General features: G+C 43.8%; 1 protein-coding gene and 1 non-coding gene across 2 annotated transcripts; both read left to right on the plus strand.

Moving 5' to 3' along the window:
• Nucleotides 1-2396: 2396 nt before the first annotated feature.
• On the plus strand, nucleotides 2397-28226 carry MAL2 (mal, T cell differentiation protein 2). The gene is made up of 4 exons (XM_061605617.1): nucleotides 2397-2956; nucleotides 12402-12572; nucleotides 22101-22283; nucleotides 26366-28226. The coding sequence occupies exons 1-4, from the start codon at nucleotides 2822-2824 to the stop codon at nucleotides 26435-26437; spliced, it is 561 nt and encodes a 186-aa protein (XP_061461601.1). The 5' UTR covers nucleotides 2397-2821; the 3' UTR covers nucleotides 26438-28226.
• A 566-nt stretch (nucleotides 28227-28792) lies between these two features.
• On the plus strand, nucleotides 28793-28864 carry TRNAV-UAC (transfer RNA valine (anticodon UAC)). The gene has a single exon. It is a non-coding gene; the product is annotated as a tRNA-Val (tRNA).
• Nucleotides 28865-62477: the final 33613 nt, after the last annotated feature.

A 62477-nucleotide genomic window follows, 5' to 3' on the forward strand; every position in this document is an offset into this window, starting at 1 on the left:
CAGGTAGCCTCGGTGGTACGGAGTGCTTTCTACCAGCTTCGGCTGGTGGCCCAGCTGCGCCACTATCTGGACAGGGAAAACCTTGCTTCAGTTGTCCATGCTCTGGTAACCTCTAAATTAGATTACTGCAATGCACTCTATGTGGGGCTGCCCTTGAAGATGGTTCGGAAACTGCAGCTCGTGCAAAATGCGGCGGCCAGATTGATAACTAGGACCAGGAGGTCTGAACATATAACACCGATTCTGGCCTGCTTGCAATGGCTGCCTATATGTTTCCGGGCCCGATTCAAGGTGCTGGTTTTAACCTATAAAGCCTTGCACAGCATGGGGCCACAATACCTGACGGAACGCCTCTCCCGCTATGAACCTACCCATACACTGCGTTCAGCATCTAAGGCCCTCCTCCGGGTGCCTACTCAGATAGAAGCCCGGAAGATGACAACAAGAAAAAGGGCCTTCTCAGTGGTGGCCCCCGAACTCTGGAATACTCTTCCTGATGAGGTACGCCTGGCGCCAACATTACTATCTTTTCGGCGCCAGGTAAAAACCTTCCTCTTCTCCCAGGCATTTCCAGCATTTTAATATTTTAATATTTAAATATGCATTTTACTATGTGTTTAATTATGTTTTAAATTTTTTGATATGATTATTTATCTAGTTTAAATTGCTTAATATGTGGTTTTAATTATATGTATACTGTTTTTTTATCTGTTGTAAACCGCCCAGAGAGCTTCGGCTATGGGGCGGTATATAAATTTAATAAATAAATAAATAAAAAATAAATAAAATACTGTTTCTGCACTGGCTGTGAACTCACAAGCCTGCTTCTACACATCTTCCTTTCTGGATCTAGTGTGATTGGGTGTGTATGAGTTACATACCCAATGTCGATCGATACACACTACAAAAGTCTGCCATGCAAAACAAAGTTTGAATGCCTACTTTGCCTATGGAAAAGAAGTCTTGTTCCCCATTCTTTTGGATCATAGGTATGGGTGGAATGGGATTCCGCTCCATGCTGCTGCTGAACAGTACATAGTACCTGATAAACATGCATCAGGTATGCCCATGTGGAATGACATCGACAGTGAGTATCAGAGCTCCCAAATTTCCATTATGAAAAATGTGCAAATGACACATTTATAATGTGCGAACGGCAGACTGATAATCTTTTCCCACCCTCAGGTACATGCCCAAAAAAGCCATTAATTAATGTCCATGTTGATCCCAGGCAACCACTACAAATTTTGCAAGATGTATTCAGAGTACGATGACCAGATGCAAAAGGTGACAGGGCTACTGTGCCTTATTAGTTGTGTAGAATTTCAAAATTCCCTCTTCTACAAAAGCCCTGTCCTCTTTCATGACTGGCCAACCTAATTCAGACTCATCTTTGGCTATTTTCACCCCTCTGCTCAGTATGGAGGAGAAACAAAACAAAGCAGTAAGAGTTTACTGTGCCACTATTCGCTAAAAGATTTCCTGTGCACATGCGTATATTTTACATACCAACGGACGCTAACACTTCATTTATCCAAGCCATAAAAGCTATAATAAATCTATTAATCTTTGTAGTGCCACAAGGTTCTTTGTTGGTTTTGCTGCAACTCGGAGTAGACCCAGTGAAGTCAATGCATTTAAGTAACATAAGTCTATTGGTTTTGAAGGGTTTACTCCGAGCATGACTTAGCTAGCTGGATATCACCTTAACAGCATAATCCTATAGATGAATACTCAGAAGTAAGCCCCATGGAGTTCAAGGCAGCTTGCTCCCATGCTTTAATTTGGATTCCTGCATTGAGCAGGGGGTGGACTCGATGCCCTCATAGGCCCCTTCCAACTCTATGATTCTTAGTGTGTACAGTGTTTTAAAAAGGGACTGTAGCTCATTGGTAGAGCATCTGCGTTGCATACAGAAGGTTCCAAGTTCAATCCTCAACATCTCCTGGTAGAGCTGTGAGAAATCCCTGGCTGGAGCTCTGGAGAACTGCTCCCAGTCAGTGGACCATGGGTAGCCTTTATTTATTTATTTATTTAATTTATTTATTTATTGCACTTTTAGACCGCCCTTTAGCGGTAGGCTCTCAGGGCGGTGTACAACAGAATAAAACCACATTTAAAATACTAGCGAGTGTGGTGCCTTCCGGATGGATTACAACTCCCATCATCCTGACCACTGGCCATGCTGTCTGGGACTGATGGGCTTGGAGGACACCACATTGGCCACTCCTGGCGCAGACAATACAGAGCTAGATAGCCCAATTCTGTGACTCGGTGTAAAGGAGCTTCCTGTGTCCCTATGCTAAGGGCGTGCAGAGCGCCTTTTTCTCTTCCGCTAACGAACAGCCACAGGCAGCCCTCCCCGAAATGAGAATGAGAGCCAGGATGGCCTCCAAGCCTTAACCTAACTCAGTTCTTAGAAGCAACCACGCGCGAGGCACGCCTGTGTCCTGTACAGCGCCAAACACTCCCTTTGCCCCCGCGACTGAAGCGCGTGGAAGAAGCTTGCGTACGCGACTGCGTGATTCGCCTTTACGCACAAGGAGCCAGCTCCAGCGCGGCGCAAACTCTGGGACCGCGAAGGCGCAGGCAGGTGGGCGCAAAGGCCGCTCCGGCGAGCGAGGAAGGGGAGCGGCCTGGCGGTTGTCGGGGCGGTGCCCAACAAACACCCGCTCACTGCCCGCCACCTGCGCCTCTTCGCTGCCCTTCCTGGTCCCTCCTCTTTCCTTCCCTACCTGGCCGCGGCCACGTCAGGGGCTGTTGGTGTCGCCGCGCCGGTGCCCTCTTTGTCGCCGCTCACTCGCTCCACCGGCAGCCCACCATGATCTCCGCCCGAGGGGTCTCCATGCCGCCGCCCCCCAACGCCACCGCCTATTACCCCCCGCCGCGCATCACCCTCCCCTCCGGCGTGGAGATCCTGCGCACCTACTCGGGGGCCTTCATCTGCCTAGAGATTGTAAGTGATGCGGTGGGGGGGAGATTGGGGGAGGAATCGCCCTTCGCGGCGGGGGGAGCCACAAGTGGAGAGCAGCACTTTGCATGCTCTTTAACATTACCGCGGTGGAGAGAGTTTTATGCAGGATTTTTTTATATCAGTGGTTGCTTTTTTTAAAAAATCGCAATTTTAACAATATTTCTTCAAATTATGTCTTCCCTCTCTTCCATGCATGCTTTTTCTATTCCTAGGACCTTCGTGGCAGAAATGCATCAGATGACATTTCCCCCCCCCCAAACCTCAATGCCACTTGATATATTTGGTCAGTGCTTAGATGGGTTCCTTTGTATGCATCTTTGAGTTCTGTGACAGAAGGTATAAAAATCTGACACTAGGATGAAAGATACACCTGTTGGATTTTTGCATCGTATGGCTAACACATCTGTTGGTCACAAAATGTCCTAACAAGGGGCCCTACCCCACGTTGCAGTGTCTCTCATTTCCTCTTTGATTAGGATATCTTTATTATATGGTACAGTATTAGTCTATGCCCCATGCTTATTTGATTTTTGAAATGATGGTTATGGTGCCACTTATAGGTTTAAATAATGTGTTGGGACATCATTCCTAGAGCCCCATTTACCCACTAAATTCCTCTTTCTCTTCTCAGCCCTACTTTGACCACTGGCCCCTTAATTAAAAGCTTCCTATCCTGTGCATTTATTTATGCAGTCCCTCCTCATCAATATAAACCTCATACTGTCTGACTGGCAGCAATTCTCCAAGGTCTCAGTAAACGCCCAAGAGCCTTTAACTGTAGAAGCCAAGACTTAAACCTGTGACAGTAATATTATTATTAAATTCATTATTGTGTGTGCAAAGTTCTGTTACTGACCTTTGGCCCTTCCCCACAAGCCTGTTTTTTTTTTTTAAAAAAAAGTCCAGCCCTACAGCCACTCCTTTCTCTTCTACACCCTATAGGGAGGCCAGATGCAAAAGCATCAGGGCTCCTTCACCTTTAATAATTGTGCAGAAGAGGATATTTCAGCAGGTGTTACATCTGGCCATCTTAGCGTCACAACTCCCCCATGCCAACCAATTCATCCACCGCTTCTACTCAAGATTAGCCAGCTTGTTGACAAGCCAGGCACAGAGTGTGTTTGTAGCAACACCCAATCTTGGGAGTGGTTCATCACAATGGCAGATCGCAACCTTCTATGCCAGGGATGGGAAAATCTGGTCCTCCAGATGTTGTTGAGCTCCCGGCCTCGGCCAGCATAGCCAACGGCCAGGCTGATGGCAGTCGTAGTCCAGCATCATCTGGACAGCTACAGACTCCCTATCCCTGTTCTGTGCCATCATAGACTCTCCTAAAGTGGGTTTTGTGGTAGAGTTCTGACCTTCCCCTTGGCATGACTCTTGTAACACCTGCGTGGCATGCCAAAATGCAAGAGCTGGCATTTTCCCCAGCAAGGAGATGGCAGCTATTTAAAAAACTTCACCTGCTGAATTTCTGCCTGCTATGCAGCTGTTAAAAGTCACAGGATGCTTGCCGCAAACTGAGCTAGCAACCATGTGTCTTTTTAGTCTCACCTCTGTGAAGGAGTCCTGGTCTCTTATACCTTTTTGAAACACACCTGTTACAGAAACCTCTTTCTCTATTATTACTCTTTACTAATCTCTCCTGCCCTGATTCCTCCCCTGTGACTTCTTTCCTTCATGCACTCAACTGCAGGATGCTTCCACACCCTGTTACCCACATGCCTGGGCTCACCAAGGACAAGCAGTTTAAAAAATAAAAGAGTTTTGTGGTGACACGTGAAGGTGCTTAAATCAAGGGTGTAATTAACAAAGTGGGCTATACGCACTTGCCTTGTAACCATTTGCCTGACTAGGTAGATTACTAGTCCAGTCACAGGTTTTTTCCTCTAACCACAGGGTGAATTCAGTGAAATCTCCGCCGCCACCGTCACACACAAAGAATTTCAGTAATTGATATAAATCAGTTTTCCCCATTTACAGTTAATATGTTTCCCGAACAAGTTTGCATGCGGATGGGTTGCTATAGCAATTAAAACACAGGGACCTAGAAAGTGGCCTTATGCTGAGCCAGACCACTGGTCCATTGAGCTCAGTATTGTCTACACTGACTGGCAGCAGCCCTCCAGGACTTCAGACAAGGAGTCTCTCCCAGCCGTAACTGGAGATGCCGGGGATTGAACCTGGCACCTTCTGCATGCAAGGCAGGTGCTCTGCCACTGAGCTATGGCCCTTCCCCACATACATTCTGGTTTACAACTTCCCCACGTATGTACCCATTTATAACAAGGTAAAGTATGGACTTTGGTGCTATCCATACATTAATCCTGTGGCTGTATGCCTTTTGCACTGCAGAAGTACAACTGCTTAGAGAAGGGGGAGTGAAGGAGGGAGCAATTGTGAAATTAATTGACTTTTGTTTGGCTCCTTTTGTACGCAAGCAGGGATATTAAGCAAGATCACCCGCTTGAAATCTAAAGCTACAAATTCCTATGCAAATAACCTGGGTGTAAGCCCCGCCAAATGCATTGGGACCTACTCCTAAGTAAACCTGCGTAGGATTATCCTGCACATGTGATGCGTCCTTCCCTGGCTCTCCCTGTCAGGTTCCTACCTGCTCGTGGTTACTGCCTGTCTCTAGGCACCACCAGGGACTCCACCAGTCCGGACCGCACTCTCTTATGGTTTACCTATCCGCTCTAGCACAGATCTCAACAGATCCCCCTGCTAGGCAACCACCAGTAACGTCCCAATACTAGTATTCCCAGAGACTCTGAATACTGGTATTGTTATTCTCTTCACCGCTGCCACCATTTGTTACAGTTCCCCTTCAGCCTTGGTCATTACCTTACCCTCCCTTCTGGTCTGTGAAACTCCAGCCAAGGATCAGGCCTTTGGTAAACCAAATTAAGTATTTATTACAGATAACAAAGCTAACAAGATTAACAAGATTTCTTCTTAAGGCACATAAGCATATGGTTTTACTCAATACTAATCCGAACTCCACCTCCCTCCTGGTAAACAACTCTCTAAACCCCACCAAGCAATCCACTCAGTTCTCTTCTCCCCCCTATTCCACAATTTACCACCTCACATTCACCCAGAATTTGCCTAGAATTTTCCAGAATGAGCTAGTTATTAAAAGGAGAACAGTGTTTCCTCTTTGAGACTGAAAGTAAAATTCCTTCTTGTTTGCTTAATGGGACCATAAATATTTACAATAGGGCAGTGAACACATTGCAAAGCTCAAGCAGATAGAGGGCATAAAATATGAGTACAAGATTGTGCAGATAGGAGTCAGTGAATTATCCAGGCAAGATATTGGAGAGCGTCTGATGGATCCTAGTGCTTGCGATAGCAATATAGAATCATGTAATTGGAAGGGGTCTTCAAGGCTATCTAGCCCAACCTCCTGCTAGAGCATCCCTGGGAGATGGCTGTCTGGCCCCTGCTGGAAAACCTCCAGTGAGGTACAGCCCACCACCATTGCAGGTAATTGGTCCCATTGTGAAGCTGCTCTTGCTGTTGTTTCTTTTAGGCCATGCCTTTAAAGCACGTTGCATTTAAAGCACCCAAAGAATCCTGGGAATTGTAGTTTGTGAAGGGTGCTCGGAATTGTAGCCCTGTTTGTGTGTGTGTAAACTACAGTTCCCATGACTCTTTGGGGGGGTGCTCTTTAAATGTATGGTGTGTGGGTACACAGCCTTAATGTTTAGCTGAAATCTACCCTTGTGTAACTTAAGCACATTAAATCTAGGCCTGTCTTCTGGGGCAGCAGAGAATACGACTCCTGTGTGACAACCCTTCAGGTGCTTGAGGACTACTATCATGTCCTCTTTCCCGAATTCTTTTCTCCAGGCTAAACATATGCAGTGTCTCCCATGTTTTCTCATAGGATTTGTTTGCCACACTGCTGACCATGAGGGCAAATGGGGCACTGCCCCCAACCTCAGTCTGCCCTCATCCAGCCCCTGCCTGCCTGTCTTCTTACTTACAGCTGATCCTGGAGGTGGCACTACCTGCCAGTTTCCTCCTTGGCTGCATTCACACTGTACATTTATTCCACTATTATTCCACTTTAAACAGTCATGGCTTCCCCAATGGATCCTGGGAAGTGTAGTTTGTGAAGGGTGCTGAGAGTTGTTAGGGGACCCCAATTCCCCTCGCAGGCCTGCAGTGCCAAGAGTTCTCTGGGAAGAGGGATTGATTGTTAAATCGCTCAAGGAATTGTAGCTCTCTGAGGGGAATAGAGGAGCATGGGAGCAAAGCTAGCATGATTTGGCTCCGCCTCTCAGTGGCTCTGGCTTCACTTCCTCTTGGCCTCCCTCCCTCCTGTCCCATCAGTCTCAGTAGATGCCAGCCTCTGCTGCTGCTGACTCACCTTTGGTGCTCCCTTTCAAAACTGTTCTAGTTTGTGTATATCCTTCTAAAAGTGCAGTGGATGCAGCATTTTAAACATATGACTTGATATTGAGTTAGACCATTTACACTTCCAGCCCAGTCTGTTCGGGCCACAGGACTGCACTTAATTCCTCTGCAAAAGTGGTCATGGTGAAAAGGGGCTTTTAGGGGGGTACAAAATGGTCCTCCCAAATCTCAACGTGCCTCTTTGGGATTGCTGTTTGCAGTCCCTAGGTTCCACCTCCCAGTGAAGGCTGGTGGCTCTGTGTCAGTGGGACAGTGGAATCTGCTCCGGGTTTTAGTCGTTGGACAGCTCCTTGAAAGTTCGGCCTAAAAGCTGAAGCAGATTCCAGTGCCCCACTGACATGGAGCCACCAGCCACCACTCCCCCCCCCCCCGCTTATCTGTTGCTCCTTTAGCCATCAGTCTTTTCTCCCTTGCTGGGTCATCCCAGCTCATCAGGGATCACATAGAGAGCATGATGACATCCCAGCTCTCTGGAACTAGTGAGCATGTTTCTGTTGCTGGGGCAGCCAAAGCAATGCTTCCTGGCATGCTACAGTGATTTCTCTCACAGCATGACAGGGATCATTGGTCCAGTTGTCTTGGCAACAGGGACATTTATTCTTACACATACTCAAGCCTTCTTTGGAAGAATCATGGGACAAGGGTATGCTTTTCAGGGTGTGCAAAAATGTTAGCAAAAATGAAGTATCCCTGCATAGTATTCCCTGTTTCCACTTCCTAGAGTTCACTTTGTCCTGCTAAAAAACCTGAGGCTGATTGCCCTGCAATCAAGGTCTTTCAAACTGTGGCCAGGAAGTAAATGGATCCATCATAAACGTTGCACAGAGATATCAGGAGCTGAACCTGGCACTTTCTGCATGCAAAAGAGTAAGCTCTGACACTGAGCTATGGCCTTCTCTAATTCTCCCAAATCTCTTAATTTTCTCCACTTAAAGACTGTAATCCTGTGCATGCATAATTGGGGGTATTGTTCATTGAAGAGCGTGGGACTTATTTTGGAATGTGTGTGTTAAATTGGTCTGGTCAGTTTCCCAATATAATTATCTAACTATAACCAATTTTTAAGCTAGTAATATCAAACGTGCTGGGGGGGCGTATTTGGGATAAATTCTGTGGTGGGGAGGGCCTTAAAATGTCTATGGTTTTTCATTATTTATTTTAATGTTGTTTGGTTTTTCTTGTGCCTAGTTTTTATTATGTATTGAAGTTGTGGCATAGAGATGTGCAAAAAATGTAATATCCCATTGACAGTAAAAGTGTGTATCAAGAAGAGGGCGAACAGAGATGGAATGGAAATGTTTATTTTTACGTTTTATTTATATTTTAACTAAGAAAGTTTGGTGTCAGTTGGGATTGATTTTAAAGTGCATTTGTTTACATTGGGGTGGAGAGCCTCAGGCCCGTGGGCCAACTGTGGGCTACTAGGCCTCTCTGTCCAGCCCTCAGGACTGTCCTGAGGCCATGGGGATGCTTTTGTCTTGCTAGAATGTGTCTTTGAACTGTGATAATGCCTCTTCCCTGCCTGGATGGAGTGTGTGTATGTAGAAACCTCTGCTTTTGTGTGTAGCCTGCTGTACAAGGGTAAAAGTTGCACTCCTTACTCACCCAGACTTTTGCATCTGGCCTCACACACACACCCCTGGTATGTGGCCCCTCGAACATTGCTCATGGGGGAATGTGGCCCTCAGGCTGATAAGGGTTCCTCCCCTCTACTATGCATGTCTGCTCAGAAGTACATTTTCGTTGTGTTGAGTGGAGCTTACTTCCAGGTAAATGAGTGCAGGATTACAAAGTTAATCACACAAAAAAATACATTGAAAGCATTTATTTTAGGCTCTCTTGCCACACTACTTAACACATAGTACTGGCTGGTGTATCCAGAGGTCAGCCATGCTGGAAGCAGTCATGTGACCTGGTTTGGAATTTATGACACAAACATACCACATCCCATATTACAAATGTGCTTTTATGTGTTTTTTTTGTTTAAACAATTGGTCCAGCTTGTGTTAGTGCTTTCAGGTTTTTTGTTAGCACACTCCAAAGCAGGAGTAAGGCCTTTTAAGAAGCACAATTAGTTGCTAAGGCTGATGTTTTGTGACCTCCATCCTAATTACAGTAGAGGCTGTTTTGGTCCTCTGTGCTTCACCCCCTTCCTATAATGCAGTGGCTCCCAAACATTTCCCCCCACAAACCACTTGAAAATTGCTGAAGGTCTTGGCAGACTACTTAACTATTTTTCTGCCTGTTGCATCAATTGTAATTCCATAGACTTCAAATTGCAATACAGTGAAATGCAATATAACAAATAAAGGAATCAATTCAAATACAATAAAAACCAATATGAATATTTAATGCCATTGATGTGCCATCTCCCATCTTCAACCACAAATCCGCAGACATGCCATGGACCACTTAAATGAAACTCATGGACCACTGGTATCCATAGGAACCTCTGTTCTAATACAAGTGTAGCCAACATGATGCCCTCCAGATTTTTTGGATCACAGCCGCCATCATCCCTGACGATTGACCATGCTGGATGGGGCAGATGGGAGTTGTAGCCCACAACATCTAGGAAAGCATCACATTGGTTACTTATGCCCTAATAGTAGGATTGCCAGCTCCTTTTTAAAGGTCCCACTCCTATGTCTTTAGTACGGGGGGGGGAGAGAATTAATCATGGGAACCTTTTCCTGTCATGGAGGTAAAATCAGGGAAAAAGTCTAACCTACTTAATTTCTGCATGGCAAACTAAAGGAACAGGGGAAGGACCAGCATAAAAATTGGCATCCTTACCCAACAGGGTTGTGATTTTGTCTTTATTTTTCCTGGCAGGACACCTGTGTGATAAAGCAGAAATCCACCAGGTAACTTGTTTCCTGGCATGCAGATGCAATGAGAGGGAACAAACCTTTAGCTGCTGAATTTTATTTCCAGTCACTCAGCTAATAAAAGCACAGAGCCCCTGCAAACAAAAAGTCCCCTCCCTCCCCCGCCTTATTCCCTGATGCTACAGTGGTGAGTGCATTGGGCCAATGGTTTAAGCAAGGAAACGTGGCAGAGGATGCATGGAGTCCTATGCCCCATTCTGGGCACCACAGCTGAAGAAGGATATCAACAAATTGGAAGGCAGCAATAAAGGTGGTAAGGAGCCTGGAGACTGAGGTCCCATCTGCACTGTACATTTAAAGCAGTATCATACCACTTTGAACAGTCATGGCTTCTGTCAAACAATCCTGGGAAGTGTAGTTTGTTAATCGTGCTGAGAGTTGCTGGGAGACGCTCACAGAGTTACAGATCTCAAGAGTGGTTTAACCATCAGCCCCTCTTTCCAGGGAACTCTGGGAACTGTAGCTCTGTGAGGGGAATAGGAGGACTCATCTCAGCATCCTTAACAACTACAGTTCCCAGGATGCTTTGAGGAAAGTCATGGCTGTTTAAAGTGGTATGATACAGCTTTCAATGTATAGTGCAGATAACGTGTGAGTCCTGCAAGGAAAGGTTAAAAGAAGTTGGGTATGTTGGGCCTGGAGAAGATTTGTTTTCTGTTGTTCCAGAGCAGGAGCGGGGAATCTTTTTCAGTCTGAGGTTAACCTTCTGGGGGCTGTATGGCAGTGGTGGATAGGACCAGAGTCAAGTGGGTGGAGCAATGAATGTAAATTTTACCTATGCGCAGGAGGCTAATTTCTACATGAACTCACACATGCCTCTGTACCCAAACAAGCAAGAGGCATTATCAGGATTCATACATTCAAGGATATATCCCGGCCAGGCAGAAATACTGAAGAAGAGGGTGCAAAACAGGGCCAGGAAGAGGTGTGGCTGGGGAATAATAATAATATAATAAAATTTTATTTATGTCGCCTATCTGGCCGAGTTAACGACCACTCTAGGCGACGTACATTGCACAATAAAATACAATATAAAAGAACCACAATCAATGAATAGCCTAAACCCCCCCTTCCAGTTAATAACAGCATAAAAAGGAGAGTGGGAAGCGTTCTGGAGTCCAGGTAGAGAAACTTGAAGGGCCAAATTTGGCCCTTGGGCCTGAGATTCCCCATCCTGCACAGGACCTAATCCACAGGTTCAAATTACAAGAAAGGGGACTTTGACTAAACATTAAGAACTTCTTGACGGTACGAGTTGTTTGACAGCAGAATAGATTGCCTCGGAAGGTGGTGGACTCTTCTTCTTTGGAGGCTGATTGGAGGATGGATGGCCACAAATTAGGGATGTTGTAGCAGTGGGTTTCCTGCATCAGCAGGGGGCTGGACTAGATGACCTTTGATGTCCATTCCAATTCTATGAAATCTGGGATGAGAACTGAGGCTGCATTCAGAGAGCAGTTTATCAGTGTTTCGTTACCTGATAATGTCTGCATTTTGTTTGATCTTTCACACAACGTAAAAGCCACTTCTGGAAATCTAGCATAATATAGTGGAAGTTTAGCACTCTTTTCTGCATTAATTGCTTCCAGAAAAAAATTGGTGTACAACCCCATTAACCCAGAAAATTGTGGGAGTACAGTGACGAAATTTGGGGCAGTATGGCATACAGTTCTTTCCTGCCATTTTCATGGGGGAAATCATGGGGGAACAGAAGTGTGCATGCGCAGAAAGGGTGGTGGAGTAGAAACATGTCCAATAACGTTCAATGTTGTGACGCACCATGCCCACTGGTGTGAATGAAATTTAGCATGACATGATGGTATCAGTCAAAAAGCCACAGTTCCATAATGCAACAGGTACCGCAGTGTGAAAGGAACTTTAAAAATCAGGACAGAACCAATATGATCAGTAAAATTAATGCAGTAATCCCCATGTCTGAATGCAGTGATTGACAGAACTCCAGGAAGTGAGAGAAGCTTCACTTCTGGTAAATGGTAACATTCTTAAAACCAGGAGGCCTTATATTTTGTAAATATGGTATACTGATTGTGTACATACATTTCAGCTTTAAGACTTGACCTTGTTTTTTTTTTTTTTTGTCTTCTCAGCTATTTGGAGCACTTGTCTGGATTTTAGTAGCCGCCACCAACATCCCTTTGGCGCTGCTGCAGGGATGGGTGATGTTTGTGTCGGTGACGGCCTGTTTCACCTCCATCGCCTTCCTCTGTGTGTTTCTCTTCAGTTATAGAGAGAGAATTGCAATTGATTGGAACCGTTTGGTAAGCATCTAAAAAGTGGTGTGTGTGTTTAAATAAGTTGATGGCAATGTCTTAAAGCTTTGTAATGCTGTCGGGAAAATTGGACCCAATTCACACATGAGTCTCAATCCAATTCTCTGCATACTTAAGCAGCACTTTCAGATGTGTTTGGTACTAGCAGCCTCATAGCTGGCATTGCCTGGGAATTCTGATAAACCAAAAAAAAATCAATGGTTTTTAAATCGGTGGTTAAAATCAGTGTAGTTTTTAAAGGTTCAGTCTGCCATCTTGAATCAAGATGGCATCCAACTGTATCGAAACATAGACCAAAGCCTGCATGTCGGGAACCATCATGCAAAATTTGTTTACAATGTCCAAATGAAGAGCAAATGGACAAACAACCATCCAAAATATATTATTGGGTACAATAGGTCTTGTATATATAGGAGGAAAAATAATTGGAAGTAATTTATAATGGAACGTCTTATTTTTGATATCTGTATCTGTAACCTGGAATTGTTGGTTGCTGCTAAGATGTTTATTGCTAGGCACTGGCAGGCTGAGCCTACACTCGCCTTCGCCCAACCTGGTGCCCTTCAGATGCCTTGGACTGCAACTCCTATCAGCCCCAACCAGCACAGATTGGGGAAGGCTGATCTGCACCATCAAAAAAAAGGAAGACTGAAACCCTTGGAGATAGCAGAAATGGAAAATCTGACTGACATTTTTTCAAAGGAATGATTATATATAATTACGCTGGTATGGTTAATGACTGTGGACATCATTTTTTCAAATGAACACGGTGAATCTCTGGATAGAAACTTTTTTTAAAAAATCAAAACTCAGTAAAAGTTAAGCCACTCTCCCATTTCCCAACATTAAAGGCACCTTTTCCTGAACAAATCTGCCAATTTTTAAATTCATTTTTCCTGTGTCTTTTTCCAACCACAAGCTGTGCAGACAAGAGACAGTACTTTCCTTCTTGCTGCAAAAAGCTTCACTTTCTGGATCCTGTATACAAACTGCTGTTATAAAGATTTAGGAACAGGTCAGGCTGGGTTTGTTTTTCTGGCAACTTGTCAACACTGTGAGAAACTGCAGTGGAGGCCAGGATTTACTATAGCTCTATGCTGTAGTAACTCTCCCTCTCAACCTTTCACAAGGCAAAGCTGACATTCAAGAATAGATCCTCTAGTGTAGCCCTCCCCAGCCTGGTGCCTTCCAGATGTTGTTGGACTCTAGCTCCCATCAGCCCGTCAGCATGGCCAAGGTTCAGAGATGATGGGAATTGTAGTCAAAAACAACTGTGATGTATAGGATGCTGCCTTCTGGGAGGAAGAGCAGGATATATATTTTTTAAAATAATATAATTATTTATGCATTTATTATTTATAAATAATAAATTTATTATTTATAAATTTAATAACATCTGGAGGACACCAAGTTGGAGAAGGCTGCTCCAGTGCAGTGTGCTTTCTTTCCCCTCTTGATTTGTGTCATCGTAACAATAAGGTAATGGCAAATGACATCTTGCTTCTGTTTTGTTTTAACAGGTACAAAACAATAAAATGAGAAATACATTTACTAAACACATTTTTTTCATCCGTCTTATTTGGAATCCTACAGGTTTAAACTGTGGTGCCCCCCATCAGCACCCTGAACATTTGCAGCTCAAAATTTTGAATGATTACTGAGAAGTAAGTCTCACTTGAGATCAGTGAGGTTTACTCCCAAGTAACTGATGCATAGGACTGCAGCCATAATTAATTCATCAGAATTTATTTTAAAGGTATCTCCAGTTATAATAATAATAATAATAATAATAAACTTTATTTCTACCCCGCCCTTTTCCCAATAGGACTCAGAGTGGCTTACAACTAAAAACAACACCATTAAAACATACAGAAGTACACAATTAAAAAAGAATTAAACTAAACATATGTTAAAAACAGCGGACAATTTAAAATAATAAAATCATATAATATAGTCACCAATCCTATGACACTTAATCCTGGTCGTTCTCTATCCCAAATGCCCGTTGAAATAAAACAGTCTTTACTTGTCGCCAGAAGGACGGCAAGGAGGGAGCTAATCGCACCTCACTCAGAAGGGAATTCCATAACCTAGGGGCGGCCACCGAAAAGGCCCTATCTCGTGTCCGTGTCATATGTACTTGCGAAGGTGTGGGGAGCACAAGAAGGGCCTCACTTGAAGATCTCAAATCCCGGACAGATTCATGTAGGGAGATACGATCTGTCAAATAAATGGGGAGCAGCATTTGTAAAAAAAGAATTATAATAACTTTTTGTACAAGTATCTCCAAAAGCTATGGGTGACAACTGCCATCTTTAGAAGAGGCGTTCTGACATGGATGAGAGGGAATGCCTCTTTTGAGATGGTTCCTGCTGTGATACGTTTGTATCATCAAGAAGACTTTTCCTCCTTAGAAATCCTGGTTTGTTCACATGCAAATAATATATTCAGCTTTCATCGATGAATGAATAAATTAATGAGCAAATTATAACTGGATTATGATCCAGGTGCAAATGTGCAAACCACAGTCTCCTGTTAGCTTTTTGTAGATCTCGGTTTTTATTATGAGGAAAATCATACATCTTCCAGGACTAATTTGCAGTGATGCGAGGCAGAAAATGTTTTGCGTCATAGGTTCATTAGTAATAATGAATGAATACCTATTGCAAATACAATATTAGGTTAGCTGAGCATTTTCAAAGCTTTTAGCTTTGTTAACTGAATACAAATAAAATAAACATGCTAAATTAGATAACTCTCTTAGGGCATCAGAAAATTGTTCCAGTCTGAAACTTTCTAGGAAATACACATCACTCCTGATTCACGTGTGTGCTCATCACTTACCACACCATGGCTCTCTGTGAATGTGTGAACTCTCTCAGCTGCAGAAAGTGTTGTATTTGAGATGGTACTGATACGAATTTTTTGTCTGTGGGGATTGATCTTTGATGACTTATTCATAAATGTGCAAGTCATAACTTGATACAGTCAGGAAAGATGAACATGCATGCCTTTGGCTGCCTAGTGGGTGGCCAGGAAGCCTCAAATCAGCCTTCCTCAACCATGGGTCTCCAAGTGTTGTTGCATTACAACTTCCATTACCCCAGACCATTGCCTATACTGGCTGGGGATTATGGGGCATTGTAGTCCAGAAAGATCTGACAATCCAAGGATGGGGAATGCGATCTGACTGTGCTTGTTTGGGACAGTAATAGTCTAGACCAGGGTGGCCAGTTGATGACCTACTGGCCGTAATTAGGTGCTGGTGCAGTTTTGCATGTCCCAGGGTAATCTGACCAATTGTTAATCAAGTCCACAAAAATGTTGTGGGCAGAATTTCACTCTTGAACAAGGGAAGCCAACGTGTTGCCCTGCAGATGTGGTAGTCTACAACTCCCATGTTTCCTGGCCATCAGCCATGCTAGCTGAAAGAAGATGAGAGTTGTAGTCAAACAACACCTGGAGGGCACACACCATTGCTCTTGAAATACTGTAAACAGAAGGTTTGGGTAGACTGCAGACTTGGGGGAGAGCTTTTAAAACCATGCTACAGTATATGGCCAGTGGCGAGATTGTAAACTGTGCAGACTCAAAACCAAAGCACTTAAGGTTTTTGTGACTCCAGTGAGTGAATGATTCCATTACTTTCAATAGAAGCAAATTTTCAGTGGAAAAGCTTGTCAACACCTGACCCTTCATGTTGTGTTCTGCCTGAAGAGATGGAACCATCATGGCTTATTTGAGTGTTTCCTTGGTGCTATTGTTGTGTTTTGTTCATTTGTTTGTCTCCTTTTTGTGCATTGAGTGGAAGCATTGTAAAATCACTGTTGATCTGGAAAGCCACAAATGCCCTGAGATAAGTTATCCTTCCCTTGCTTTCAAAGCAAACAACCTTTTTGTGCATTGAGTGGAAGCATTGTAAAATCACTGTTGATCTGGAAAGCCACAAATGCCCTGAGATAAGTTATCGTTCCCTTGCTTTCAAAGCAAACAAGAAGGGTCCATTGCGCAGTCTCAGAGCACACACGTTGCCTGCAGAGAACGTGCCTGGTTCATAGTGGCATGGAAAGTTATTTGTTTGACCTTCGTTGACCTTTGTGTTGGCTAATGCAAGCCCAGACTTGCCTACTGTATGTCCTATGCCGGGAACCATTCCTAAATCATGTTGGGCATCAATTTTGCATCCAAGAGTTTCATTATGGCATCTTCAGTGTAGTTAGCAGAAGTCCACGCCACCTTGAATTCCACACGTTGAGCTCCTCCAGGCAACCTGTTTATTGAGCATCCCGATTTGCTTGCACAAAGCTTATGTGGAGGTTAGACAATGTCCAGTCTGGATTGAGCACATAGGCTGATTTGTTTGTGCGGAGGTTATATGACAATGAACATTCTTCCTGTTTTCCTTGTGCAGTAGTTATGCATTTTCTCATTAATTGAGTGTTTATCCCCCACTTTTTATTGCATTTCCCTGTTGCTTTTTTCTGCAAAAAGTCCCTAAAAGGGAAAAAAAAGGTGGATTGGTTGCACCAGGACACTATACAGTAGGGCCTCGCTTTTCGGCATTCCACTAACACGGCTGATTTCAATTAGAGTAAGGCCCCACTCATACGATGCTTGTTCCACTTTTATGGCATTTTTCAGGCATCGGGCACCATTTTATTGATGGAGTTCTGCTTTTCGGCAGGCGTCTGGAACATAACCCACCGTATGAGTGGGGCCCTACTGTAATCCATTTTAATTGTGCAAACCTAAATTTCTGATATTTATTTATTTAACAACATTTATATACCGTTTGATTGTGAAAAACCTCTTAAGTATTTTACAAAAAACATTGAAATGATCAGTGAAAGCATTTAAAAACAAGTAATTAAAACACTTTTTTAAAAAAAGTTTCAAAACAGCAGACTAAAAAGAGATTAAAAGACATCAGCATCTATACGAGTGAATCTCTCCTGCAAAATAGTCTGGAGGTGACCTTTGTGGTATGCCAAGAAGGCAGAGGGAGACTCTGATTTCTGACTCAGAACTACTTCTCTACTGCCGGTTGCCATGGTCATTTTTTAGACAGTTAAGATATTTGCCTGAGAAAGATATTTACCGGGGGAAAGGAGATGAGTGAACACACTCCATTTGTGTATCCATTTTAATTTCTTTCCCCTCCCTCCCAAATGAGCCCAGGGGGGCGAACAGCAAAATGGTAAAACAATATAATTAAAAACCTCTAAAAACAGTCACACACACCCATAGCTAATAATCCGAATCATATTTTAGCCAGGAATGTCTTTAAGTTCCTCTCAATAGTTAATAATGAGAGATATAGATGCAGCTCACCAGGGAGGGTATTTCACAAGTGGGGAACCACTGTTGAGACGGCCCTGTCACAGGTCAGTACCAACACCCAGTGTTGGCACCATCAACAAGATCTCCCTGTTTGTCACAGCTAAGCTGTGGAAAAGGAAAGAGAGCATTAGTGTAGCGGCAAATTCAGAAGTGCAGGGTCCCTTCATGATAGTTATAGCCATGTTCCCTCCCATCCCCCCCCTCTTTTTTTTGCTGCTGGGTTGAGAATTAGATCCTTGTTAATTCTTTTCCCACAACAACAGATGTCCCTGGGAGCCAATCATCATGAAAGGGAAGAGTGTTAGCTATTAAGAAGAGACTTCTCAGTGGCTGACTCTCTTCCTTTCACTCTGATTGGCTCCAATCAGAAGAAAAGGCTAACGAAGCATGTTAAAACTCTTCTCAGTGGCTAACACACTCCCATTTCACAATGATCGGCTCATAGGATGCTAGAAACAGGGACCCTGCTCCCAAAAAAGTAAGGGGTCTAAGACCCCTCTGAGTCCCTGGATGAGTACACCCCTGAACGAGAGTGTGTGAAGCTGGCAAAACAGGGGATCCTGGGATATTTTAGCAGATTTACTGAGGTCGAAGCCAATCCTGGTAAGGTAGCTGTGGTCTGAAGTAAAGTTTGGCCTAGTATGGAGATGGTAAATGATTCCGCTGAACAGGGAATGAGAGCAAAAATTTCTTGCTGCCTGATATCCCTTGTTTCCATCATGGGGTGGCCAAAAAGAACTAGAAGTTATGAGAGGCAGTGTTGTGAGGGGCAGAAAGCCAGTGAGGTGCAGGGAAATCAGAGGTTTCTCACCCAGGCCAATGCCAGCTTTCAGAGGGCATTGGGCAAACTGCCTGTGGTAGCCCTCTCCCTTTGCCGCAGCTGGTGCAATGGCCCTGAGGTGGCAAGGGCAGCCAAGGGGCAGCAAGGAAAGGAAAAGCAGACCTGTGGACCTGCACAGCAGGACTTGCTGGCACGGCTGCCATTTTAATTTCCCCACAACACGATACCCTTTGGCCATGAATGGATAATAATTTCATCTGTTCTGTTCCAATGGTTTTCTGGTTTTGTCCAGTGGCTATAAAGAACAGTGTGGCTTATTGAATTTGGACCCTGATGCCCCGTTTCAGCCATGCCTCCCTCTGGCAAAGGTTTCTCTCTTTTTACTTCTACTAGTGACAGAGAACTGTATTGTAACCATTGCCAAGAGGGGAGAGGAAGTTCCAAGGCAGGGCAACTGGGTAGAGGAAATGAGATGGCCCACCTTCCGAAAATACTGCACACGCTGTGCTACTTGTATGGCCTGTGTGTGCTCCCTTCATCGGCTAAGGTGTCAAAAACTTGAGCAAAGGAGTTGCACAGAAGTTGACATCTGGCAGCCCGGAAAGCATGAATGGTAGTTCATTTTAATTACATGCTGGTTATTGTGCTGGATGTTTTTCCAGGTTTTTTTTTTTTTTAAAGAAAGGGTCCTGGTTCCTCCGTGTAAGTAAGCCTTCCGGACAGACGAAAAAAATCAGTTTTTGAATTGCCGTGAATCACTTAGAAGCTTAATCTGTTTTTATAATACTCTTGGACAGGGGTTCCCAAACTGTGGTCCATGGACCGCTAGTGTGCTTGCGGATTTGTGGTTGAAGATGGGAGAACAGAAGAGTCAGTGGCCCATCTAGTCCAGCATCCTGTTCTACAGTGGCCAATCAGATGCCTGTGGGAAGCCCGTAAGCAGGACCTGAGCACAAGTGCACCCTGGTATTCAGAAGCATAATGCCTCCAACAAAAGCACTCTTCCCCCTCCCCCCTCCGTGGTTTCCAGCAGAGTTTCCTCTGACAGTGGAGGCAGAGCATAGCCATCTTGGCTACTAGCCATCGATAGCCTTCTCCATTAATTTGTCTAATCCTCTTTTAAAGTTGGTGGTCATCACTGCCGCCCCTGGGAGCGAGTTCCATAGCTTAACTGAGCACTGTGTGAAAAAGGACTTTTTTTTCTGTGCTGAATCTTTTAGCGTTCAGCTTCACCGGATGTCCACGAGATCTAGCGTTATGAGAGACAGAGAAAAACTCCTCTTTATCCACTCTCCCCATGCCATGCACAATTTTATACACTTCTGATGTCACCTCTTACTCGCCTACTGGCATATCCATCACATTAAGTATTCATATTGATTTTTTATTGTATATTTAATGCTGCTTTTATTTCTCATGTTGTTGTTTTACTGTAGTATAGTTTGATTTCTATAGAAGAAATAAAATAAGCAATAAAAATGCAGTTAGAAATTATACAGCAGCTAGCACAGCACATTGCTATTGTCATGACGGGCATAAAAATCATTAAGTGGTTTGCCAGGACTCTCAACACATTTCAAGTAGCCCATGGGGGGGGCAGTTTGGAAACCACTGCTATAGGAGAATGCCCTTTCACATGATGGATATCTATGTGGAGGGGAAGCCTGTGTATTGTAAGGATCCTGGAAACTCCAGTGCTTCTTTGTGAGATCTCACACGGAAACTCATTATCAGGGCTGCTGCCAGGTATGACTGGGCCGTTGGACACCAGTCTGCCCCAGGCATACGGCACCATAGCCCAGTCCCCCCCCCATATAGGTGATGCGGGGCTAATAACCTGCCTGCACATCCCACCAAACTCTCCCTGTCTGTGAATGATTACATGCTGTGCTTGCATTTGTGCCATCAACCAATGTCATTCACAGGGATGGGAGAGGTAGTTGGGATATGCATGCTGGTTTATCAAAGCCGTCACTGACTGTATGGGGGCATGCCTGAGAGTTCCCTCTCCGTAATCCACAGCAGGGCCGGGAGCTGACCCTGCCGCAGATTGTGGAACAGGAGTGCTACCCTCCCATCCTCAGGAGGGGCCCCTCTGGGCCGCAGGGGCCCTTAGCCAGGGCCCAACCTGGCACCCTCTGATGCTGGCCCTGCTCATTATATCTATATACGCACACCCTGGATTTCCAGTCAGTGGAATGTAGATTTTGCCCTTATTGTAACACTTTCCCAAATACACATCACATTACTGTTTCTCTATTCATAGGATTGAACTAAATATTATGGGGAAATCTGCCAACACATGCCAGCATCAAATCAAACTTTCACAAAATGCTACCAGGTAGACATTGGTTGGCAGCAACCATGCATCCCCTATAACATAGGTCCTGTTTGATTTCTCCCGCATAAATGTATGGTTGCCTTTCATTCCTAACATCTAGATAGCCTCATTCCTGTTGGATTCCTGAAAACCTAAACTTGCCCAGTATGCCACGTGGTGAAGAAGTCACAACCATGCCCCAAATTATACTCTTATTTATTTTGTTCTTTAAAATCTAATGGAAACTGTTGAAAATCAGGGTCTTCTCCTAGTTGATTCTTGGTCACACTGGAGTGTGATGGAAAGTAGGAACTGGCTTTTATATGTATCTTTGATGGATGCACAGACAAATTCATTGGTCAGGGGTGGACTCCATATGGTCATTAAGAGAATTCACTAATAGACAAAAAAACCTTGCGGTTTAAGAATATATCTATAGCCAACAGATAGTTCTATCAGACTTTAAAAAGAAGGAAAACTGGGCAGCTATAGTGAATGCACCAGGGGAGCAGGAGACCTGAACTCCTCTCTGAGATATTGTACTACTGCCCTACAAAGTTGTCAAAATGCAAACACAGTTTGGGTTGGTCTTTCACAGTCCAATCCACTTCCTGTGTAGCTTGGAAGAATTTGGTAACGTGTGCCTCTGAGCATATGGTGAGTGGTGAAATGAGCTTATGGGAAGCAGCAGAATGACATGGGGGTATTTTCAATTTAGCATTGCGGAATGCAAAAAATCCATGCTGGCTATAGTTTGCAGCCACTCTAGTTTAGAGCTAGGAACTTGCATCCAAGACATAGCAGGAAAAGGCTTCAAGTCAAAGCATCATAAGGAAGCATAGTACACATAGGAAAATTACAACTCAGCCATGAAGCTCACTGGGCGATTTTGGGCCAGTCCTTATCTCTCCGCCTACCTCACAGGGTTGTGTTGAGGATAAATTGGAGCAAGAAATGGACCATGTATGTCACCTTGAGCTCCTTGGAGGTGGGATATAAATGTAGTAATAAATATAAATAAGATCTGCTTTTATTTATTTGTCAGCTCAAACTAACTGTTTTTCTTTCTTTTCAGGATTTCCTTTACCATGCAGCTGTCTTCGTCTTTTATTTTGGAACATTTCTGCTGCAAGCAGCAACAACGTCTTTGCATGGTCATCCGCTGAAGTTCAATTTCCTCAGCAACCCCAACACCACTTGCACCCCCTATCAACCACTTCTAAATGAACATGAATATAACTTGAGCATAGCAGCTGCTGTAAGTTTTGCATAGGCATATTCTGCAAGGAGGGAGGGGAGATATCTATTGTAGTGCCTGTGGTTAGCCAAATTTCCAATACATTTAACAAGGGAAGAGCTAAAAGCTTCTTCTCTTTCCTTGTGGACCTGTCTTCCTGGCCTGACCATGAGTGGGTGTTCATGGGGTAATACAATGCCTGAGGATGGCTTAGACAAGCAGATGGGGTTGACAGAAGTTTCAGGACCTTGGATAACTCCTAGCAGACAAGTTGCTCCAAGGTCTGGAGCTCAACTGAGGCCTTTTATCCTTCTTGGACCAGACTACCCCTCCCAAGCTCTGCCCCCTTCCTGAAGAGTGGAGAGTCTTAAAGGGATAGTGCTCTTGTGCTGCTGAGTTTGAGGCCCCTGGTGTATAAAGGGCCTGTGCTTCATGGGAGTCAATGTCCCTGGAGCTCCCAGTTTGAAGATATCTGGCTCAAGGGGTTCCTGTCTGATGTGCTCCATCTCAGGCTTGGTGTTGAGGCCTAAATCTGGGTTCATCACCTCCATGACTTGCAGTGCCAGTCTTCCTGGTCCATCTGGTTCTTTCTCCTTTGTGTCAGAATCCTAATTGTTGGCCAGGGTTATGACACTTCCACGTTTGGGTATTCTCAATCAGAAAAATGACACAAGATTCCTAAGTATGAGGCACACCCTACCGGGTTTGCCTTTAGTTTTCTGAGTTATTACAGATAATAGAGGGACACTGGGTGGCAAGGCCATTGAGAAACCCTGAGTTTATGCTGCAGCTGACCTCCAGGCCCATCCTACTGCTCTTCACCATTGCTGCCTATGCCTCTTTTGCAGTACTCAATTTTGTTTTGGGGGGGAGTGCTACCTTACTCCTTCTGATTGCCCCTGCAACTACACATTTTAAGAACATAGAAAGCTGCCTTATACCAAGTCAGACTCATTGTCCATTTAGTCCAGTGTTGTCTGCCCTGGCTGGTAGCAGCTTTCCAAGGTGTAAAGCAGAGATCTTCCCCATTGCCTTCTGTTACCTGATCCTTTTTACTGGAAATGCCAGCAGTTAAACCTGGGACCCTCATGAGCGGGAAGCATGTGCTCTTCCACTGAGCTACAGTATCTTCCCTGAAAGATTGTCGGGAGGGCATGAGGATTTCATTAATGACCACCCAACCTTTTCCCCATAATTCAAGCATTGCACTTGTGGCACACCTGGTGCCAGCTGGCCATCCATGTTCTTTATTGTTTGGGCTTTCCTGGCTCATCACTTTCCATGGTTCTCCTCCTGTTCCTTGAACCATTCCTTTTCTGCTTCTTTATGGGGTCCTTCTGAGTATTCGCACTCCCATTCTGGGTTCTGTAGGGCTCAGTCCTGGACTGCCTCCACCCCCTGTTCTGCATGGGCGTTATTTCTCTCCAGGGAACTCTAGAAGCTATAGTTCAGGGGTCGCCAGTGTAGTACCCTCTGGATCCTGTTGGACTAGAAAGAAATGCCAGTGCAGTGATGTCTCGTAAACAAAAAGGGCTTCAGTGTAGATCCAGCCACACTGGGGAGATGGAGCAGCTGACTTGGTCCCAACATACATAGCTGGAATATTCCCCTACAGTAGAATAGTTGCACAACAAAATAATTGTACGACAAACTACCCACACGTGGGGATGAGGGAGAAATTAAATTCAGTTCACATTTAAAGGCAAATCTACCTAATTTGCACTTTCCCAAACACCGCCAGCCTTTGAAATTCACACTTTTGGGAATTTTGCCATACAGTTCTCCAGTCAGGTAATGTGTACAAAAATGCATGTGTGGCGTAAAGTGTGCATATAAATGCATGTATTAGTGAAAATTACATACAAAAATGCATTACATTTGGGAAATCATTTTGTAAAAATGTGTATATTAGGGAAAATTGCATACAAAAATGTGCATGTCAGGAAAAATTCACACATTCAGGAGTACTTCCTTTTTTTTTAAAAAAAATGCAAATTGATGGAGAAATGTGGAGAACTGAACTTAATACCGGAAAAATGAGAAACTGAAATTGACATACCCATCCCTACCCACATATGAACTAAATGTGGTGCAGTCCCTTCTGTCTGTAGCTGAAAAACTATAACAAATGAACTCCACAAGGGGGAAACAAAATAATGATGGAGAAAACACTGCGCAACATGGTGCCTTCCAGATACTGTTGGACTATAACTCCCATCAACCCTGACCACTGGCCATGCTGGCTGGGGCTGATGGGAACTGGAATCCCACAACGCCTGTGCTGGCTACTTCTATAGTTTTTTGAGGGGGGCATATTAGAGAATACTTAGCAACATAATCAGACTCCAGCTGTCAGGATCCTTTGGGTGAGCCATGACTAGTTAAACCTGTCTCACTTGTATAGTAAAGCTATTCATCCAGTGCCTGCTATAGCAATGATCAGGCCAAACTTCAGCTTGTCCTTGTGACCCACAGTGTACAAGCGCTATCTGCAAACTGGGATTTCTTATCTTTTTATAAGAACAAAATGTAGGTTAAATTCTTAAGTGTGTTTATGTCAGCATGCCTTGTTGAACTCTGGGGCTTGTGTCCAGGTAAATCTACTTTATTAGCAAGCTGTTAAGGAGACATCAAAGCTATTAAGCAATTTAAAGGGCACATTAGCAAAGGAGATAAGAAAGAAACCTAGATTACATTTTTCCTTAACCCTGAAGAGGTTTCAGGTTGAGACGTAATGTCAATGTATAGGAACCAATGTTGATGTAATCCACGTTACTTTATGGTGATTCATCTCAAATGCTTTCATGAACAAATGTATCATGGTGTTTTTCTGGGAATCTCACAGCAGAATTTATTTTTTCCTTTTTCCTTTTTGAAACTTTGACAAATACTTTACTCTCCCACCCAGCACAGCACAGTTTTACAGCTCTTTAAAATGTATTATTTTGTCTTTCTTTTTAGAGTGATGATGTTTTAAGTGCTCATGTTACATTTTTTTTGGGGGGGGGAGGGAAGAGACCAGGCAGCCTGTCTAAAGTAGGAAAGATCTGTCAGGTTTTGTTCTCTCCGTTTCTTGTTTTTCCAACCTTAAATTCAGTCCTCCACATTTCAGCAGCAATCTATTTCTTTAAAAAAAAAAAAATCTTCATGAAAATCTTCCACCATTTTAGTGTGAATTTCTACTAAAACAATTTTTGTAGGCAATTTTGACAAACATACACATTTTTGCAAGCAATTCTCGTCATGTAATGCATTTTTGCATGTTATTTTCACTCAAATATTCATTTTTATGCATACTTTCCCCTAATATATGCATTTTTGTAAATATTGTTTAGCTGGCGAACTGCATCACAAAATTCGAATAAGGAGTTTGAAGGATGGCTGTGTTTTGGTTCTCCTATTGTTTCACAAAGTGTGCATTTGATAAATTCTGCTTGAAATGCAAATTGAATTGAAATTCTCTCCTATCCCCAGTCTAAAGCTTGGGAACGGAGTTGAACAAGCAACTGCGATCAATGTTGGAGTCACTGATGAGTGTGTCCAGGTATATCAGTTGGTACAATAAGACTTGCACTAGAATTTGGAGCTTCCAGGAGACTGGGGAAGAGGACCTCATAATTGCCCCCCCACCCCAGCATTTCCCCTTTGCTGCTGTTAGTCTCCTCTGGAGGAGAGAAGAGGGAGCCAGCTGTAGATCATCTAGCCTGGTGGGAGGACCACTCCCTCTGAACTGTGTGTGTGTGTGTACACACACACACACAGGCTTTGTGTTCCCTTCCTTGAACTGTCAGTCAGCTTTCCTGTATTCTTCAAAGTGTTTGCAGTTTGCCTCTATTTATACCCTGCTTGTATATTTTGAAATAAAGCAAATATTACAAAGAGCACCTAAGTCTCCACTGTACACAGTCTCTCATCTAAAGGAAACCAAACCCAGGCAGCACTTTCCCTTTGAAATGTTGAACACACTCTGAGAACTGTGGAGCATGCCACACTCGTATGCCGTGGGCATGAGAGCATTGGGAGGGGGTGGGATTAAAATATAGTGGAACAGCCAAATGTTTATATGAAAACTCATTGTGTGTGTTTTTCCCTCCTCTCTGCAGATCTTTGCCTTTGCAACAACTGTGTGTTACGGGTGTAGCACAGCCCTTGCTTTAAGAAGATGGAAACTATAGCACTAGAGAGGAGACGACAGCTTAAAAGCATCCTGTCTGATTTGCGTATCTGTTCAGATGATCAAATGGTGTACCAATTGTGGAATTCCAAAAGATAGTTGGGATACAGTTATATTTTTCTAAAATGTTCACACAAACTCACATACACAGAGTCCATGTCATATATATATATATATATATATATGAATATGACAGGAGCAGCAGGGGAAACTTCTTTGTTATTTCTCTGGATTTCAGTTGCTGATGTTAACTGATTTACTAGGACATTGTCCTCTGCTACAGATAGTATTATAAAGTGGGGTAATGAATAGGGTTATTGTTAGCAGACAGTTGCATTTTTTGGTGCTAAACATCTGCTTGCAGGAGAAACAAAAATCTCTGCAGATGTGCTGGGTATCTCGCAAGCACAGGGAGGCAGCTATAAAACAATATCCTGCAGTGCTTCTGCCCGAAAGCTATGTTGGTAGCCTACCAAAAACAACAGCTAAGCACAACCTTCTTTAATTTCAGCGGGGTTTGTAAAGGTCTAAGGTTGCCAGCTCTCACCCATCCCTATGTTCAAAAAATGTTTTTCCACTTGAACTGTAGTCCCACCCCTCTGAACCATGCCTAGCTCTTAGATTTTTTACTTTTAAAGAATTGGCAGCCCCATTCTGAGTCTTTGGGATTCCAGGGATCTGCCAACCCCATGTGGGACTTTCATGGGAGCCTGTTGAAATGACATAACAATTGCTCAGTAGCTGTGCTTGGTGGATTCTCCTAACACTCATACACTGATGTCTATGCAAGCAGGATCATGGAGTTCTAGACTAGTAACCTAACTGTAATCTTTTTCAGAAAATTGACTCTTTTTAAAAAAAAGATAATTTATGAAAGGAGAAAAGTGTTTTAGTATTTATCCAATACTTATAAAGATCTAGCTCTTAAGCTACACTTTTCATCAAAGCATTTTATGGAAAATATAATTTTTATCACCTGGGAAGGAAGAGTTGGGTACGTTGCTCATCTAAAGCTATACCATTAGCAGAGGATGGAAGTGTGCCATTTTAAAAAAAACCTGGAGGTTTTATTAGTTAGATCTGAAATCATGACAGCTAGCTAGTTCATGAATGTTATAGCTCTCAAAATGAAGGGTTTTTTTTTAATCTGGTTTTGATTGGGCTGATAACATAAACCTTTACACCTCTAGATTCAAATTGTATATCTAAATTCCCTTTGGAAATGACTTGTTTGTTTATTCAAGAGAAACTGTTATATTCAGTAGCAGTTATTATACATTATATTGGTTAGCACAGTAGTCTATATGATCTATTCACATAATGGATAAGTGGCTCCACCTCTGTGTGGGCTGCATAAATTTAGATTTTACTTCATACTTGCCCTAGCCCTATGAGGGGTATTCAGCTGTCCTACTCAGAGTAGACCCACTAAAATTAATGAAGCTAAGTTAGTCACATCTGTTACCTTAGTGGGTCTACTCTGAGTAGGGTTTAGGATTGAATGTCATTTTACTGCCTCCATCTGGAGTCCCATTCCAACTTTTGCAGCCAAGATCTGGAAAGTGCCAATGTTTTAATCTAAACTTGTATATCTGGTGTATATTGTAGATTCCTGCACTTGTCAGAAATAGCTTTAGATACTGAAAGCCGATATTTGTTTTAGCAAAATGTATTTATATTGCAGAACGCCTCTAAAACATTGTTCTTGGTGTGAAAAAATGTATATTTATGGTTAACTGTTGTGCAGATTTCTTCCCCTGGAACATAAATGTTTGCACTATTTCAACTTATTTTGAGGCTACAAGTTCTTCATTCAAGTGTTCATCGTGTTGAATTTATGCTTTCTTGAATCTAATGCAAGTTCCTTAAAGGTCACGTAAATGGAATTGACGTAAGGTCTCCATCGTGATTTCTTTGTAATGTTTTATTTTGTTGCCTTGTAAAACCCACTTCAAATCAAAGGCATCAGACTGGTAGAAACCAGCCACTATGTTTGGCTCTTGAAATTAGAAGGGCCGCAGCTCTTTGACAGAGCATCTGTCTTGCGTGCAGAAGGTTTGAGGTCCAATCCTGGGAAGGGCTGCTGCCTGAAACCCTGGAGAGGTGATGTCAGTCAGTGTAGATAACACTGCGCTAAATGGACCAATGGTCTATGACAGCTTTCTATGTTCCTAACTGGTAGAGGAATAGAGACTATATATATAAGATGGGCTAGATCCAAGCCAGACATAGAAGACATACAAGGCAGAAATTAGGGTTGGAGTGAAATTTTGAGACAAAGGAGCAGAGACCTGTTGACTGGAGCAGTTGTGGAAAATGGCCTAAGCAATAAGATATGTCATCACAAGTCAGGAGAAGGGCTGTAGCTCAGTGGTAGAGCATCTGCTTTACATGCAGAAGGTGCCAGGTTCAGTCCCTGGCATCTCTAGGTAGGGCTAGTAGAGATCCCATTCTGAAATCCTGGAGAACTGCTGCCCGTCAGTGTAGACAGTACTAAGCTACATGGGCCAATGGTCTGACTCAGTATAAAGCAACTTCCCATGTTCCACAGACAAAGGGTACTATAAAGAACTTCCTATATTTGTAAGAGGCCAATCAAATAATTCAGCCAACTCCCCTGCCCAGGTTGCAAGGGAGGGTGGGCAAACACACATGGAGCAGCCTAAATGTATCACTTAGCAGTAACTCTGCAGCTAAAATTAATGGGCTGATTACAGGAATGTCCGGGTTCAAGGAGATCTTACCTATCATTTGAGGTTAAATGGACAGGTTCTGCCTGACCAGAACCTTGAAGGGCATGGGCCCAGAAGCCATGTGCAGGCATCTTTGCAGGAATGTTTTTGAAAACCTCCCATATTTCTCTAGAGCGCCACATTCTAGGCTAAAACATTGTGCTTACGAATGCCCCAAAAGTGAATCCTAGTCTTCACGCCTCTATTGTAAACAATTTCTAGCAGGCAATGAAAATTTGTGGGTTTTTTCCAAAGCTGCTTAAGGCTGCAGTCCTAAACACAGACACTTATTGGAAGTAGAACCTACTGAACTCGGGGGCTTTCTTCTGAGTCAACAGGCACTACATGTTTCTTTGAACAGTATGAAATCCAAAGCTCTTGTACTAAATGATCCATTATTAGTTGTAAACATGTAAAAAAACATCATTTTCTACAATAACATGCCAGGATGGCAAGAGTGCAGAAGCCCAGAGTTCATGGACCGGAACTACAAATAGATTTTAAGACATTGCTACATCTTTAGCAATATTTAGAATTTTAAAACTTTTAAAAACTGAGCAGGCAACAAATTTGCTAAAGAGGCCAGGAAGTAGATTTTGTTTATTCTCTTTCTGGAGAGGAGACAAAGAGACACAAATGCACCAACAAGAATAGAATAATTCACCCACCCCCTGCTTTGGTTGGTGCATTCAGGTTTCCATCTCTTCTTCCAAGCTGACTCAACTTTTTTTTTGTAGCTTACTCAAGTGCGTTGAATCTGGGTTGGGGGCAGAGGGGAGGGGAAGAAAAAGAAAGCCCTCCCCCTCCCAGCTCTGGTGCCAGAAGGTTCAAACTGGGTTTGCAACTAAATTAACTGAAGCACAGTTGCTGGGAGAGGCTCTCGAAAGGAAGAGGGAAATTAACCTTTTTGTTTGCCTTGCCTCTGGCCTGGATGGTTCAGCAGAAGCATTTCCTGTTTGGTCCAGGAATGCCAAAAAAGTGAACTGCCAAGACCTCTGCTGTTAAATAATACTCCTCCGCTTTGTAATCCTGCTGCTGGAGCATTTCTGCTTAAGTCACATTGTGCCAATGAGACAGGAACCTTGATGAATTGTAGGAGTTTTTAAAGCCGTGGGGCAGAACTGAATGCATTGGAAGGTTCAGGACAGACAAAATAAAGTACTTCTTAATGCAGCACACAGTTAAAGAAAGGAATTCGCTTCCACAAGGGGTAGTGACAGCTACCAGCTTGGATGGCTTTAAAAGAGGATTAAACAGATTCATGGAGGATAAGGCTATCCATGGCTACTAACCATGATGCCTATGATTTCCCACCATGGTCAGAGACAGTATGCTTCTGAATACCAGTTGCTGGGAATCACAGGTGGGGAGAGTGCTGTTGCGCTCAGGTTCTGTGTGCAGGTTTCCCCCAGGCACCTGGCTGGACATTCTGAAAACAGGATGCTGGACTAGATGGGCCACTGGCCTGATCCAGCAAACTCTTACGTTCTTATGCCCCAATAGCCAAGATCTGCCATTCATACACTACAGAGAGCCGAGTGTTGGACTACAACCTGGGAGACCAGGGTTCGAATGCCCACACAGCCATGAAGCTCACTGGGTGACCTTGGGCCAGTCACCGCCTCTCAGCCTCAGAGGAAGGCAATGGTAAACCCCCTCTGAATACCGCTTACCATGAAAACCCTATTCATGGGGTCACCATAAGTCAGGATTGACTTGAAGGCAGTCCATTTCCATTTTCATACACTACAGCCAAGAATTCTGCTACAGCTAAAGCACTACCACAGGTTTGGGTTCCTATTAACTTTCCTGATTTGTATATTTAATTCTTTGTGAATATCCAAAACTTTGTTTTTAAAAATTTTGATTTTTTTAAAAAAATAAAAAATCCTGTCCAACACTATATTCACTCTATAATTATGGAAATGAACATAGCAGAAAAGTTCCTACAGAAAGGTGGATTTACAACTGAGTTTCACCCTCTTCTGTGTGGGGTCTCCTGTTGATAGATGTGTTCTATCTGAGCACTTTCCCCCCCCCCATACGGCAGGTATGGTGTTCCTGTCCTGTATCCTTCTATATGTTATTGGATTACAACTCATCATCCCTGATAATTGGCTATCGTGGCTGAGGCTGATGGGAGTTTAGTCCAACAATATCTGGAGGGCCAGAGATTAGCCACCCCTGTTAGGGAAGACTATGTGTCTTGGAATGAGTTTTGTCGTGTTTGAAACATTCCTCCCTGTACAGTGATACCTTTTTAGCCATTATTAACAGGCGTGACACATCTCCGTTACTAGTGTCTTTTTCCACGACGTTGAGTAACTGTAAGCTTGTTCCCATGTGACCCTGAACACAGGTACAAGCTGCCTGTACACACATCCAAGTGGTTGTGTGAAACAGTGTACCTTTGTTGACTTGTGCAGTTCAGCTACTGTGCCCATAGACCACACTCATTGAGTGTTGCATGTGAATAATGTGCAAGTACGCAGTCGCAGCTCAACTATTTGTGCACGCAGACACACAGATTGTTTTCTCCTCTGTTTTGTGGTGACACTGACAAGGTTGGGGGATGTGCACATACATGATTTAAGCTGAGCAGTGCTGAAGGCCCGAGCTACACAGAGCTGGAACACTCCTGGTTGAAAAGCAGTCTTTGGAAGGGGTGATTTGTAAACATAAGGAGCCCAGCTTCTCCTGAGCTACTACTCTTAACAATTTTGTAGTATGAATGAATGAATGAATCTGGTGCTTCCTTTGACATGGTTGTAGGTAAGATTCCTTCTGTAGGCTGCAGAACGAGGAGTGGCAGGAGATCAGCAGCCCTCCGCCTAATTTCAAGGAAGTGGCACAGAGGGAAAAATGCCAAAGGGAGTGGAAGAAAGAGAGAGCGAAGGAGAGCCCTGCCTACTTTGAGCACTGGCTCCGCCTACCCCTGGCCTTGGCCACGCCCACCACAAGCACACAGGGAGGGCCATAACCTTGAGGTATTGCAGCCTGCAATAGAAGAAAAGGTTCTTCAGTCCTGCAGATGCAAGTGGGATGGGGCAGCGCAGCCAGGGCTCACTTTGCCCCACACACAGATGAATTCTCCTTTTGCTATCCAAAGACGATAGGAAACTGCCTTATGCTAGGTCCATACTGTCTACACTGACCGGCAACTGCAGCTCTCCAGGGTTTCAGGCGGGGGCCTTTCCCAGCTGTATCTGTAGATTGAACCTGGGGCCTTCTGTGTGCAAACAGATGCTCTTCCATTGAGCTATGGCCATTCCCCATACAATAATAAGACTACACAGGAAGGCAGTTTTGGGGATGCTTATTATTTTACCTGTTACAGTTGTCCTCCGCCCTTCATCTGAGGAATACAGAACCATGGACATGGGCATAGTCGAGTTTTTTCACCTCTGCACAACAGTCCTATGAGGTAGGTTAGGCTGAAATATTGTAACTGGCCCAAAGGATTTGAACCCAGGTCATTCCAACACACTAAGCATACAGGCTTTCCCTGGTGCAGCCTTCACTGATTTGGTGCCCTCCAGATTTTGGACTACAACTCCCATCAACTCTGCCACTGTTGGTCAGCCCTAGGGTACTGTGGTACCCAAGGATACTCCCGTCCAGTATCTCCTCATGTTGTTTTTTAATTATTGCATCATCCTAGCTGTGAATGTCTGTGGCCCATGAATTGTGAGCTTGTTGTGATTCACTCCAAACAGGTGTTTATTTGCCAAGACACATGCCCCTCTAAGCTCAGGTGATAGAAACCTGATTGAACCACAGACAAGGATCTTGTCAAACTCCCTTTTCCAGCCACCTAAAGTTAGATTAGTGGCAAGTACACTTCAGCCCACCCCCACATAAGAGTCAGCTTGCAGTTGCTGATCCTGGAAAAGTGCAGCTTGGACCTGGACCAGAGAGAAGAGGATTTGCCCCATTCCACGCCTTTTCTCTGCCTTATTCAATGACAGGCTGCATCTTCTTTTCCTCCTTCCTCATGTGTTGCAGCACCCATGGCACTTTTATAAAGATAAGAGTACAGGCACCTCATTCTTTACCAAAAAACCTGCTGCTTTTAGGGCTGTACAAATCTGTCCATTCCTCTGTTTCACATTCTTCTAATCTTAAATTCAGTTCTCTACATTTCCATATCAGGATGTGATTTTTTTAAAAAAAGTCCTCATGAAACATTCACATAAGCCCCTTTTCACTTCTGCCTGTAGTCACCTACAGTCAACCTCTGTGGTTTCTGTGTTTATTTTAGATTGTAAACTCCTTGGGGCAGGGACCTCTCAAGCTTGTTCTCTGTAAAGCACTGCATATCTAGATGGGGCATAAGTAAGTAACTAATACAAAATAATAATAATAAGAGGAGGATGATCTCACTTTCTATAATGATTTAAAAAGAGAAAGATTGTATATAAAATCACCTATGCTCTCTTCCCATTTTACAACACAAGATGGAGCTCTAACCTTGCATCACACTTCATGGTTCACATTTTGTATTGCTTATTGAACACAGAAAAATGGAAATGGACTGCCTTCAAGTCGATTCAGATTTATGGCGACCCTATGAATAGGGTTTTCATGGTAAGAGGTAATCAGAGGTTATTTACCATTGCCTTCCTCTGAGGCTGAGAGGCAGTGACTGGCCCAAGGTCACCCAATGAGCTTCATGGCTGTGTGGGGATTCAAACCCTGGTCTCCCAGGTCGCCTTTTCCTAAGGTGAAAGGGAAGGGCATGGTGACTTGGCATTCCTAAAAGCATGTCCAACATTTGCACAATTGCTAATTGCGTGTATGGCATCTAGGGATTTGTCAGTTTCACTTCTCTCAATTTCTCATTTTTCTGATCTTACACTCAGCTCTTCACATTTCTGCAGCAATCTGTAATTAAAAAAAAAATCTTCAAGAAAATTATTCAGCATTTTAGTGTGCCGTTCTCCTAATAAACACATTTTGTATGCAGTTTTGACTAACATGCACAATTTTTTTGCAAGCGATTTCTCCTAATACAATGCATTGTTCTATGTTCTTTTCACTAATATATTCCTTTGTATGCACTTTCCCCTAACATATGCATTTTTGTAAACAATGTTTGGTTGGAGAACTCTGTTGCAAAATTCAGATGCATGCAAATTTCCTAGGATGGCTGTGTTTCAGTTCTCACATTGTCCTGGAAAGTGCCAATTTGAGAGATTTGGCTTTAAAATGCAAACTGAATCGAATTTCTCCCCCATCCCTAATGATGTCTCATCTAGTTTGGCCCACAGTTACCTTTAGTACTTCAAGAGGCAGCAAGTGGATTTGTAGCCCTGATCCCTCCCATTGAGCTGCTCCAAGTATCCCTTCTTATGGCCACCCTGCTAGTAACACAGAACTAGAACATGATCACATCATTTCCAACGACATTTTGCTGCTTGAGGCAAAGGACAAGATGGCACCTGCTTGTTATTCCATATGCAGAAGCCAAGGGGACTGGAAGCTGAATTTTCATGTAAGTGCCTTGATTTCACTGGGTTCCACTTCCATATAGGGAAAGAGAAATTCAATTCAATTTTCATTTAAAGCCAAATCTATCAAATTTGCACTTTCTGAAAGAAGTTGAGAACCAAAATTCACACTTATCCAAATTTTGCAATGCAGTTGCTCAACCAAAAAATGTTTACGAAAAGGCATATATCAGGGGAAAGTGTGCCTAAAGATGCATATATTAGTGAAAACAACATACAAGAATGCATTCGATTAGGGGAAATTGCTTGCCAAAATTAGTCAAAGCTGCATAAAAAAATGTATTCATTACAATAAATTCTCACTAACATGCTGAGGAACTTTCTTGAGGATTCTGCAGCAAATTGCAGCAGAAATTGGAGAACTGAGTTCAAGAATTTAAAGCTGCAGACACACTAGCTGCTTCAAAAGCAGCCAGACCATTTTCTCTGGCTTTGGTTTCAAACGTGTTCAGAACATTGCCCGTGGCTGGGCACATCTCTCTTCCTTGCTGCTGATCTCAGACCTTAAGAGGGCCCACAGCACAACGTTGGGCCAACTACTGTCTGCCCAACCTACAGCAAAGTGTTTTCATTGGACACACCTCAGAGTGGAAACGAGTTGATCGACCAGTTTTGATCTCAGCTTCAAGCTGATTTCATGGAGAAATGCAACAGAACTGCATTTTCTCAGGTTCTGGAGTAAAAAGGAGTGGTCTTTGACTAGCCTTGTGTGTCTCCAGTTTCAGAAAACAGAACTGGAGATGCACTGAACCCAGCATAACCGCAAATGTTTCTCTACTCTTAAGATTGGAAAAAAGAGAAACAGAGGGAATCAAAATGGATAGATCCTTCCATCCCTACTTCTATATAATGTGCTTAGGACCAATATGCCAGACTGTCACCCCCTGTGGACTTCCAAGCATTTCAGCTCTGAGTAAATGTGATTGGTACCAGCAGGAAACAGCAGTACACCTGACATTTCAGTTATGCCTTCTAAAATAGTGAAAAATGTACAGCATCATTCCACAATTTGTCACAATTTGTTCAACAAACCATCTGGAGCTTTCCCCGCACCTCCAAACAATCCAGCTCTGAGAACAGATTGCTGCTATTGGCCACAGACTGGCCTTGCACATTCACATGTTGATGCACCGCTGTGCTGAAAATGTGCAGTGCTTGCTTCATATTTGCCCTTCAGATGGCTTTTTAACAGCTCTGCCAAATCTGGAACGTTCAGGACACGCTCGTGCTGTTCCATAGCATTTGGCTGATAAGCTGCAGGGTCGCTGTGAGAGGCTGTATCTCCTGGCAAGAAGAGGAACTGGGAAACGGTACAAGTGAAATAGCTGTAGACAATTTGATGAAAAAGTCAGTGGTTACAGGAAATTGGGGTTTGCAGCATAGCCAGGTGGTTCATAAAAACTGAATTGGCACATCAGAGTAAGCCTACATGTGACTTGTTATCACCTTAGCAGACAAGCAGTAAAATCTGTTTTATTTTTGTTTTGTTTTGCCCAATAAACATGGACCAGTGGCATTCAGAATATTGTGAAATACAAAAAGGATAAGGGCCCCTCCAAACTGGTGGGGTTTTTTTGCACGTGGGTGTATTCTGCAACCTGTTTTTGACACAATAATTGTGCGTTAGTGGTGGATTTAAGCTGGACCATCTGCACATCATTCCACCTTATTAGTTGTTCTGTGATGCTTCCCCAATGCTATCACATTACTGCTGTCCGGAGGAGTACTCTTGCGCTGCAGTTTTATACTTTTATTTTAAAGTCTTTTATGTTAAAGTCTGTTTTTATGATGTTTTAGAGTGCTTTGAGTGTTTTTGTTTGCCGTCCTGAGCTCCTATTGAGAGCAAGGGCGGGATATAAATTTAATAAATAAGAAATAAAAAAATAGAAAGACAAAAATGAACAGGAATCTCTGTGTTATGAAAAATTACAGGAGTTCAGCAGGACGGTGCAGGATATGCATTGACTGGAAATGAAGCAGTATGACCACCCCAAAACGTCTACAGGCACAAACAGTATTGAAAGTGGGATCATAAAGAACTGCCCCGATAGCATCATGAATGCACAATAAAAAAGATGTCTTAAGGAGCCTTAAATTTCGGCAAGATGCAAAATATGTTGTCGCATGACAACTGCACAGTCTTTAAAGAGTCTCCCATGCATAGGAGCAAAGGAAGCCGCTTTATAGCGAGTCCAGCCATTGGTTCCTGTAGCTCAGTATAGTCAACAATGGTTGGCTGCAGTCTCCAGGGTTGTTGGCAGGAGGTTTCTTTCCCAGCCCTACCTGGAGACACTGGCAATTGACCTGGGACCTTCTGTATGCAAAAATACTGAGACTATATATCTTATCTCAGTAAAGCTTACAACAACCCTTTAAGGTAGGCCAAAATGATTATCCTTATATTGCAAATGGGGAGGCTGAAGCTGGGAGCTTTTATAAGGCCATCTAGAGAGTTCTCAAAAGAGCAGGATTCAAAGAGTGGACATCTTGATTCATATGATTATGAACAATGGAAGCCCTGCTCAGAGTAGACTCATCGAAATGAATGAACATGACTAACTTAGGCTCATTAATTTAAATGGGTCTACTCTGAATAGCACAGGTAGAGCAATCCAACTTGCTGGAGGCCACTGGGAGTGAAGCCAGCAGAAGTGGAGCTGGCGGAAGGGGCCAGCACATCCAGCTGCCACTCAGAGACTTGCAGAGGGGAGGAGGATGGCTGAGCTGGCAGGCTGCAGTGGAAGGAAAGAAAATACATGCTTCCTTCTACCCTACCCTTTTCCTGGCATACCAGCTGCCACAATGGAGGGCCACAGGTGGGAGACAAACAGGACCTGGATATTGGGTAAGTCCCCCCCTCCACCCTCCCACTGACACGCCCCCCCCCAGAATGCCCCTTTTGCAGGCCTTCCTCTGGCCTCTGCCAGCTCCCCTTACGCTGGGCTGGGCTTCTCCGGTGGACCTCGGGCTGAGCGGGGATGACGGACTTATGTCAGCATAGCCCGGCTGAGCCAGACTGAGCTGGGACCAAGCCAGCTCAGCCGGAGGTCTGCCATACCCAACTCCTCTCTGCCCAGCATAAATGCAAGTTGGATTGCACCTTTAGTTAGTTACAATCCACAGTACTACTTCATTCTCAAGGTTCTTTTATAAATTACAAGGACCTTAACAGCTTGGGTCCAGGATACCTCAGAGACTGCCTGATCCCTTCTATCCCTCCCCAACACTGAGGTCTTCGGGGGAGTCACTGTCAGTGGCTCCCACATGGCTCAGATGCATGGCTCGCATCTACCAGGAGCCATGCATTCAGTATTGTGGGCCCAGTTTTATAGAACTCCTTTCCAATTGAGGTTAGACAAGTCACCTCCCTGTGGAACACTTGGCGCTTACTCAGTACTTTTTTTTCCCAATTCCAGGAGGCATTTTAAATGAATTCAGATTTTATTGTTTCAACCAATTTTTATTTGCATTTGTTGCATTCCTTGCACACCACTTAGAGACTATTGTAGTTAAGCAATATATAAATTGTATAAATAAACAAACACATCCATCATGCTCATCCATTCACCATTGGGTTTGATGAATAAGAGCATAAGAAGATCCTGATGGATCAAGGCCGATGGACCATCTAGTCCACCAACCTGTTTTCTGTCTCGTGGGAGCAAATTCCATAGTTTAAACTATGTGCTGTCACTGTGTGAAGAGGTACTTTCTTTTGCCTGCCATAAATCTTCCAACATTCAGCTTCATTGGATGTCCACAAGTTCTACTGTTATGAGAGAAGGAGAAAACTTTTCTGTATCTTTCTCCATGCCATTATACATTTCCATTATGTCACATCTTACTCGCCTTTTCCTTAAACTAAAAAGCCCCAAATGTTGACTTCTTTCCTCATAAGGGAGTTGCTCCATTCCTTTGATCCTTTTTGTTGCCCTTTTCTGAAACTTTTCCAGCCTTACAATATCTTTTTTGGGGTATCCCCTAACTGGGGAACTAGTTTCATCTTGCCACAAAACACAATGAGCTCTGGGCAGGGGTGTAGTTGTCCAGGGTCTCAGGGGGTCTTAGACCCCTTACCTTTTTGGGAGCAGGGTTCCAGCAGGGTCCCTATGTCTTCAGCATTCTAAAAGCCAATCAGCCTGAAAGGGGAATGTGTTAGCCACTGAGAAGAGCCTTCTAACATGCTTCCTTGTCCTTTCCTGCTGATTGGAGCCAATCAGAGTGAAAGGAGGCGAGTCAGCCACTGAGAAGACTCTTCTCAGTAACTAACATTCTCCTCTTTCATGCTGATTAGCTCCTAGGGATGTCTGTTGTTGCGGATGAAGGCATTAACAAGGATCTCATTCTCAACCCCGCAGCAAAAAAAGGGTGGAGCGGGTGTGGCTGTGACTAACATGAAGGGACCCCACACTTCTGAAATTGCCACTGTACTACTGGCCCTGTGGAATAAATCACTATTCCTTTTATTTCCAATGTTCATTGTGTGAGTGCTAGTCCTTATGTAGCCAAAACAGCACCACCCATGTACAAGTGTGTGTGTGTGGGGGGGTAACAAGCAGGCTTGGGAAAACCTCAGTTTGCAGAAGTACCAAACATTTGGTGAACAAAACCCCCAAAGAGAGGACCCCCCCAAATAACTCAGACCAAACAGGACTGCACATGCTCACTGGCCTCACAGTGCTGACTGACAGTGCGGCTGCACTTGGAATACTGTGTAGAGTTCTGGTCGCCTCACCTCAAAAAGTATATTATAGAGCTGGAAAAGGTTCAGAAAAGGGCAACCAAAAGGATCAAGGGGATGGAGCAACCTCCCCATGAGGAAAGGTTGCAGCATTTGGGGCTTTTTAGTTTAGAGAAAAGGCAAGTAAGAAGTAGCAAAAAAGAAGTGCATAAAATTGTGCATGGCATGGAGAAAGTGGATAGAGAAAAGATTTTCCCCCTCTCTCATAACACTAGAACTCGTGGACATTCCATGAAGCTGAATGTCTGAAGATTTAGGGCAAACAAAAGAAAGTGCTTCTTCACACAGCGCATAGTGAAACTATGGAATTTGCTCCCTCAAGAGGCAGTGATGGCCACCAATACAGACAGCTTTAAATGAGGATTAGACAAACTCATGGAGGAAAAGGCTATCAGTGGCTGCTAGCCATGATGGCTGCGCTCTGCTTCCTTAGTTGGAGACGGTATGCTTCCGAATACCAGTTGCTGGAAACCACAGGAGGGAAGACTGCTCTTGTGCTCAGGTCCTGCTTGTGGGCTTCCCAAGGGCATCTGTTTAGCCACCGTGAGAACAGGATGCCGGACTAGATGGGCCACTGGCCTGATCCAGTAGGTTCTTCGTATGTTTTATGGTTCTTGCAGGGTGGGGTCAGGGGACCTGATGGGAGGGGAAATGGAATGGAGTGGATGGGATCCAAAATAGGGAACACGCACTGCATGTTGCAACCTTTTGTTGCAGGTCCCAGTTGTACAGATCATAAATGTACTAAGTAGAGCTCAAGATCTGCAGTGTTTCCAAGCTCTCCTCTATTTTATTTTTTTATTTTTTAAGGGTGGAATTTTATCCTCTCTGCCCTTATACTATTTTGAGATATATATATAAAAAAAGACTGATGTATAGAATCTGGCATATTTTGGTGTGGAATCTGGCTTCTTTGGGTGCCACCTTTTATTTCAATAGTGCCAGATAAGGTGTTGGACTACAACCTAGGAGACCAGGGTTTGAATCCCCACATATAGCCATGAAGCTTACTGGGTGACCTTGGGCCAGTCACTGCCTCTCAGCCTCATGAAAACCTATTCATAGGGTCGCCATAAGTCGGAATCGACTTGAAGGCAGTACATTTACATTTTTAGGTATAAAACAGCAACCAATTCATCTGCTGCTTCCAGGCTCTTGATGACATTGTCACTTCAGGAAAGTGCAGCTTGGATTTGAGTGCTGATGAATAGCTTGTTCTTTTGAGCTGGACTTAGTTACAATTGCAGACATAGATAGCTGGTGACTGTCAACAGATGGGAAAAGAGTGGAGTGTTATGAAGGAACAGATCCAGGGAAGACGAAAAGCAAGAATTAAAACATTTCCTATTGCTAGGATCTGAAAAAATATTGACTGTTCTGAAGGCTTAAATGTTATAGTATGACCCTTGTGGTTTTCTCCACAAGGTCTCTCCAACTATTTCCTTTGATGTGTTGCCTGTAGTATAATAAAATTTTAGCAAAGACATGGGAGGGAGGGGGAAATGCATGCACGCCTGCACGCACACACACACACACGCAACCCAGCCAGCTGGTCTCCTTGAAAGCTCAGAATAAACTGAATGGGAAAACACAGAGTTAAAACGATACACTGAAGGCACAATTCTTTTATGAAGGTCCTCCGGCTGAGGGGCTTTGGCTGCAATCCTAGGCCCACTTACCTGGGAACAAGCCCCCCACCCTGAATTTGAAAGGACTTACTTCTGAATAATCACAGTTAGAATTGTGTTCTTAGGTGTGACTAGACACCAGATCACACCAGCATCACACACTATGGGACTGGAAATGTAGTGATGGCCTCTAACTTGGATGGCTTTAAAAGAGGTGTGAGGAACCTTTGGCCCTCCAGAACTGCAACTCTCATCAACCCTAGCAAGCATGGCCAATCGCCAAGGATGATGGGAGTTGTAGTTCAGCAACATCTGGTGGGCCAAAAGTTGCCCACACCTGCTTTAAAAGGGGATTAGACATATTCATGGAGGACTGTGCCTTCAGTGTATCAATGAACACTTAAGAGAACTCTGGTGAGGGGGCACTATGAGGAACAGCACTCTGCAAACAAAAGGATCACTTTGGACACAACAGCTGTCTGCTGCAGAACATACAGCGGAACTTGACCACACTTCTCTGTCTAGAACTTCATCTTGGTGCCACCACCTCCCTTTACTATATGTGAAAACTATGTCACTTGCCTCAACTGTATAGATAAAGGGAGAATTTTGTGCGGTTTGCATTTTAATGAGAACCTACCAATTTATCATTCCCAAAGCAATAAGCGAACACAGCTATCCTTTGGAATTTGCACTTCTGTGAATTTTGTGACATAGCTCCCCAACAACACAGTATGCATAAAAATACATATATTAGTGAAAGCAACATGCAAAACTTGCAAAAATGCATATATTAGGCAGCATTGCATACCAAAATGCATCCAAATTTCCACGTAGCCTTTTTTTCTTAGAAAACACCCCATAAATTGATGGAGAAATGGGGCAAACCAAAGTGAAGGTTAGAAAAATGAGAAACTGAAATTGACAGACTTGTCAGTCCTGGCTCAAATGTATCTCTTGAACATTCTCCCTTTCAAACAATGGAGAAGCACAGTTCCCCCCCCCCTCCATGCAGCTAATCTTTCCACTAGCAAAGGCCAGGCACTCTGCTCCACTGCTTGCCAAACACTTGCGCACATGTTTGTGTTGCATAGGGCAGGGTCACAGAGCATTTAAAGGTAAGCACTAGCTTACATTGAAGTTGGAGGTAAGAAAGAGTGTGTCACAAAGAAAACGAGCTAAATTTTGCAGGTGGGGGAAAGAATGCACATTCCTCTCCGGGACTAGGGGTGGAGAAGAAATTTGATCCAGCTTGCATTTAAAGCCATATCTATCAAGTTCACACTTTCTGAAACAATATGAGAACCAAACTACAGTGATCCTTTGAAATTTGCACTTATCTGAATTTTGCAATGCAGTTCTGCAACCAATATTCAGGAAAATGCATACGTTAGGTAAACGTGTGCATTAAAATAACATAACAAAAATGCAGTATATTAGGAGAAATTGCTTGCAAAAATGTGTACATTAGTCAAAACCGCATACAAAATGTATGAAATTCAAACTAAAAGGTTGAAGAATTTTCATGAGGATTTTTTTTAACATGCAAATTGCTGCAGAAATGTGGAGAACTGAATGTATGACTGTAAAAATGAGAAACTGAGAAAACCAAAAACTGACAGATCCTTCCATCCCTACCTAGGACACACTTACTTTAAAAGCAGTAACATGCATCTAGTTGAGTTGTGATATTAATGTCATGATGCCATCTCTCTCTCATGTTCTCTCTCACACACTGCCAATGGATGTCTTGTTGGAGACCACGAGCTGGGCAGAAGCAGAATTTGAATGACCATTGAATGTCAACCCACATGAAATGTTGGGGTAAATCTGGAGGCTTCTACCCAGATCTGAGGAATTTTGAGGGAAGCTTTTCAGAAGTGTTGAAAAGAATGAGTGAAAATTCTCAGACAAGTCCACACATCCTTACAAAATACAAAGTCAAGAAAACAAAAGCAAAAAAAAGTTGAATATGCGTTTAGCCGCAACAATAACAAAGATATATGCATATTATTTATTTATTTATTATTTGATTTATATCCCAACCTTCCTCCTGGCAGGAGCCCAGGAAGGCAAACAAAAGTACTACAAACTTTAAAACATCAAAAAAACCAAACTTTAAAACATATTAAAACAAAACATCTTTTAAAATGTTTCTTTAAAAAAGCTTTCAAAACATTGTGTAAGATGAAAAACATTTTTTTAAAAAAGAAGGTTTAAGAACATATTAAAAAGCAATTCCAACACAGACGCAGACTGGGATAGGTCTCAACTTAAAAGGTCTTGTTGAAAGAGGAAGGTCTTCAATAGGCGCCAAAAAGATAACAGAGATTATGCCTGCCTAATATTTAAGGGGAGGGAATTCCACAGGGTGGGTGCTGCTACACTAAAGGTCCGCTTCCTATGTTGTGCAGAACGGACCTCACGATAAGATGGTCTCTGCAGGAGACCCTCACCTGCAGAGCACAGTGATCGACTGGGTATATAAGGGACAAGACAGTCTTTCGGGTATCTGGTCCCAAGCTGTATAGGGCTTTGTACACCAAAACTAGAACCTTGAACTGGCCCGGTAGCAAATGAGCAGCCAGTGCAATTCTTTCAGCAGCAGGGGGTGACATGTTGGCGATATCCTGCCCCAGTGAGCAGTCTCACAGCTGCGTTTTGCACCAGCTGCAACTTCCAGACCAACCTCAAGGGCAGCCCCACATAGAGTGTGTTACAGTAATCCAGCCTGGAGGTTACCAGTGCGTGGACAACAGTGGTCAGGCTATCCCAGTCCAGAAACAGTCACAGCTGTCTAACCAGACGAAGCTGGGAAAAGGCAGTCCTAGCCACTGAGGTCACCTGGGCCTCTAGCAACAAAGATGGATCCAGGAGCCCCCACAGACTACAAACCTGCTCTTTCAGAGGGAGTATGACCCCATCCAAAGCAGGCAACTGACCAATTATCCGAACTTGGGAACCACCAACCCACAGCGCCTCCGTCTTGCTAGGATTCAGACTCAGTTTATTGGCCCTCATCCAGCCCACCACTGAGTCCAGGCAGCAGCCCAGGGCTTGCACGGCCTCTTCCAATTCAGATATTAGGGAGAAACAGAGCTGAGTATTGGCAGCATACTACTGACATCTCACTGCAAATCTCCTGATGACCACTCCCAAGGCTTCATATAGATGTTAAATAGCATGGGGGACAAGATGGTACCCTGCGGCACCCCACAGCACAACTGCCAGGGGGCCACAAGACAGTCACCCAATGCTATTCTCTGAATATGACCCTGGAGATAGCATTGGAAGCACTGTAAAACAGTGCCACCAATACCCATCTCACCAAGTCAGCCCAGAAGGATACCATGGTCAATGGTATCAAAAGCTGCTGAGAGATAAAGTAAGAATAACAGGGTCGCACTCCTCCTGTCCTTCTCCCGATAAAGGTCATCCATCAGGGCGACCAAGGCCGATTCAGTCCCATAACCTGGACTGAACCCAGACTGGAACAGGTCAACATAATTTGTTTCATCCAAGAGTACTTGCAATTGCTGTGCCACAACCCTATCAATCAGCTTCCTTAAGAAGGGGGGGTATTTGCGACAGGTTGGTAGTTGTCACAAACCAATGGGTCCAGGGTTGGCTTTTTCAAGAGTGGTCGGATCACCGCCTCTTTCAAGGTGGCTGGAACCACTCCCTCCCACAATGATGCATTGACCACACCCTGGATCCACTCGGTCAGACCCCCTCAACAAGCTTTAATAAGCCAAGTAGGGCAAGGGTCGAGAGGATACGTTGCTCGCAGCATCAACACAAGCACCTTGTCTACATCATCATCAGGCCTCATCAACTGAAACCGTTCCCAAGAAGTTGCAGCAGACATTGCACTGGACACCTCACTGGGGACCACAGTAGATGTGGATGGGGCAAAAGACTGCTATGGAGGCAAGCAACTTTACCCTCAAAGTGCCTTGCAAACAATTCACAGTGGGCCTCCCAAGGATCTAAAACTCCATTTCCTGGAGTTGATGTCAACAGACCCCTGACAATATGGAAAAGCTCCATTGGAAGGCTACTTGAGGCTTGGAGGCAGAGAAGTGGGCCTTCTTCACCACCCTCACCATCACACAGTAGGCACAGTTATGATGTTTTACTCATGCCTGATCAGCTTCACAGCACATCTTTCACCACTTGCGCTCTAGCCGTCATCTAGCCTGTTTCATTGCCCTTAGCTCACTGGTGTACAAGGTGCAAACTGGGCTCCACAATGCCGGAGAGGGCGCTCAGGCACAACCATGTCAAGAGCCCGATGCGCCTCGCTGTTCCACAGCATGACAAGGGCTTCAACAGGGTCACCTGCTCTATCTACTGGGAACTCCCCCAGGGCATTCAGGAATCCTGTGGATTCCATTAGTCTCCGGGGTTGGACCATCTTAATCTGTCCAGCACCTCTGCAGGGAAGGATTGGAGCCGTAAGTCTACACTTCACCAGGAAGTGGTCTGACCATGACAATGGGGTAACATCCACCTCCCTATCCCCAGACCACTCCTTCCTCCATCTGGAGCAAAACCCAAGTCAAGGGTGTGCCCTGCCCTATTCGTTGGGCCAGTCACAACTTGAGACAGCCCCATGGTCGTCATGGAGGCCATGAAGTCCCGAGCTGGAAAACTAGAGGCAGCGTCAGCATGGACATTGAAATCACCCAGCACTATTGTTCTGGGCTCCCCCAACACCACAGCCGAGATGGCCTCATTCAAAATTTTTCACACAGGGCACATCTATTCCCCCTCCTGTCTCACACCCAGGGAGGACCAGCCTTCTGCCAGTTACAGACTCTCACTCTGAAGGCATCTGGTAACTTTCTTCTATCATTCAGTTCACTGCACAGGCTCTCACCCTGTGCAGGAACTACACATGCACCACATGCCCTCCCCACTACCAATCTCCTCTAGATTGGTTTGACTGAAAAATAATAAAACCATTTTTTTAAAAAGGTAATAGAAGGGGGTAGCGCCCACGCCTGTGCCCTCACCCTCGGGATTCCCTAAGGGGCTCGCCCCTTTGGTGGCAACCCTGCCGGCGGCAGACCCGCCACCCAAGGGCAGCTGTGCTTTTATGCCTCCTGACCCAGCCAGGAGCTGATGCAAGAGGCTGCGCAATTAACTGCAGCCTCTCTCTAGAGCCAGGGTCAGGCAGGGGGTCCCAGTCCTTGCAGCACTTACCAGGGACTTCAGCTGTCTCAAAGGACAGCAAACCAAAGGAGCAAGGAGCAAGCACCCAGATGCTCAGATACTCATTCCCAGGGCAGATCTTCTTCAGTCCCCTAGTCCTGCAGGTGCAGTAAAAGATTTCTTTAGATTGATTTAGTGCTTTTGGGGGAAAGCGAGTTGATTGAATGAATGCCAATGTCAGTTTCACCCTGATTTCTAGCTGTAGGCTAGTTCTGTCAAATGTGGAAGTGTTTGTTGCACCTTGACTAACATGACTCCACATTTTCCAGGTGTGATTCAACAGGACTAACCCACCTATGGAGAAAGTTCATCAAGGGGCAAATGCATTCAGGTGTCCAGGACAGCTGCATATTTAGCCAAGAGGTTGATAACATGGGTTTGCACATATACAATTCCCTCTATTTCCAATGTTCAGAGGTGAGTGCCAGTGCTTATCTTGCCAGAATGGCACCACCCATGTACCAAAGGGAAGTATTAGCAATCTTGGGGAAATCCCAAGGTTTGCATTAGGACAGAACATCTTTTGGTGAAAGAAAGACCCTAAGAGGGGAACCCCCCCAAAAAAACCCCAAAGAAGACTGCATGTGCTTAGTAGCCAGGGAATGATGACTGACTGTTGGGGGGACTGGAGAGAGAACCAGATGGGAAAGGGGAATGGAATGGAATGGAATGGAGGGCATGGCTGGCTGACTAAAATACTGAACAGGAACACTCCACACTGCAATATTTTATCATCATCATCAGATGATCTCTTATACTGCTTGATTCCTCAGCACTTTTATTCAGTATTTAGGTCTGTTTCAACTGGGCAGCACTTTCTAATTCTAGCAGTGGAGGAACAAAGCATAGTCCCCTCCCTTCTTCAATGCAGTTAATGCAAAGCATGGTGTGGGCTAGCCATACAGAGGTCCATACATGTGATGCCCCAATTTGTGTAATGTTTCAACCTCAAAATAAGGGGATCAGAGATCATGCATTCCGGCACAGTGTGCATATGGGCCTCTGCACTGACACCTCCCCCCCCAAAAACCCACAATTGCATTACAATACTTGCACTGTGAAGGGATGAGGTGCCCTGGGTCCCACAAAACACTACAACAAGGCTTTTCTTTCCAGTAACAGAGAGAGATTTATTCAGGAAAGCTTGATACCAGTTCCATGGTAAGTTCCAGTTACTGGGGACGCAAATCAAGGGACTCAGAGCAGAGTCTGGAACCCAAGACCGGACGGTAGAATTGAAGATATTCCAACAAATCTCCATGTCTTCCTGCCTAGCTTTAAAAGAGCTAGACATGGTGACATAACTCACACAGGACGACTGTGCTTGGAGGCGGGCGCTTCTGTGAGGGGGCTGCAAACTGGCTCAACAGAGGTGGTGTTGAGCCCTTGGTGACAAAACAGGGACCTACCTCCAGACTCTTCCAAGGCCGCCTCCTGCTCTTGCTGCCCCTCCTGGTGAGTCAACAGGTTCTCCCGGCCCAGCACCAGTGGGCGGCCAAGTCAGGCACCGACCAAGGGCCCCTTGGCCCTGATGGGCCCCTCCTTAGGCTAGGAGGACGGAGCTCCTGCTCTCCAATCCTTACCAGTGTTAGGTCACAGGACCCGGGGGAAACACTCCCTCTGCAGGTAGCACAGGATTAAATAGGCTTGCCCCACCTACCTCCCGTGTTGCTGCATCAGAAAGCTAGCAAGCTGTATACACATACCCGCCCTCACCCAAGATGGTGGCAGGGGCATCCCTAAGAGGTTGACACTCCTGCTGCCATCTTGGGTGATGGTAGGTATGTGTGCATAGCACACTGATGTAATGATACAGGAGGTAGGGGGGCAGGGGCCCATTTAAGCCCACAATGCCTGTATTGGGAAAGGGTGTTGGGGAGCATGACAACATGGGCCTTGGGCAGGCAGGTGCCCAATGGCCCAGTCATGCCTGGTGCTAGCCCTGAGCTTCTCCACTAGCCAAGGACACATCCTGCTGAAAGAAAGAGACTCCATCTCCCCATCCCTAACATCTTGGGGGCTAGGTCCTCCTCCCCCCTCCTGGTTGCCTCCAGCTTACGTTGCCTCCTCATTTATCTTGTCTGTCACTGCCACACTGCCAGGCCTTGTCAGAACTGTGGGGTGCATGGCATGGGGGCTCTGCCAGCTTTTCTACCATGTACAGAGGATCATGCAGTCTCATATGTATGGGCTAGGCCTTGAATATTTGATTTACTGATGAGTATGTAACTGATTCCATTGAGAAAAACAATGTTTGGTATAATGTGAGATAACAGTAAGGCAGTTCAGGTGAGCTCCATGTGTCCAAGAAGTGTGAGGGGCTCTCAGGACCTGTGGGATAGCCCCACCCCATTCAGCAACAGCAGACAGAGTGGTGGGGTGGAGGCGCTTACCTGACCTCCTGGCAGATGAGTCGCCACTGCTTACCAGGAGGGGCAGTGGCAGGCAGTAGCAAGGTCAGCATGGTGCCTAAGCACCAGCAGAGCCAATCTGGTGCTCGTGTTGGGGCATTTGCCCCTCCCACTTCCTTGCCCCTCCCAGTAAGCAGCAGCGATTCACCTGCCAGGAGGTCAGGTAAGCATCTCCACCTCACCATGCTATCCCCTGCTCCCTGTTACTGAAATATCTACGAGGCTTGTGGCAAGATGACAGCTCTGTGGTGGAGCACATATTTTGCATGCAGAAGGTCCCAAATTCAATCCCTGGCAGTGAAAGGATCAGGTAGCAGGGAATGGGCAAGACATCTACCTGAGACTATGGAGAGACAGTTGCATTCAGGGTAGGCAACTCTGGACTTGACAGACAAGCGGCCTGACCTCAGGTAAGGCAGTTTCCAGTGTTTGAGTGATGCCCATGCATGCAGGCCTGCAATGTGTAAAATGTCCTTTTTCAATAAGTGCTTTCAGCTATCATGAAACTGAGCTGGAGTATGTTTAGCCAATGTTATTCTTAATGAGTCACTGACAGCCCAAAGAAATCCACATTTTCCTTTCTCTTCCTTCAGCCACCAGATTACGCCTCCTTAAATTGCGAAATTCCAAACAAAATGGCACCAGAGGACGTTTGGATTGGATCATCTTTTGTTTAAAATAGTTTCTCATTATCTGCCGAATGGCCAAAGAATGTTTTCTCAGGAGAGCCTGGTGTGCATTCGATAGTTGACTTTGAATTTAGTGTGGCGGCACCTACCCTGTGGAATTCCCTCCCCTTGAATATTAGGCGACAGCCAGTGTAGCATAGTGGTTAGAGTGTTGGACTACGGCCTGGGAAACCAGGGTTTGAATCCCCACACAGCCATGAAGCTCCCTGGGTGACCTTGGGCCAATCACTGCCTCTCAGCCTCAGAGGAAGGCAATGATAAACCCCCTCTGAATACTGCTCACCATGAAAACCCTATTCATGTGGTTGCCATAAGTCATGATTGACTTGAAGGCAGTCCATTTCATTTTTTTTTTTAATATTAGGCAGACACCATCTCTGCTATTTTTTGGTGCCTATTGAAGACCTTCCTCTTTCAACAAGCCTTTTAAGTTGAGACCTATCCCAGTCTGCGTCTGTGTTAGAATTGCTTAATATGTGTTTTTTAATGGTATGTTTTTAAAGCTTTTTTTTAAAAAAAATTAACGTTGATTTGTTTTAATGTATTTTAAGGTCTGTTTTTATGAAGTTTTAAAGTGTTGTTAGCGTTTCTGTTTGCCGCCCTGGGCTCCTGCTGGGAGGAAGGGCGGGATATAAATCAAATAATAAATAAAATAAATAAATCCCTAACACAGCCTTCCCCAACCTGGTGCCCTCTGGATGCTTTGGATTGCAAAAGCTGGTGGGAGTTGTAGTCCCAAACATCTGGAAGGTGCTAGGTTAAGGAAAGCTATCCTGACATTTAGGTGCTGAAAGCCAGAAATTCCACCATAGGTCTGTTCTGGGGGGAGGGGGGGAGAGAAGAAGCCAAGTTCACCAACCAAGAAGGGACATTTTGCACATGGGCATACAGGTTCCTGTGCATTAAGAATAGCCATTGACCCCACAGTATTGTATCGGCCTTTAGGCATTGGCAGTTCCAGGAAAATTGGCATCGATCTCAACAAACAGCAAGAGGGAGAAAGAGATTGTGCCCTGCAGTCAGTCCCATCTGCCAGTGACAGAATGCTACTTTCCTCTTATTAACTAAGAATTCATCAATGATAGCAGTTACAGGCATCATAATGAATGCCATGTTCCTAGATCTGTGTTGAATAACTATCATAGCTTGGTGGTGCAAGCAATGGTTTCTGCTACTGCAGCTAGAATGGTTTCCTGGCATTCTCATCTCATCAGCAATGTCCATGGAGGGATGATAAGAGAGTGCACTGCATCATGCACATACATCTCATGTAGACCAAGCTATTTCATGGTGGATAGATTAAAATAATAACGATGATGATGATGATTTATATCCTGCCCTTACTCCCAAAAGGAGCAGCAAACAAGTATGAAACAATAAAACATTTTTACAACAATTCCAACACAGATGCAGACTGTATTTCCTTCAAATCCAGGACACTGTGGCCACAATCCAAATTAAATTCACTTCCGCCCTTTGAAATTGATGAGCTTAAGCATGCTTAATTCCATTTATACTAGTTTGGCTCTGCTTTAGTTACCAGGGCTTCCATTGAAGAGGAAGATGTTGTTTTGTGGTGACCCCAAGAGTGTTTTCAGAGCTGGGCCTACTATTAGGTAGAGTGAGGAAGCCACTTCAGGCAGCAGATGGAGGAAGGGAGGGAACAGCAATGAGGGCTTGAAAGACTGAGGGGTGTTCACCACACAACCTGACCTGCTCCTGTCAGTTAGCCTGCTGCCCTGAGATGCAGTGGAGGATGCCATCCCACTAGCAATATTGAAGTAAGATGCAACGGCCAGTCTGGTCAGCATCTTCTGAAGTGGGCGGGTGCATCTTGTTCTTTGCCTCTGGCAGCAGAATGTCTTGGATCAGCCCAGAGTGGTTTTTTGCTATCCGTGGCGCCGAGTGGTAAGCGGCAGTAACGCAGCCGAAAGCTCTGTTCACGGCCGGAGTTCGATTCCAACAAAAGGAGGAAGTCGAATCTCCGGTAAAAGGGGTTGAGGTCCACTCAGCCTTCCATCCATCCGTGGTCGGTAAAATGAGTACCCAACATATGCTGGGGGGGGTAAAGAAAGGCCGGGGGAAGAACTGGCAATCCCACCCCATATATACAGGTCTGCCTAGTAAACGTCGCACGATGTCACCCTAAGAGTCGGAAACGGCTCGCACTACAAGTGCGGGGACACCTTTACCTTTTAGTAACTCTTCAGTTGAAACTGAGGATAGGAAATCTGCCAGCTGCAGTTCTCTCAGTTTCTCATTTTCCCAATTCGGTTCTCTACATTTCTACCAGAATTAGCTTTAATAATAATAATAAAAAAAGACCCTCATGGAAAAGTGTCAGCATTTTAGTGGAAATTTCTCCAAATAAAACATGCAATTGTAATTGCAAACCAAGTGTGCAGTTTTGAGTCCACTTTTCTACAGGCAATTTCCCTTAATGTAATGCACAGTTGCATGTTATTTTCACTAATATGTGGATTTGGAGGCATATTTTGCCCTGCTTTGTGCATTTTTGTACACATTGATTGGTTAGAAAACTGCATCACAAAATTAAAGTGCAATTTTTTAATAATTATTATTATTATAATTAATTTGATTAGTCATTTGATACTTGAAGGTCTCCAAGTAGCTTAAAACAGTATTAAAAACAAAAATAAATATACAATAAACACAAAACAATAAAACACCCCCACCCCCATATAGCTTTGGCAGCATACTAATAACAAACAACATCATCTCAGTAAATCAAATGCCTTGGAGAAAAAGTCTTTTCCTGGCCCGAAATGATGTCAATGAAGGCACCAGGTAGACCTCACTGGGGAGTGTATTCCACAAATGGGGAGCCACAACTGAAAAGGCCCTCTCCCTTGTCACTACCCTCTGAGCCTCCCTTGAGAAAGATAGCTGTGTTTCAGTTAGCATATTGGTTCAAAAAGTGTGAATTAGGTACTTTCTCATCAACATGCAAACAGAATTTATTTTGTTCCCCATTCCTAATTGAAGCACATAATACTTTAAAAAACAGTTTTGAAACTGGCTTGAATTTGCAATGAAGGTATTTGCCCATAGCACCTGGAATGGTGCTCCTCACAGACATTTATGTTCTTGTCATTACTGTGTGGAATTCTTCCTGTAGCATTGGTACAGTGTGCAAGTTCTATGGACAAGCAAGGAGCCTCTGAGCAGGAAGGGCAGACATAGCTATGAATAAAAAGTATTCAGTAAGAAGCGGTACCTTTTTAATGCTCCAGTCTTGAAGCCAACATCAAAGGCCAAAACGGAAAAGAATGTAGGGAGTTTTCTCTTTTCTCTAAAAAAAGATATTTTTAAAAAATTAAAAAACAGGAGGTGAACCGAACACACTGTGCTCTTAAAAATAGTTTCAATCATAGCCATCAAGAGTTAAAATTTATGTGCCATCACGAGTTTAAATTTATGTGCGGTGATTATACATATTCTCTTTTTTTTAAAATCCCTTAACCTTTTTCTAAAAGGGGAAAAAATCAAGGCCAACAACAACAACAAAAGAATGGATGACCACAAAAGTGCTGGATTTTCTCTTTCAAAACAAAATATTTGCACATTATTCCGCATGCTAGGAGGCTGTGTCCGAGTGCTGGTATAGAGAAGAGAGCCTGGCTCGGAGTCCAGAGTCTGTGAGTTCAAATCCCCGCTCGTGTCTCCTGGGTGTATAGGGCCAGCTAAAGATCACCCCCATAGGGAGTGGCTAAGGGGTTACGTGCCCTGCACATGTGCAGCCATGGGCAACCTGCATAGTCCCAAGGAGCCCAGTTGCCCCCCAGCTGGCAGTTGTGGACAAGGCAGGGGCTGGCTTGTGCAGCTGTGGCAAGCTGAGCAGGCCCCAGACAGCTGGGGAGGACTAGCTTCAGAGGGAGGCAATGGCATTATTAGCATTAAATCTTCCTCAATGATTTTTTTTTAAATGCACTGTCCACCTTGCACGGGATTCAGATAATTGACACATAACAACTTCACAGCCTGTCAGTTAGAAATCTTTAGATTGGATTCCATCTAGCTCAGGATTACCCTGGCTGCCAGTGACTCTCAAGGATTTCCGTCAGGAATCTTTACCAGTCCTACCTGAAGATCCTGAAGACTGAACCTGTGACCTTCTGCACGCAAAGCATGTGCTCCACCACTGAGCTATGCTTCTTCCATGGCTGGAGGCAGGGACGACATTCAAGAGTTATGGCGACCACACTGATCAATGCAAATTTGTTCATACTTAAATGTAGATGTACTGCCTTCAAGTCAATTCCGACTTATGGCAACCCTATGAATAGGGTTTTCGTGAGGCTGAGAGGCAGTGACTTGCCCAAGGTCACCCAGTGAGCTTCATGGCTATGTGGGGATTCAAACCCTGGCCTCTCAGGTTGTAGTCCAACACCTTAACCACTACACTGGCTTTCCTTAGGCCTTGTCTTATCTGTCTAATGGCGGGGAGGAGAATCTTTGAGGAAGGGCTGTTGCTCAGTGGTTTTTGGCAGCAGGCTCTTCCAGCCCCGCTTGGAGATGCCCAGGATTGAACCTGCGTGCAAGACAGATGCTCAAACATTGAGCTACAGATCTTCCCCAATGGACTGAATGCCAGTTCCCAAGGATCAACAGCAGGAGAGGGCTCTTCTCTTCACGTCCAGCTTGTGGACTTCCCAGACGAATCTGAATTGTTACTGAGGCAGGCAGGATGGACTAGAAGGGCTTTTGTTCAGTCTGACCTGGCAAGGTCCTTTTAACCTTCTAAGCCGCACATTTAACCTCAGTGTCCTGTGGTGTTTAACACACTGTTAATTCTCTAGTAAATAGTAACATATCTGGAGGGAGGGAGGAAGGAAGGGATAAAAGCCTTTCAACTCAGCAACTAAGGTCAGCTCCCAACTCTGGACTGAGGAGAGGCCTGCATGCATTTGCTTATTTTAATAACAAGGGTCACCACGGTGCTTTTTAGAACTCCCTGGGCAAGGATGCGCAGCTCAAGGTCTGCTTCATTCTCTGCTCTATGCACACCCAAAGACCATGAGAGAATCGCTGTTCAGGCAAAATACGGTGCTCGTTTGCTTAGAGCTCCTACAGGTTTGCGATAGACCTGAGAGCTCAGCCAAGTCATATCAACTACTAGCTGAGGAGTGTGATTTTCTTTGCACTGTAGAATCCAAGAGATTTCCTTTCTTTTGCACTTGGCCTATTTATCATGGCACCCAGCACTGTGCCCTACTCTCTTCAAATGGAATAGCAGCAACGAAGGAGGGCTGGTGCTTATTTGATCCCATAAAAAGGTGCTTGATATTACAGAACAGGGGCAGGGAACCTCGAGCTCGGGGGCTGGATGTGGCCCTGCAGGCCTTTCTGGCCCTCAGGATCCTCCCTAGACCACAACTCCTCTCTAGGTCATGCTCCCTCTCCCATGAAGCCAGAAATGTCACCAGCCCTGCTTCACACCCTTCCTAAGTGCTTTTGCCTGACTGGATTGTGTCCTTGAACTCTGAAGCTGCCTCTTCCTTGCCTGTGTGAGATGTATGTGTTGCTTTTACAGAATGTATTACACAATGTAACCATGCATAGATCTCATTTAATTGCTAGGAAAGGGTAAAGAAATGTAGCTAAGTAGGGCAAGAAGAGCCAAACTAGAATAGATACTAACACCAGGAAACAGGTGCAACATAGACAGTTTGTGGTTAAGTTCTGCTCTGTCTGTTGATACAGGAGGGGGGATACTAGGAGGGAGGAAGATATACCAAATATGGGTAATAATAAATATGAGTATGGGGGAGTTAAAATATGGGTAATCGGAGATGTAAACAAAGGCGGGACTTCCTGCAAGACTAATAGGCGGCTCGGATAGGTTGTAAACCCTGGAGTACTCGACCAATGAGGAAACAGGGGAGGGAACGAAGCGTCAGGCTATAAGATAAAAGAACTGTACCAATGTCACTTGGGTGTGCCTACCTTGTGGACACCCACTCTTGCAAGAACGTATAATAAAGCTTTAATACTGCTTCACAAGTGTCTCTGTTGTGGGTTTCTCTTAAAGAACCTTTGTTTCTAACAAATGGGGGCTCGTCCGGGATCAAGTCTTTGAAGTGACCGCTAGTCCCAATTGCACTGTGGGAAGACGCATCCCATTGCCTTTTTCAACGGTCCTAAGTGACAAGGGGGATGGTCCGGTTCTTCAACTGACATAAGATCCCAGGACCCAATTTAGTAGATGAGATATTGTGAACCAGAGGAAGGTCCTGAGAGTTAAAGGTCTCTTGGGACGGTAGGCACGCGTGAAATTGACCAGGCAACTCCGTGCACGGATCAAGGTAAGAAAACACTGGAGATTGGTGTGAGTATTGTCTTGATGGTCAGACAACCAAGGTAGGAAGGGTTAGAGTCCCTTCTGAAGTCCTAGAGGGGTTAGAGTCCCTTCAGAAGTCCCAGGGGTTAGAGTCCCTTGGTACTTTGGTAAGTAAGGAGGGTTAGAGTTCCTTGGGAAGTACGTGTCTGTGGCAGAGGCAGCGTATTAGAAAGGGTGGAAGTCCCTTGAAGGGTTAGAGTCCCTTGGGAAGTACGTGTCTGTGGCAGAGACAACGTATTATCTATCGCGGTGGGAGTTTTGTGTGTGGATGTGTCAGACCTGAATGAGAGTGATTGAGACGTGTTTTCAACACAAAGTGAGTGTGGAGTCCGGATTCACGGTTCCGTATATTCCGCGAGGAACACGGCTGGAGAAGGACGAAGCGAAAAGAAAAGAGTGAAAGGAAGGTCTGATTTAAAAGAATAAAAAAATGGGAAATAAAAAATACCAAAAAGAATAAGATCCAAGACAAGGAAATTATTTTTTTTTTCAATTAATTTTTATTCAGATTTTCAAAACCAAAACAATACAAAAAAAACCACAGATCAATACAATAAAAAGGCGGGAAAAAGAATAAAAACTATTGACTTCCGATTTGTCGTAGTTCAGCTATAAGTCTATAATATATAACAAGCCTGTCTCTTAATAGATTATAAAATCACCTTCCTCCAGCGGTTATCTTAGTTGGTATCAAATCTCATTAACATCATATCATTTTATTCTTCCACAAAAAGTCAAAGAGAAGTTTCCAATCCTTGAGATATATGTCCATCAATTTTTTTTCTAGATAAACATGTCAATTAATCCAACTCATCAAGTCTATTAAGTCCAGTAATTTCAAATCGCTCTTCTTCCATTATCTGTGTTGGTTCCATCTTCCATCTTCCATCTTTACGCACCCAATAATCTTGCTGTCATAGTCATATAATAAGAGTCTGATAGGAATTTCCTTTATCACAGATATTTCTTTGCCATCAATTCCAAACGTATCACTGAAATATTGTTGCAAAGCCGCATCTCTGTTCCTCTTTTTTACAGAATACACTAGCACATCTCTTGAAGGTTTTTCCATTGACACAAAACAGGAATTAATTCTGTTAACTTTCTCCATTTCAAGTTCCATCAAATCCTTCCAGTCCAGGAATTTTTTCAAACTGATAATATCTTTATCTCCAATCTCTTCATCAATTCCTTCAGGGACAGCGCTGAGTTCCAAACCATAATATTTGTCTCCAGGATCCATCACAGCCAGGAAATCCAAATCTTTTTCCAAGTCCATATTTAATCCAATCTCCATAGTTTGAACCTTGCCTTTAATTTTTCTTTCATCCTTTTTTGGTTTTCCAGATCTATCTTTATTCTCCTTTCTCATAGAATCCTGAATTTCTTTCAGCTCCTGTCTCATTTTGTCAAATTCAATTCTCAACGCTTGTCTATTATTTCTCAGTTCTTGTTTTATTGACTTAATCCCATTCATTATTTTCTGAAACATATCTAAAGATAAAGTCCCTTCTTGTACATCCATGATCTTCTTAATTGTCATTCTTAAAACCAAAGGAACAAAACTCCTTCAATTTTCAATGTCCCAAGCAAAGAGCAGTTTATTTCTTTATCCAGTTACAAAGGAGTTAATCTTTCAATCCAACTGACGTCACACTCTAGACAATACGGATTTCCTTATCTCTTATATGCCCAGAAGTGCAAAAACAACTTTAGTTCACAGCATCCAAATAACTAGTTGCAGAAGGAATGAGCAGATTCGTCAAAAAAAAAAAAAAGACCGGAAAAAATAGTCCCAGCATATATTACACAGAAGTCTTATAAATCAAAAAATTACCCAATCAGAAACCCCTCATCCGTTGTAATCTTTATAATGCTGATTTATATGCCAGCTTTTTGCAATAAAAAAAGATAGGCTATTTTTATTTTCTTCCCCCTTAGTTCCGTGAGTAAAAGAGAAGGTTTTGACTCACCCAGGTTTTCTTAATTGCTGGTTCCTTGACAAATCTCTTTAACTGTATAGATAACAAAATAATGAGCATAGACAGGAGGATGCTTGCCTGTTAATCCGTTTTTCTTTGAAGAAAAACAAACGGCTCACTTATTCAGCTGAGCTAGTTAGAAATCCTAGCTCCGTCCGAGCTGTTGGAAGACCTTCTTTCACAGACAATTCTAATGAATTCCAGTCTCCAACAAACACAACAAAGCTGTGTGGGAAATCTCACGTTTCTTCCTTATCCGGAAGAAATTATCCCCAGTCAAAAAAGCCCTTTTGACTGGATTTTAAACTGAAAAAGTTTCATCCAAGACGGGAGCCCGTCTCAGAGGCAGCACAGGCGGAGGGATCCTCCTGGGAAGTCCAAGACAAGGAAATTATTAATATACCTCCTGAAAGCCCCTTAGGAGTAATGCTAAGAGTATGGGAGGATTTAAATTGTACAAAGGACAAAGACAAGAAAAAGATGATTAAATATTGTTGTTTTGTGTGGCCAAGTCAACCCTTACAATCCCCAGGCATATTCTGGCCAAAGTTTGGGACTTTTGAGGCTTGACTTTGTCAACAGTTAAATTTATTTGTTAATGACAAGGAGCCATTTTCACAGGAAAAATCAGATTATGTAACATGTTGGAAGGGAGTAATAGGCGGGAACCTATCCCCCTGAAGAATCACAAGTAGTAAGAGTCAAGTCATGGCACAGACTAATAGATCAGAAGATAAAAAGCAAAAAGAAACAGAAAATGAAGAGGAGAATCAACCCTGGGATCCTTTAAAATGCTTCCCTCCTGTCTATCATAGCAGAACAATTGGATCAATTTGGGGGGGTTACCCTATCATATTCCTTTGTTGTCTAATGAGTAAGGAGGATTTTTCCTCTAACAGGGGACCTGGGCCCCATCTCATAAGTACCTTTGGGCTTTGGGGACGCTCACCCAAGATTAAAAATAATTGGGATAGGCAGTATTTGGTTGCATAAGTAGCTGTTCCCAGGAAAGAAGTGAACAAGGGCATGGAAGGAAAAAGGGGGAGTCATGACTATAGTAGTTACATATAAGAAGGAAAATGAGATATATATGTAAAGATAAAATGAATTTGCCTGATTTAATTAGGGGGTGATGTCATGAGTGTTGTTAAATCAACCATGATTCTAAGGCAAATTGTTAGTTGAAAATCACTGAGGAATTCTGTATACAGAATTGGCGCATGCGTATACTTTAATCATTTGACAGGATCATATTAATATTAGTTTATAATAAGTAGGCAGTGATATTTAAGAAACTAAAAGGTATTCCTGCTGTTTTATACTAGTTGGTTTGGATTATTGGTGTTGTCACTCCTCTGGTGGAGACTTACCTTATTTCAACACTATAAAATCAGAAGGGTGTTGAGATGGGGGGAATGTCACTTTGTCATCAGCTTTTTATAGTTAATATGGGGAGACTTGTAGTTTGATAAGTTGTTCCACCATAGGCTGAAAAGAGCAACTTTTCACCAGAAACGGCCCACAAAGGAACTGTTTCTGTACTAACACAGACGGATTCCTATTTATGGAATGAGAGGAAGTGGTTTCTCTAGTGCCTGTTTCTTTGTGACAACGCTATAAAATAAGGGGCAATATAATCATAAAACCAGTGTGGGTCTTAAGTTTGATAATAATGAGTGTTGAGTATTGGGGTCTTCTGTAGAGGGAAAGTCATTGTGTCTGGCCCGATGGTTGTGGCAGGTGGCCAACTGCCGTGACCAGTGGACCTAGACTGATCATACCCATTCAGTGGATTCTTATGCTTATATTGTTTTGACAGAAAAAGGGACATATAAATTTCATGGCAATGTTAAATTATGGGACTGCTGCCCACCAAACACAGCAACCCCATCCCTGTTTCCAACTGGCATGTGCTATTTGGGCCGCCACTATATTTTTCAAATTTGGTATCTAAAGGTCCCTCTGCAAGGAAGATGGTGTTCTTCCCCTTTTGTCTAACCTGGTCCAAAAATAACTTTTTAGATACCAGTGATAAAATTGAAAAGCTGAGCGTTGTGCAACCTCAGATTTAGAATGCTATTGGGGAATCCTTCAAGATGAGGTTCTGCACAAACAGGAGAGCTGTTTGGTCCTTTATTATCATTTCTCTTATTCAGCCTATGTAGAAATAAGGTGGCATCTGATAAAAGGAAATCTCATTTGTAAATGAAACAGTTTTGAGAGCAGCCACTAGTAAAATCTTTCCTGTGAAATAGGGAAGCCCCAGCAAAACTCTTTAAAGAAACTGACAGAGGGGATTTGGTGGCAGAAATGCCACACGAGATTTCAGTTGCTAATGATATTTAGTGTGAACTACATTTCTTTGGATTGTGAAAATGCCTGAAGGCAAAGTTATTATAAAGGAGCTCCAAAATTGCCCCTAGTCCTCCTTCAGCAGCTCCCTGTCTCTAAGATCATTCAGTATATTGGATGTTTATTTACTCTTTAAGTTCCCATGTGTTCCAGAGCAGAGCTTGGAAGATTACATTTTGTAACTGTTACAATATATGTAGTGGTTGGAAATTATAGACTACCATATTTGGGAATATGGGAAACGCACTAACCTTTAAGACCAAGGATCAGTTTCTGAAAAATTATATACTGGCACTATTTTCTTCTATATCCTCTTTAAGGGAAAAGGGGCCTCTGGCCCAAACCCCGCCATTGGAGTTTGCTGTTCATAAGACAAAGCCAGGAGACTGGGTGTTCATAAAAAAGCTGGAAGGAATCTAACCTGCAGCCTGACTGGGACGGTCCTACCTCATGTTATTATAAAGGAAAGATTCCCTCCCGACATGGGGACAAGTACGGTGCAGAAAGAGCTTCCGGGACAGGCGCCACGGCTGCTCCTCCGGAAAACCACTACCAAATTGAGTTAGAGGACCAAAACTGGACAGATAAAGAAAGATTTGAGAATTTATTAGTGCCAGAATTGGATACCTGGACTTCAGGGTGGGAATGGGAGGAAACCTGAACCAGGACTCTCTGTCAGCATGTAAGGTTTAAAATATATCAAGCAGAGTATAGCCCAAAGAAACAGTTAATAATTTTGTGGGGAAAGAGAGACCGAAGATAACGTATCATAAGCAAAAAAAAAAAGCCTAGCTTTATATTTAAGATGTATAACGTTACCACAATCCCCATTGCTCTTGGTGAAATTTGGACAATAATAGGGACCATAGTCAGCATGTGTATCATTCTCGTCTTTTTATATCTCTTTTGTTGCAAACATCTCCCATGGGGGATTGAGAGACTTGTGAGACATTAGAAGCAGTGCAATTTGATATATGTACCCTCTTTAATTGTGGAAATCTAGATTACCAAAGACAAATAAGAAACCACGACAAATACATGTGTTTATATAGATACTGTCCCTTTTGGAGCGATGTCCTGTGGACAACCGAATCAGGTGGACGGACAGCAAGCTCCTCATCCCGAATTAAAAATATGATCTCAATATCCAAGGGAGGGTCACATGGTGGATGTGAATTACAGAAATGTAACCCTATAACTATGGTTATCAAACAAACAACCTGGGTGGACAGATGCAGGGTTACAAATGTCCCAGGTAAAAGCATTCATCCCACCTCAGATCAATCCTAAAAAGGTAAAAGTAATAGAAGTTCAAGATTTGCCTCAAACCTTTGAGGTAGAGACAGGATATGGAGAAGGAAATGCTTGGGTAGAGTGGATCAAATATACAGTGAAAAGCTTAAACAAAAGTAATTGTTATGCTTGTGCAGCCGGAAGGCCAGTGGCACAGATAACTCCCTTTCCAATGGGATAGAATACCCACCCCACCGAAATGAGTTGCTTAATGGCACTATATCAAAATGAGGATGCTTGGAAGAATGAGACATGCCAGAAACTGTCTCTCTTATTTCCAGGCTAAGGACATAAAGACACCACCAGCATTTCTCAGAGTTGTAGGGAACTAGTCTTCTTGTCTCTCAAGGCAGGATGAAGGGTTTACTAGACCTGTAGGAATGCTGAATACTTGTGTCCAGACTTTGAATGTCACAGGAAATACTTCAGGCAATTACTCCCATTTGACAGTGGCCAGAGCAGACTTATGGTGGTATTGTGGAAGAAGAATACTAAGAGCTACTCTCCCTAAAGATTGGAAGGGGGTATGGGCTATCATACAACTAGCAATACCATTTACCCTTGCATTTGAACAGGGAGAAACTCAGAACAAAAGAACAAAAAGAGATGTGATAAGTTCCTCGTTTGAGTTCCACGAGGAGTACCTAATGAATTCAAGGCCAGGAATCAGATTGCAGCAGGATTTGAGTCAGCCCTATTCTGGTGGGCTACCATAAACAAAAATGTGGATTGGATTAATTATATATATTATAACCAACAGCGTTTCATTAATTATACAAGGGACGCAGTAAAAGGAATTGCAGAACAATTGGATGCAACAAGTAGAATGGCCTGGGAAAACAGGATTGAGGAATAGATGACTCACTCACCGGATGGTTAGATTCTCGGTTTGGAAGATGGAAAGAGATGGTGATATCAATACTCACTTCTCTGATAGTAGTAGCAGGAGAGTTAACTACTGTAGGATGTTGCATCATACCATGTGTAAGGGGCCTGGCACAAAAATTAATAGAGACAGCTGTGTCTAAACAAATGCCTTTAAAACCACCTCCTTATAATGAAACTATGTTACTCTTAGGAGAACACTATCTTTCCAGGAAATACAATGTGAAACCATGGTATCCA

Source organism: Rhineura floridana, chromosome 1, assembly GCF_030035675.1.
Source record: "Rhineura floridana isolate rRhiFlo1 chromosome 1, rRhiFlo1.hap2, whole genome shotgun sequence".
In the NCBI taxonomy this organism is placed as follows: Eukaryota; Metazoa; Chordata; class Lepidosauria; order Squamata; family Rhineuridae; genus Rhineura; species Rhineura floridana.

Bases quoted from the DNA above. Each gene is read 5' to 3' on its own strand.
- MAL2 (XM_061605617.1), top strand. From the start codon at position 2,822: ATGATCTCCGCCCGAGGGGTCTCCATGCCGCCGCCCCCCAACGCCACC. The intron at 2,957-12,401 runs GTAAGTGATGCG...TTGTCTTCTCAG, and splicing joins CCTTCATCTGCCTAGAGATT to CTATTTGGAGCACTTGTCTG. The intron at 12,573-22,100 runs GTAAGCATCTAA...CTTTCTTTTCAG, and splicing joins CAATTGATTGGAACCGTTTG to GATTTCCTTTACCATGCAGC.